General features: G+C 42.8%; 1 protein-coding gene across 2 annotated transcripts; it reads left to right on the top strand.

Moving 5' to 3' along the window:
• The first annotated feature begins 1,621 nt into the window (after positions 1 to 1,621).
• CRACR2B (calcium release activated channel regulator 2B) lies at positions 1,622 to 47,099 on the top strand. 2 transcript variants are annotated; one of them, XM_060262224.1, is made up of 10 exons: positions 1,622 to 1,783; positions 24,634 to 24,876; positions 26,576 to 26,687; positions 30,836 to 30,995; positions 32,036 to 32,182; positions 33,974 to 34,064; positions 34,248 to 34,340; positions 40,917 to 41,104; positions 45,263 to 45,334; positions 45,852 to 47,099. In XM_060262224.1, exons 2-10 carry the CDS (start codon positions 24,676 to 24,678, stop codon positions 46,003 to 46,005), a joined length of 1,218 nt encoding a protein of 405 aa, XP_060118207.1. In that variant the 5' UTR covers positions 1,622 to 1,783; positions 24,634 to 24,675; the 3' UTR covers positions 46,006 to 47,099. The 2 variants fall into 2 exon arrangements, with proteins under 2 accessions (XP_060118207.1, XP_060118208.1); XM_060262225.1 differs by having other exon boundaries at positions 1,622 to 1,917.
• Positions 47,100 to 58,495: the final 11,396 nt, after the last annotated feature.

Genomic DNA, 58,495 nt, shown 5'->3' with positions numbered 1-58,495 from the left:
TATCGTGCTTGGCTTTTTTTTTTTAAAGGTGCCAGAAAACGTGGGCAATCTGCACCCCCTCATTTAAACACCCGGAAAGGAAGGGGAAGCCCAGGAGTTCTCTTTGCTGTCTCTCCACCTGGCAGGGAGACAGCAAAGGTGGGTCATCTTCATCCCCTCCATTTAAACACCCCACCGTGGTGTTTAAATGGGGGGGGGGAGCATGGCAACTCTCTTTGCTGTCTCTCCACCTAGCGGGGAGACAGCAAAGGTGGGTGATCTTCCTCCCCCCCATTTAAACACCCCACCGTGGTGTTTAAATGGGGGGGGGGAGCATGGCAACTCTCTTTGCTGTCTCTCCACCTAGCGGGGAGACAGCAAAGGTGGGTGATCTTCCTCCCCCCCATTTAAACACCCCACCGTGGTGTTTAAATGGGGGGGGGAGCACGGCAACTCTCTTTGCTGTCTCTCCTGGCGGAGAGACAGCAAAGATGAGGGATCTTCCTCCCCCCCCCCATTTAAACACCTTGCCGTGGTGTTTAAATGGGGGGGGGAGCACAGCAAGTCTCTTTGCGGTCTCTCCGCCTAGCGGGGAGACAGCTAAGGTGGGTCATCTTCCTTCCCTGGCAGGGAGACAGCAAAGGTGGGCGATCTGCCTCCCCGCCCCCCCCCCCCCCCCGCATTTAGGAAAGGTCCCCTGTGCAAGCACCAGTTGTTTTCGACTCTGGGGTGACGCTGCTTTCACAAAGTTTTCATGGCAGACCTTTTACGGGGTGGTTTGCCATCGCCTTCCCTGGTCATTACACTTTCCCCCCAGCAAGTTGGGTACATATTTTACCGACCTCGGAAGGTTGGAAGGCTGAGTCAACAATTGCTGGCGCAATGATATCATTTGGAGTGGGCTGCGTTCAAACACAGAAAGTACGCAGGGGAGTCGTCGGAAGCATTCTTATTCCGGATTTAATGTACTGTTAAAAAAGTCCGTGTCTCAGTCGTGGCAGTTCGGGACACGAACGAGCCAATGACCATTGCCAGATACTGATGTTTGGACAACCGCATAAAATCCGACATGTATCTGGCTTTCATCCATGCCCATCTCGTCAGTTTATGTGCGTCTGACCTCGGCCTAACACATGGGAAACCTGATTTTTGAAGCGATTAGGTGCTGCGTCCATCCGCACAAATGGTTGCCAAGCGCTGCTTCTCGTCCTTCTGGAACGTTGCTCTCTATTCCTACGCGCCACGCATTTCTTAGCCCCCAACATTGCGGCTGTACCGCGGGAAAAGCAATAAACTGATGCTTGGAGGTGCGACTCAAACAACAAAAGCAAAAAAAAGTTTAGCGAATTAGATTTTCAAATGTCTTCGAATAGTCCCTCGGTTCTCCAAGCTTCTCTCCCTCTCATACGCCGGTTGTTTTCCACACAGAACACGGAGCCTTCGAGTCAATCCACGTGTGAATGCAAAAGGCGGCGGCAAGTTTGCGCCGCCACGCGGGTTGACGACAGGGCAGGCCCGGGAGCGAACAGGAGCAGGATGTTTGCAAGCGGCTGCGATTAGCAACGCCGCAACAGCCCCCAGGCGGCAGCCGCGCGACTCTAGGCTGGAGCGCTTTAACTCGAAACACCTGCAGGGGAGAGGCGGGAACAGGAGCAGCAAACTCGATGAGCTTGAGTGAAAAAGTTGGCGCGAGTCGCTCTTCGGCCATTTCCGGGTTGAAAGGAATCTTCTCAGATCGATCCGGGCTCTTCAGAGCAGACCGCTTTGGAGCCTCCTCTTGCTTCCAGCTGGCCTCTCGGATCAGGTAATGCGACCTGCCAGCAGCAAACCGGGAGACTTGACGACCTTGGAAGACGGTGGCAGAAATATCAGCCTTGAAAGTGCCATCGCATTTTCCGTTGCTTTAGCTACTCTTGGCGAACAAGGTTCCTCCCTCTGGTGTGTGTCAAGCTCTTTACCATGCAACGGGAGCTGGGGAGGGGGAGGCGGCTTTTGGTTTGCTTAAGCAGCAGGAGAGGACATTACGTGGGGCTTCATTTTAGGGTCTCAGGAGGGGAGGGATGCTAACTGAAGGAATTCGTGCGCTCATGATGAGTCATTTGCTGACAGAGGTTCACACAACAATGACAAAAAGTTAACCTATGTCTCCCTTAAAGACTCTTTTCTTCAGGGGAAGATAAGCTGTTTAACAAAGTCGACTTCACCATCTTTGTTTCCTTCCGGCAAGGCATCTGTTTTGTATAAGGGGCAGCAATGCTGAAGGTGAAGGAATTCCACGCTGAGAAAACCTTCTGGTGTGAAATTTCTGCTTCCAGTGTTAGCTATTAAAACAAGTCTCACTAGCTAAGGTGACAGTCTGAGAAATGTGAGCAATGAAAAGACCAGTAACCAGGAGGAAAGTAATAACCCTGCTTGAGGTTTCTTATTTTACTAAGGTTGCTGTCTGTATGCTGTACCTGCTCCAAAGTGATCTGGACATCAACATTTGAATGCTAAAGCTTTTCCTCACGCTGAGATAAGTGATGAGAAAAAACTTTGTCTGACGTGTGCAAAGTCTAACTAAAGGCACCCAATGCAGTGAAATAAAAGCAACAGTACCAAAGATGTTAGTACGCACCATAAATACTTTGTCCCAGTGCTGCCACACTGTCTCCCTTGTAAGAGGTTCCTTGGCATGACAGGCAGAAAGTTAGCAGGTGCAATTTCCTTCTGTCATGGCATCTTTGTGATGGGGGAAGCTGTTTATTTTCACTGTAAGTTCCTTGTGAAGGGAAAATTTTCTCATGCAGGGCTATTTTCCTGAGGGAACGCAGCAGAACAGAGTTCTGGAACCTCTTTTTGGAAAGAAAATTATCCAAAAATGTTTTAAAATGAATGAGGGGCACCTGTATGTTTTTCCTTCATTTTCTCTTGAGAGTTCCAGCCTCTCTTTTTCCAGAAAAAAAGCTCTGTTATCATATGCTTGCCCCACTGGAAGTTGTAGAATGTTAAGTGTATTGCAGAAAAAAAACCCCAAAAAGGAGTCTTGTGGCATTCTAAAGTCTAGAGTTGCCTTTAGTAGCCCAAGTAAGTTTATGTAACATTTAATCTGTCTCTAAGGTAGTACAATGTTCCTTTTTGTTTACGGTCTGGTTTACTGCAGTGAGTGAAGAACTCTTTTCTGGGATATCTAAGCATATAGTAGGGTTACTGTTTTTTGAAAAGCAAAAAAGAAGACGCATTTCCTGACTGACCACTTCAAGCAACTGATCACTGTGACAAATCTCATTTTAAATACCCCTACTATTTAAGCTGAAGCTTGCCTCCGCTGGGAGACTATAGGGCTAAACAGGCTCAGCCTCCCTCCCAAAGTGGACATTTTCATCAGTATTTTTTTTTTAAGTCAAAAAGAGGACAGACATCAAAAAAGAGGACATCTGGTAATCTGAACACATAATAATGGTTTGGGCGAACAGATCTATGACCAAAGAACACTATACTGCTCCTGTTTTGTGGGGGGAGAGCCATTTCGTATAACTCCATGTCTGAGGAGAAATTTGAAAATCCAAGATATGTGGGACTTGACTCATTATAGACTCATGACCCAGTGCCTTGAATTATAGGTTTTCTTTTAAAAGCTTCAAGAGAATTTTTTAAACACTATGGTTTTGTGTTAAGTAGGTGGAGATATTAGCTGTGTGTTAAAACTACTAAGTTGCATTGTTTTCTTGCAGAGAATGTATTCCAGAACAATCACCTCAAAGAGTTTTAAAACTTCCCAGCAACTGTTCATGGTTGATTCCAGAACAATCACCTCAAAGAGTTTTAAAACTTCCCAGCAACTGTTCATGGTTGATTCTTGGTTATGTTTTGCATTGCTGCTTTGAAAAAAAGTTTGATATAAAGTTGGTTGACAGTCTTTGCATACTGACCACAAGCTGATTCTGCATATCACTCAGAGGACTAATGCATCTCAGCAAAATTTCTATCTCATGGCTACAGAGACAATCTGGAAAATGACACGAATGAAAAGCCAAGTAACCGGAAGGAAAGTAATAAATATCACAGATTTATTTTCAGATCTCATGAATTCCAGGAAATCTAATCTTATTTATTTTATTTTATACTAGTCTTGCTCCAAGAACCATATGTGGTTTCCCTATGCTAGCCTTGTCAGGTAGGTTAGGGTGTGGGATATCTGTTCACCCAAGGTTATGTACTTGGCAGTTACAATTGTCATAATTCTAAGGGCATCTTGAAGATGATTTTTGGCATCTACAGCTACTAGTACCAGATGTGTTGGTCATCCTGGTAAGAAGGAAGAGTAAACTTGACAGATGCAATTTGTTTAATTATGTTCAAATGAAACTTGAACATCCATAATCCTCTGTTTGATGATGCTTTGTCCTTAAATATTTGAAAAAAATTGCCTGATTTTTTTCAGTGCGAAGACTACTGGTAAGAATAGCCTTTCATCTTTTTCCTTGGTTCATTGCTGTTCATTTTTCAGTGTACCATCTAGGCAACATTTAGATGTTTGATCAAACTCCAGGTAGAAGTCTGAATGTTAGATGGTCCAGCGAACCAGGGGTTGGTCTATTGACAGGAAATGGGGACTTCAAATTATGATTTTCAGCTGGTTTGCTAACCATATTTTGTACTAATTGTGGGGGGATTGTAACATCCCAAACTGTGGTTTGTTGCATAGTGGCACAGGCAGGGGCCTGACATGATTGTAGCTGTCGCCCATGACACATAGCTTTGCCTCTTGTGGTAATCTTGCCAGAGACAGCAGTATGGGGAAGAAATCTTCTGTTCAGGGAGGCAATAAGCAGGGCTTTTTTTGAGCAGAAATGCACAGGAAGGCAGTTCTGGCTGACTTGGCATCAGGGGTTGTGGCCTGATATGCAGATGAGTTCCCGCTGGGCTTTTTCTACAAAAAAGCCCTATGTGAAACAATGGTGGTCAGGGGATGTGGTCTAATATCTAAATGAGTTCCTATTGAGCTTTTTCTGCAAACCCGCCCCCCCTAGTACACAACCCCAGTTCACACACACCCCGACTTTCCTTGTATTTGATAGCGTGGATTCACACACACAAAATAACGTGCTTTGCAACTGGATTTTTACTGTGTAAGAACAGCAGCTTCCACTTGTAAACAGTCACTGTGTGAAAGCACCTGTAGACTAGCCAGAGTTTATTGGACAAATAACATTTTAAATAAGCTAGTTTATCATGGAAGCGGAATATGATCCTAGAAAGTCGATTTTTAACACTAACCCAAGAAGACAATGCAGGCTGAAAAAATCTTGGAGCCAAGTTCAGTAAGAACAATTGAAGTAAACAAACTGAGTTCTGGTGGTCAGCAGCATTCACAAGAACTAGGATGCCTGTTTAAATTAGCCTATAAAAATGCTGCTTCTTTGAGAAAGTAGTATTGATATAGAGGTCTAAGCAGGTTTACTAAGGAGTAAGCCTTACTTAGTGCTGTAGTAATTTTTTTCCTGAATAGCATGTTAAGGATTGCCCCTTTTAATTAAACTAACATTCAGGCTGCAGCCCAGCACAAAGGTTTATGAATGCTCCTTGACCTGAGTATGTTTAACATTTGTTTGGGCTGTGGCCTTGATGTGGATTTAGCTATATAGGTGGAGTAAGTGATTTGGGGGGCAGTCTTATTGGTGTAGTACTACTAGTTTCCCAGTGAATCCCAGTGTTGTATCAAGGTACATTTCTTTTGAACTGATGTGTATTTGGGATTGCAATTCTTGTGTTGGGAGAATGAGACACAGTATCACTACTATATTTTTCTTATCCTCATTCCTTTTGGTATTTTTAAAATCTTTTTGCACATATAGTTGGACAGCATTGTTAAGAGAATATGCCAGTAGCCTATATGCAATAATAGCTCTGTTGTGATGCTTAGTGGATCTTCTCTGCTGGAAATCTGTGAAACATGGACTTGTTTGAACCTTCGAGGTCTCTTTTAGCAGCATAACAGCCATTTGATACTTCATGCAGAATGAGGTGGTAGAATTCTATGCTGTGCTGCTACGGGTGGGAGCTCATGTTTTTGAATGCATTCTGCACCTCAAAAACTCTATGCAAGTAGTAAACTAGCTTATCAGTAAAGAGATTTATTTTTGTTCTCTCCCTGAATTGCTAGTGCAGTACATGCAGAAATCTTTTTGATAGGGCAATTTTAACCAATATGAATGGCTCTAAAGTGGGAAACTGGGCATATATAATCTTAGATAATAGGTAACTTCTTGAAAGCGGTGGGCAGGAAACTTTCAGAATCAAAAGTTACTGAATGTCCAGGAATAATCAATTTAATTAGGTTGGAGGGCTGTTCAAAAAAGTGTGTGGACCTCTGGTGGTATGTTCCCCTTTTTTGGTATAATGGTTAGGGCAGGGGTGTCAAACTCATTTGTTATGAGGGCCAGATCTGACATAAATGAGACCTTGTTGGTCTGGGCCATGTCGGGTTGGGCTGGGCCATGTGTGCATCTATTTAAGATTAGATAGCAGAGATATAAACTATATAAAGGACACAAACATCATTAAATATATATTTTAGAAAACTTAAAACGTGCTTAAAATGTTAGCACTCATTGGTCTTAAAGGTGCTTTCATTGTGTCTCTCCCATGTGATCCAAGAAGCTATAGCTCTTTCCTTCCTTCCCCAGGGGACCAGGAGGGAGAGGAGCCTCAGCCAATAGAAGCAAGAAAGGTAGCTCTGCTGTGCGATTGAGCAAGCCTTGCAAAGCAAGCTGTTATGCAGAAGGAAGCAAGAGATAGGGAGAAGGAAGCAGTTGACAGCCAGATGCTTGGGGGCCTGATAGGAGCCCTCCAGGGGCCTGATTCGCCCCCCAGACTGCATGTTTGACACCCTTGGGTTAGGGTGTGGTTTAAACCTCTATTCTGCTATGAAAGCTTGTATGGTGAGCTTGCCCAGTGTTAGCCTAACCTTCTTCCTGAGTTGTGAGGATAAAAAAGAGGCGGGAAGAGTGTGTTGTTAGCCCAGTGCACTGGTCTAGTAGTCCTTCATTTTTGCTATGAATTAATCAAACTGACCATTTGATTCTTTTTTGACTATGATTCAGTTTTGTGGTCTGCTGTATTAATTTTCTTCAAATATACGAAGGCTGTTCTTGAGAGGTTATATGTGTTAAGACATGGTGTACATATGAATGAATAAAAGCCAGTATTTTAAAGGAAGTCTATACTAGTTATTTAATGCTAACAGATGAGACATCTAGATAGCTCTTATTTTATCATGAGCTGCATGATTAATGGAAATTGGGATCTATGGAGGTAGTGTTATCTTGAATACTATCCAAGAGAAGCAATTTTCTTCGTCTTGCCAAATAGGTATATAGATCTGACTTTTGGAGCAGAATATTTATCCAATTACTATTGGGTATTCCCAGTAGTAATGTATAGCTGTGAGAGTTGGACCATAAGGAAGGCCGAGCGCAGAAGAATAGATGCTTTTGAGCTGTGGCGCTGGAGAAGAATCTTGAGAGTCCCTTGGACTGCAAGAAGATCAAATCAGTCAGTCCTAAGGGAAATGAACCCAGACTGTTCACTGGAAGGTCAGATGCTGAAGCTCAAATACTTTGGCCACCAAATGAGAAGGGAGCACTCACTGGAGAAGACCCTGATGCTGGGAAAGACAGAAGGTGGCAGAAGCAGGAGACAGCAAAAGATGAGATGGCTGGACAGCGTTACTGATGTAACAAAAATGAATTTGAGCAGACCAGAGGATGGTAGAAGACAGGAGGGCCTGGCATGACTTTGTCCATGGGATCGCAAAGAGTCAGACTCGACTGTGCGACTGAACAACAACATTTATCCAATTCCTTGCATTAAAATGCAAAGTATGCTTGCTTTTATTAAATGTTGTGCAAATTCAGACTAAGAAGTTTCCATCACGTGGAGTGATAACTTCTAGCAATACGTTTCTGAAATGGAAGCAGTAGAAATAGAACAACTAAAGGAAAAAACATTTTGTGGTGCTACAAGATCCAGCTGATGAGGCTGAAGTCCTGAGCTGTTAGACAGCTGGCTGTGGTACCTTCACTTTGAATTGTAGACATCACACATTTGGGAGAGAGCTCTGACTTCCTTTGCTGTTTTCCTCCCAGAACTAAAGAGACGTAATATGTCAAAGTGTTTTTTTTAATTTAACTCCATTACCAGCTGTAGGATGGCAAACGAATAAAGAACCAAGACTGTAGAGTAGGGTGTGGGCAGCCCCTTGCACATGTGCCAAACACTGGCATGCCAAACCAGTGGACCTCTGGCCCAAGGTCCTGTGCCCAAAAAACTGAGTCAAGTCCCCTGAGGCACTGGAGCAGGCGAAGGTAACAGGCATGATTTAGTAGCTGTCATTGTATCTGGTCTTTTGCAGCCACCAGCCTGACTTGAGATGTGTTCCTGAAGTGGCCTGATTTACTCCTGGTATTTCTGGCTAAGTACAACCCTTGTCTTCTCCTCTTTCTTTTTTCTTTGTTAGTGTGCTTATGCTTTCTCTAATGGATGTACTTTTTTCAGTGTTCATGCCTTAAAAAGTTGCTTACTTCTGTCTTAGAAGTATAGTTGGTATTGCAACTACATTATTAACTTTAAATTTATGCAATCCATTTTGGGCTAGGGATCATTTTGTGGTCACAAATTCTTGTAATTCTTTTGTAGTTCCTTGTTTTTATAAATGTACCACCATGTGATAAAATGAAAGATGGAATGTCTTCCTTCAAGAAAATAAATGCATTTCCCTAGCATTGTGCCACTTCGGTATTACATGGGAATGCATTTATGGGCAAGTCAGTAGAGATCTTGTCTTGTGGGAAAAATGTAAACTCATCCATGGTTTCTTATAGAATCAGACCATCTTGTTTTCCTGAGAATACATAGTGGAGATGTATCTGTCATTGTTTATAGGTGTGTCTGGCAGCAAAGGAGAACAATCTGATAAGAGGTAATAATTGAAAATCACTTTGCATAATATGCAGATTAAGTACCTACCTGTTGCTAGGAAGACTTGAGATTCCTACAGTGCTTTGATATGCTAGATGCCATGTTAGTTCTGATCCCTATATAATAAATTTGTGGTTTTATCAGTGGCAAAAGAGCACTTCCATCCCAAATCTGAAGAGTGTAGAAATCTGAGAGTACTAAATCTGAAGAGAATACAGTCTCAGTTTCTTCAAAGGTGTCTGATCTGTTGGTTGAATAAAGTACCAAGTTTGGTTTTGCTCTTAGCAACTGAAAGATGTGAGGTTTAGAAAAATGAATGCTGCAGAAGATGGTTAGTGCAGCTATACTAGTTTTGGCAAATTGCTCTTAATTCCACACTCTCACCCCAGATTGTGGCAGCAGGTAACAGGTGAAGACTGAGCAAGAGAAATAATGCTTGAACCATTGGACAAAATAGCACAGTAAGCCTATTTCTGGACCATGTCACTTCAGGCTGCAGGTGTAAGGACTGCCTGAATGAAAGCTTTCCCACACTTAAAAAACAAACTCGCTTAGAAAGTCAGATGTTAATAAACAATTTTTTCATCCTATTAGAGTATCAGATGAAGATCTGGGAGACCCAGGTTTGCACCCCCACTCTCCCATAGAATCTCACTGTGTGATGTTGAGCCACTCATACTCTCTGTCTAACCTATATCATGAGATGACAGATGTAATTTCTCAGCAGCTCCTTTGTGTGTGCTTTCTCCTCTGTATGATTGTCTGCTGCCTTGCAGGCCCCATTGATTTCACCTGAACTTGTGCAATCAGCATTATTGCTGTTGGGTTATATGGGCATGAATGTGTTGAAATCCTGTCAGTTTACTATGATCTTCAGCCTGGTTAGCTATCCTCGTGCTGGGTGTTCCTAACAGCTGTTCTCCCTTTGTCACCTGTAGCAGCAGTTCATGATGCTTGATAATAAAAGTCTGTTTTTAACATAAACTCTAAACATGAATCATGGGGTAGAGGAAGATTGTGTGATAGGGCATTCTAATCCATGCCATGTGGTAGGGTGTGGGCCTCCAGAGGGCAAAAAATAAGTAAATACAATAAAAATTACAGATCCTGTTACCTGACATTTCTATTTTAACCCCCTCATACTTAGGGCTGTCTAAATGTACTTAGGTGATTGCCATATATTCAGCGTTAAGTCTGAATAAGGATAGATAGAGAAACTTCTTTGTGTGAACAAATTATGGGGTTATATAAGCACTTTTAACAAATGAAGTTGCAGAGTAGTTGGTAATAGAGCTCAACATTCAAATTAGAACTAATAGCTGTAGTCACATAAATACATATCTGCTTAAATACTGTCCTATAGCTTTGACATTGCCTGCCTTAACACTACAGGTGTCTGATAATTGCAAGGCCTTCCTCCCAAAGGTCTGGGAAGCCTAATTTTATAGAATTATAGAGTCAGAGTTGGAAGGGGCAATACAGGCCATCTAGTCCAACCCCTTGATCAATGCAGGATCAGCCTAGAACATCCCTGACAAATGTTTGTCCAGTTGTTACTTAAAGACTGCCAGTGAGGAGGAGCTTACCACTTTGCTAAGTAGCTGATTCCACTGTTGAACAGCTCTTACTGTAAAGTTTTTCCTAATATCCAGTTGGTACCTTACCCCCCCCCCCTTAATTTAAACCCATTATAGTGAGTCGTCTCCTCTGCTGCCAACAGGAACCACTCTGCCCTCCTTTTAGTGACAGCCCTTCAGATCCTTAAAGAGAACAATCACGTCCCCCCTCAATCTCCTCTTCTCCAGACTGAACATTCCCCTCAGCCTTTCCTCGCAGGGTTTGGTCTCCAGGCCCCTGATAATCCTCATTGCTCTCCTTTGCGCCCACTCCATTCTGTCCACATCCTTTTTGAAGTGGGGCTTCCAGAACTGCATACAATACTCCTGGTGTGACCTGACCAATGCAGTGTACAGTGGGACTATGATATCTTGCTATTTGGATGTTATTTATGCCTTTGTTGCTACATTCCAAAATCACATTAGCCTTTTTTGTTGCTGCATCACATTGGCTGCTCATATTTAACTTCATGGTCCACCCATACGAGATCTTATTCTCACACACAACTACCCAGATGTGTACTCGCCCATCCAGTGTGCATTTTGCTCATTTTTGCTACCAGATGTAGAACTCAGCACTTATCCTTGTTAAATTGCATCTTGGTCACATCTGCCCACTTTTCCACTGTGTCAGATCTAATTTAATTCTGTCTATATCTTCTGGTGTGTTTGCTGCTTCTCCCAATTTGGTGTCATCTGCAAATGTAATGAGTAGCCCCTCCACACCCTCATCCAGATCATTGATAAAAATATTGAAAAGTACTGGGCCCAGAACTGAGCCCCATGGCTCTCCGCTGGACACCTCCCTTCATTCAGATGAAATGCCATTGGCAACTACTTTTTGAGTGCAGCTCTCCAACCAGTTCCTTATCCACCTAACTATCCTAGAGTCCAGTTCACAGTCATCTAGTTTACCCATCCAAACATCATGGGGAGCCCTATTAAAAGCTTTACAGAAATCCAGATAAACAACATCAACAGCATTCCCCTGATCCAGTAAGCTCATCACTCAATCAAAGAAGGAAACAAGGTTGGTTTGGCAGGACCTGTTGGGGACAAATCCATACTGATTTCCCTGGATCATCAAGTTGTCCATAAGATGCTCACAGATTGATCCCTTTAAAATCTCCTCCAGTATCTTCCCTGGGACAGAGGTCAGACAGACTGGCCTGTAATTTCCTGGATCATCCCTTCTCTCCCCCCCCCCCTTTTTAGCCTGTTTTCTTCTTCAGGGAAAAAACTGGTAAAATAGGCATTAAGCCTTTCAACTTTCTCTCTGTTCTCTGTCAATTAGTGTTGGACTAGGATCTGGGAGACCCTGCTTTGACTCTCCACTCTGCCGTGAAAGCCCACTGGGATGACCTTGGCAAGTCACTCACTCTCAGCTTAACCTTTCCCACAGAGTGGTTGTCAGGATAAATGGCGGAGGAGTGCAAAATGATGTTGTAAGCTGCTTTGGGTCCCCATTGGGGAGATAAATAAGGTATTAACAATCTAAACTTTTCAGAGGTTTGTGACCTTGGACCAGTTGCTAAATCTTTGTATCGTGATTCATAAAAAAGACAATAAAATCAATCTTCTTGCCTCATGGATGTGCAAGGGTGATGTTGGGGTGCTCATATCTAGCCAATTGAGATCTTCTTCATGCTATTCTTCATATGTTGTCACTCATCACCTTTGTGTGATTTCTGCTATATGTGGCAATGACCATATGACGTTGAAGCCTTTTCTCCTTAACAAAGAAGAAGATGAAGATATTGGGTTTATATCCCACCCTCCACTTCAAATCTCAGAGTCTCAGCAGCTCACAATCTCCTTCATCTTCCTCCCCCACAACAGACACCCTGTGAGGTGGGTGGGGCTGAGAGGACTCACAGCAGCTGCCCTTTCAAGGACAACCTCTGCCAGAGCTATGGCTGACCCAAGGCCATTCCAGCAGGTGCAAGTGGAGGAGTGGGGAATCAAACCCGGTTCTCCCAGATAAGAGTCCACACACTTAACCACTACACCAGATTGGCTCAAAGCAAAGAACTCAAAGCAGAACTAAACCTATGGTTGCAATAGCAAAAAAAAAAAATAAACACTCCAAACCAAAAAACATTGAAATAATCTAACCTTGAAAACAATTTTAAACCCTGAAAAGTCTTTTTAAAATTCAGCCTTGCATCTTCTTCTAAAAGCAAGAAGGGAAGATATCTTCCAGCAGCCCCCAGGAGGTAGTTTCCACAACACGGGAAACTACAGAAAAGCCCAAAATTAGGCCTGGCCATGGCAGATTTTAGTGCTCTAAAAATGCTGTAGAAATGAATAATGAATCTCTTAGTGCCCCTGTTCTCCATATCTAATATCTGAAGTTGAAAGAGAGCATCAAAGTGCAGATGACTCAGTTTCTAGCCAGGGATCTTTTTGATGTGACTGGCAGATTTTACCCATGTTACATAAGTGCAGTTGACAAAAAGAGTAAGAGGGGTGCACTCTTTGAAACATGAAACAGAAGCAAATTGATTGCTTAATGAAAAAAGCAAATTCATTATTTCCTCCAATGGTTCAAGGAGATCTGGCTAAAATCCATTTGTGGAAGAGAGTATATTTGCCTGCATGGTCTATTTTGAGTCACTGAGATTTGTATATTTGCATGCAGCTCTTTAAACCCTGTATTTCCTGCACTGTATTGTGTTCGATCTTTCTCAGATACCTGTTTAGCCTCACATAAACGCAGGTAGTAATGCCACATCTTGAATAAAAGTTCTATTTTTTATTGAGCAGTCTATCAAATTAACAAAGTACAGGGCCCCCACCAGTGGTTCTATATAACTTGCTACCACACTTATACCCTTTCTGTGGGGAAGCACTGAGCAGAATGCCACAAGAAATCAAGATACCTGTTTGAAAGACGGAAGGTAGAAGATCTGAGTTGCTTCTAGAACATCTAAAACACCAATATTCATTGTTGTGGATGCAGATTTTTTGGTCAGACTGACCTGCTAAACACTCTGTTTTGGGTACTTTCCAACATAAAGTTATTTGGAACTTTACCAAACTGAAATATAAGACATATGAGCATTGGAAGCCCATAAATCTTATTATTAATAAGCAGGGCTCTTTTTTTTAGCAGGAACACACAGGAACGCAGTTCTGGCTGGCTTGGTATCAGTGAGTGTTGCCTAATATGCAAATGAGTTCCTGCTGGGCTTTTTCTATCAAAAAAGCCCTGTTAATAAGACTCTTATTATACAGTGGGAGAGGAGTTGAGGGAAGTTGGCTCATCTTAATTTTTTCTATATTTATTTTTAGGAGGAAGTCTCTCTTTTGGCAAGGCTTATATAAAAATCAATGTCTGCAACAGTGCTTCAGTCATCTATAGGGCCTCTTGCAAGTCAGAGCTGTGCCATCTTTATTTTGCCCACATAATCCTTAATGGAGTTCCCTTTGTAAGTTTCTTCAGCTTTTCCATTGCACAACTGGAATCTGCAATTCTAGTAAACAGTTATGTTCATGCATATTTGGAACTGAGTTGAGGCACTGATACAGTAAGAACTTCTAGCATAATCAAGTGATAGGGGAGGACAAAGCTAAGCTTGCCTCTTATTTTTTCTGCAACACAGTTGTACCCTACTATGACTGGATTGTATTAGTGACAGCAATATCATTATTTTTTTTTTAAAAGAAGAGGATTGGGGGGAGGGGGTGACATATGCTTTAAAAAACCCTGAGATTGTTCTGTATTGTTGCTAAACTTTTAAGGTAGTTCCCAAGTCAGGCAGGGTTGAAGTCTCTAGGCTAAGTTATACACCTGGCTGGTAGTAGAACCTGGAAATAAACTTGGCTCAGGATCTCTGGCAGATCTTTCTCTTTGTGCAGTGTTCCACAGTATGTTTATATTAAGAATTTGCCCATAGGTTTTAGCAGTTAAACACTACAGATGTTGTATTCCATGATTGGTAACCTAGTGCTTTCTTCTCCCCTACCCCTGTTTTAAGTTCCTTATTTAATTAACTTTATATTTCTATGGAAGAGCATTACATGAGAGCAAAGGATCTTTGCTTCCTTTGACAAAGTCAGTAGCTTTTATTTGTCTTAGAAATGTCTACTTTTATCTGTTCTCAGTGTATATAATTTCTGGTTGTGACAGATTGTTTGATTCCTTCTCATTTATGTGATGCTAAAATGCTGTTGTTTTTTAAAATCCTGTTAATATCCCAGTTGGGATCTTATAGCGACAGATAATGAAAGAAGGAAATATAATCTGTGAACAGGCTGGGCACTCCTACCTGGGCATATACTTCAGCTGGTATTTGTACCTTTAAGTATGTTTATTTTTGCTGGGCAAATATTATCTTTGAGGGCTGCTTTGGAGGCTGATCAGGGACAAGCCAGGGAAATAAAGAGCCTTAACCAGCTCCGTGAGACTCATGGTCATCACACCAAAGGACTCTCATGTGGTGGTCTCCCTCAATAAATAATTTTTGCTCCTTGATGCAAACACAATTTTTGCTCCTTGATAGCTATTGAGACAGCCAAGGGTGGCTTTGCCTCAGCTTGCAGCCCTGTACCTGCAAAACAAACCTTGATGTTTCAAAAAGACTGAGTAGTTTTTTTGTGCCCTCCTTTTTTATATTACTGGTGGGGGGGAGCATGTGTGAATAGGCAATTTCAAGGCTCTGCTGAAGGGAATTGCTGTAGTTGGGTACTGACGCCACTGGAGAAATGTGTTCAGATTTAAAAGTATGTATTGTTCTTCTGTTACACAGTCGAGTCTGACTCTTTGCGACCCTATGGACCAAGTCACGCCAGGCCCTCCTGTCTTCTACCATCCTCCTAAGTCTGTTCAAATTCGTGTTTGTTACATTAGTAACGCTGTCCAGCCATCTCATCTTTTGTCGTCCCCTTCTTCTTTTGCCTTCTGTCTTCCCAGCATCAGGATCTTCTCCAGTGAGTGCTCCCTTCTCATTTGGTCGCCAAAGTATGTATTACACTAAGCGAAATTAGAATGTTTTGCTACCTGCACTTCTTGTATTACCAGCATATTGCATCTTATTTCTCACAACAGCAGTCCATGTAAAAATAGCAACTTGTTCAGCTGTAATGAAAGCCATTGAGGATTCAGATGGAATGTCATGTCATAGTTTGGCACGCTGTGAACAGTCCACATGCTCACTTCAAGCACTTCCTCTCCTGCTGTCTCTTGTGCATTGTGAGTCAATTAGTGACTTTTGCTTTTGCAGAAACCATAATTTGCTGTTACTTCCAACCAGACAAATTATGGCTCACACTTGTGAACTGTTGCTTGAAATCTGTTTGCATGTCTTTTTGAATGGGAAGTGCACGTTGTAGTTTTTAGGTTCAACAAACTATGGTTTGCATTAAAATGAAAGTAACTGAATATCGGAACATGTGAAATACTAGGAGATAGTGCTAATAGAAGCCACATGGGGGCCCAATTGAGATTCGAGTTGTAGACAGGAGAGGGGTTTCCCGCCCTGTGAATGTACCAGTCAAAACTAACCTGTTCTCTGGGCTGTTATTAACCCTCAAAAGAAGAAATAAAGTCAGGTAGCCATCTCCTTTCATTTGAAATGAATAACTTTTCATGTAGCAGTGATGTAGCAGAAAAGGGCACCAGTGGAGAAAGACCTATTCTGGATGGAGAGGATGATTCAACGATGTCCACATTGCAGTGAGCAATTCTGCAAAAATAATTGAAAGGGCAACAGAAGGGCTCACCAGCAGGTATATACTGGTTTTTAGCATGTTCATATAACATCTTTCATTAACATCTTTAACATCTTTCATTAATATGGATTCATATTAGTTTTGACTTTTTCATTAACTGAATATGTGCTGTATTGACATCAGTGCTGCTGAAAGTGATGCCTTCTTTCTTGCTTTACTCTTCAGATAGTAGGTTGAACCAGAAAATGGTCACAGGCTTGTTATGGTTCAAGGTGAGATGGAGGGAATAATATATAGCTGTGAATTTTAGCTTTTTGAGAGGGAGCAACCTCCAGGGGCACAGTTCAGACATGCACAAATTTATCAGCTGTTCCTCTACACCAGAAGATCAACCCACCTCTCACTGTTCGTTCCAGTATTTAGCTCTTTATGTAATATTGGAGGGGTTTAAATCTCCACACCTGAAATTAGGTAGCCATATTTTTAGGTAGTGTGCCTGGTTTCCAGCTCTGTATTCAACACCTAGCAGCATAAGCACCCTGGTAACACACTGAAGTTTATACAACTGCATCCCTAGTCATACCTCATCATGGCTGGCAGTCTGTCTCCTTATAAATGCTGTACCATATCCTGCAGCCCAAAGCTTTGTTTTTCTTAAATGATAAGCTTTATAAGGTCAGTACTTAGGAATAAGGAACGGTGCAGTTCATACCCCTGAAACGTAATCATTGAGTCACTTCAAATCTCTCTCGCACTTGCACACTTTCCATCCATCCATCCCTGGTGACTTTGTTCTGATACAAGTTAAACCACTTGGAAGTTAAAAGCCAACTTCAGCTTCCTGTTAGAGGCTAGTTGGCATTCTGTAAATCCTGTTTGTCCCAAATTGGGGTGGTTTTTTTTAGGGTAGGGGGTTGCACAGAATATTAAAATCTGTTAAGGTAGAAATGTGTATGTTTTTTTAAATTATATTTGTTACCTAAATCCATGAGTCATAGACCCAAGAAAAAGAATGAAGATATTTCAGGGATCATGAAAGAGATTACCAGATAACACTGACTGAACTGGGGCATGGTTATGTTTCCCAGTCGCACCCTACAGCTTCCCCATGAGAGACGGAGTGAATTGGATTGTGTTGTACTTCAAATGAAGAGCTGGGATGGGGATAACGTGCAACATCTGTTATTTGGGAACTCAAGTTTTGCCTTAAGAAAATTAATCCCTCTAGAAACTGCAGTGCTCCAGTTTTTGGCTTGAATGTTAACCATTTTGAGTCTCATGTTCAGTTTTTCCCTTGGCCAAAGAACAATCCATTTTGCAATCACTATTGCCACAGCAGAGCTGTAGCTGAAAAGTAGCAGATTTTCCTGCATGTTCAAAATGTGGTTTCATATGTGCTTGGGGATCAAATTTCCCATAAGTGGAAAAGGGACAATTCTCAGTCAGAATGGATGGTAAGCAGGTCTCACCTGAACACCCTCTGTTTTGTTATAGAAAGTGTTAAAAGGTTAATCTTTCCAGAAAGGGTGAAGCTGATATAACAGCAAGCACAGCCTGAGAAGCACTATTGTTTAGGAACCCTCCCTTCTGCTTTTAATTTCAACAAACTGGTGTTGACCTTTTAAACCCATCCTTCTGGAAGGTTATGAAAATCAAGTGAAGGGTTCTTTAGGCTGTGATCTCTACTTTCTCCTTCTCTGCCAGTTATACAAAGGCCGAGGGGGAGGGGGGGGGGCGACTACCGAAGGGAGACCTCTCTCCTTTTCTGAAAGGACTTTAAAATATGGATTTGACTTGATCAAGAAGCACTTGCTCAATGGATAATTTTAATCCACCCCCCTCAGCTTCTCTGCCTTCTTGTGACTTAAGATGGATCTTGTAGATAGTTTACTGGGCTTTTACATAGGAAAACTCTAAGCCAACTGACTATGCTGATCAAAGTATATGTCCTCTCCAAAGGGAATGGTACTGGATGAATGGCCTCTGTAGAGGCAGTAATGTCACACATGCATCCCTTTTCTCTTACTATGCACTGATAACTTGGAATAGTCCTGGTTCTTCTGTATTGAGCTCTCTGTGCAGAACACTTGCTTAAGCTGCTGCAACAGCTGGACTTAGATGACTGTTTTTTAAGTTGGCACTATAGACTGAAGGCTAGTGCAGTACAGTCATAGATGAACTGTGAACCAGGAAGTGCCTGTTTCAAATCACACTCCATCCATGTACTTATTGAGTAACCTTGAGCTCTGTCTATCATAGTCTCTGTCTATAATGTGCAGGTAAGAATGTTGTCCCACATTAAAGAGATTTGCTTTAATAAGATAAGGATTACTAAAATAATGATTTTTAAATACTTGGACTCAGGAAAGTTTCTTTTGTAATTAGGGCTAAATGTATGCTAGGTCTCAAAAGGCCTCAGCCCCTACTATCTGTTTCCAGTGCCTGGGCTGAACATCAGAACATGTGAAATAAGCTCTGGCCTAGATAGCCCAGGCAAGCCTGATCTCATTAGATCTTGGAAGCTAAGTAGGGCTGATCCTGGCAAGTATTTGGATGGCAGGCTTCCGGCTTTGGGAGGCAGAGGCAGGTTATCGAGCCACTTTTCTGAATGTTCTCGATGCCCCAGTAGGAGTTGCCATGACTTCCAGACATGGGGACACACACATGTGCACACAAATGCAACACCCCCTCAAATAAAAATAAAAAAGAACATGTGAAATAAGAATAAATAAAAGTGCCTTGAATAGGTTCAGAGTGCTTTTCTCTAACTGTTGACTGATGGGTTGTCCATCAGGAGAGCATCAAAGGGTCCTGTTTCTATATGGCTTTGAACTCTGGCATAGTTCCTTCTTGAGAAGTTAAATATTTGTAGGCATTTTTATAAGTTTTCTCATAAGGAAACAGATTGTGTTAACAGGCATGGGGAAGTTACATTCTAGATCCCTGTACTGAACACATTTTTCAAAGGATATGATGTATCGTCGTTTGATGGATTTTCTTTTCCTGTGGCCTTTCAAGCTGCCAAATGCTACTTCCACTTGATTTTTATTCTGTCTGAAGCAGCAGGTACCAGGGGTAAGGAATGCTGGCTCTCCAGATGTTTTTTGCCTACAACTCCCATCAGCCCCAACCAGCATAGCCAATGGCTGGGGCTGATGGGAGTTGTAGGCAAAAAAACATCTGGAGAGCTAACGTTCCCTACCCCTGAGGTAGACAAAAGATAGGATGTTTCTCTAGGTGGTGAGCAATAAATGGATCCAAATTTATCATTATTTTTTATAAACTGCTCCTGGTGTATGCTGACTTTCTTTTGACTCTTTTGCTGATGTAGATAATACTTGTACTGAAATAAACCACCTGCAACTTGTTCAGACCCAATGTTGAGGAGTCAGTATCCTGAGCTCTGATATAGCAGCTTGGTGAAATCTTTATTTTGTTAGTAACCTCCAAAATTCTGTCACTGCTGGTAAAAGAATATCCTTAATAGTGTTTACACTCTGGTAGAATACCATTGTACTAAGGTTACTGGAGTGGTATGTTTCAATTTGAAGTTTGTACATTAACTAGACATTTTGCCTTGCTTCCCCTTATTCCTCCTTCTCAGGTCACCAAATTATTTCTAACTGCTCCTATTGTTTGTCATAATTTTCAGTATGCTTTTAATGATCTGACCCAATAATGTACTTTCTCAAATAAAGTGAAGCCTCAGTAGGCTTTCCTGCCTTTGCTCAGGTTCTTCATTTGTTACTTTAACTTCAGCCCTTCCATCACTATTTTGCTTATGTAACACAACAAAATTCTACACACAATGATGGTACTTAATGCATACTAATAATTCCTCCTTTTGTTGTGGTGGCATTTTTATTTGTTAGATTCTGAGGCTCTAAGCTAGCACTTTCTGTACTTTCTCTGTGTGGAACTGCCGGATTCTTTCTCTGGCTTGTTCCAGTGACTGATTATCAATAAACATTGCGGTGGTGTGAGCACAGCCTGCTTACCTGAGTGCTACTCCTCTTCCATGCATTATGCACCTCTAAGGCTTCACACAGGTCTTTCCTGTTTTCCTTTAAAAATTGAAAAAACAGAAAACACTTAATTGAAAAAACAGAAAACACTGATAGGTCCTCTGGCCACTTCTGATGAAGTACTGTTCTACTTTTCTAAAATAATGGATATTCATGTTTAACGAATGCGTTCTGGGACTTTTTGCCTCTGTAGGCCTTTTTATATTAGATTAAGAAATCAGTTTCGTTTCTTTGGGGGGGGGGCGGTGGAGGGAGTTGTAGCAGTTCTCTGGCTTTTCACCCACTGGCAAAGCCTTTCTTCAGTTCATCTGTATGAACTTTAACCACATATGAGTTATGATTTGAAATTCTAAGACATGGGGATAAAAGTAATAAAAAAGTTTTTGAATGACTTGAGAACTGTCTTTCACACATTAATGTATTTTTGGTGCAAGGGAGAGAGGTTGTAATCGTTTGCACATTTACCTGGGGATAATCCCATGCATAGGATTGTAGCAATCATACTTTGGAGTAGTGAAAATCTCAGTTTTTATTTTGGTTTTTCTTGCTAGCCACCTTGAGTAAGACTCTGGAGATCTGGAAAACAAAAAGTCTAAATTAATAAAATATCTGTACCCTAGCTTCTTTAAGAGAGAGCTTCCTTCACTGAATATGAATTAATTTCCTTGGACTTTTCACTGGGATTTAGTTTTGAAAACCATTGTCTGGACTGCTTGGATTAAGAAAATCTTTATTTTTAATAATTGTTTAGTAACTCTGTTATCAACAGCACTGAGTGCCTAACTTTTTCTGTTTACTCAAGTGTTTTATGTAAGTAGTTCTATGCTACAATGATCTAAGAAGAGAGTGTACTGGTTCAGTTGGCAACACACCCAGAAATTGCTCTGGACTGGCATATAAACTGTTTGTCTTTAGTGTATTTTTATCCCACCTTTCCTCCCAAGGAACTCAAGACAGCACACATGGTTCTTCCCTCTGTTTTATCTTTACAACAACCCTGTATGGTAGTATAGACTGGGAAAGAGCGATTGGCCCACAGTCACACAGTAAGCTTTATGGTGAGTGGGAATTTGAACCCAGGTCTCTCTACTCTTAATTGACCTCTCTAATCATTACACTGCAGTGTACTGATGAAATGGTTGAATACTCTGCTGTGAGTGGGAAATGATGCTACTTGATTCCATTAGTGGTGGTATATTAATTTCCACTCACATCAGAATAAATATCCAGAAGGCTCAAGCCTGTGTGTGTGTGTGAGAGAGAATATTATGAATGTTTGCACAGACATGGTCATTTGTGTGATAGGCTAGCTGTGCTATTAACGTGTTCAATTATGGATTTATGTAGGTTTTATATTAGTTTCACTCTTGTGGTCCAATTGTTTACTCACCTCCAAATTCTAGGAATTTTAGTTTGCAGGTATTGAATATCTAGATCAGTACTGAGGGTCAGTGTGGTTCAGCACTTGCCAAAACCCAACGAGGCACACTGCTAACACTTGCCCCTTCTCCTGATAGGAGACATACCTGGCAACATTGGAAAAAACAAAACCATGCTCCAGTTCTTGCCTCCAGGCACCTTGCCATTAGATAATGTGAGACTACCCTAGAGACCCTTTCCATTTCGTGGGAGGTTCAAGAGTGATCTCCCGTTTCCTGGTGGACGGAACACTGCAGAAGAAATGGGAGATTGCCCCAGAGGCCCCCTGCAGCATTGTGAGATTTTATCCAATTTTTTAATAGTAGGCACACTGGAAGGAATGAAGCAGTAGTTGTGTCAGGATTTCATTCGCTCCAGTGAAACCAGGGATAGCCTGAACAGTCACATTGTGCACTCTCTGGTGGTGTCACAGTAAGGTTATGGAGAAGAAAGGATCCACAAAATGGAGGGAGGCTGTAAAAAGGCCTCCCTGTAGATCCACAAATATCTGTAGCCAGTTCTGCTGAGAATTATTGGTTAAAGATCTCAAACTCTTTTCACAGAGTTGCTTTTCTCAGGTTATTTGGGGAAGGGAATGATAGACAGTTTAAGGCTGTAACATGGATATGCTGTAAGTGCTTCACCTTTCCCCTGAATCTGAAGAAGCTGTGCTTTAAGTGTAAAAAAGGGATCCAGAGGGGAACCAGGAAATTACAGACCAGGCAGCATAACAACTGTACCAGAAGAAACTGTAATAAAAAAAAATAGAATTAGGCACAGAGGGACAATCCTGTTGAGGGAAAATCAGTATGGCTTCTGCAAAGGGAAGCCCTGCCTCACCAACTTTTTGGAGTCCTTTGAGAAAGTGAACAAGCATGTAGACAACAGTGATCTGGTAGACGCTGTGTATCTGGACTTTCAAAAGGCTTTTGACAAGGTACCTCACCAAAGACTCGCAAGCAAACTTAGCAGTCATGGGATAAGATAACTGCTAGTTCTCTTATGGGCCATTCTATATTATGGTCCCATAGAATGCAATGGACTCCATACCCAATTTGACACCCCCCCCTCGGCTCCTGGGGCAAGCACCCCCCTCTGCCCCCCCTAGATCCGGCCCTGAGTGGGGTACCACAAGGATCAGTATTGGGGCTGGTACTATTTTATTCATAAATGATCTGGAACTAGGGATGAGTAATGTAGTGGCCAAGTTTGCAGATAAGAGAACTGCTAAATTCTCTTATGAATTAAAGCTGCTAAATTCTCTTATGGATTAAAACTGGTTAAATGACAGGAAACAAAGAGTGAGAATCAATGGTGAGTTCTCATAATGGAAGTAAGCAGTGGGGTCCCACAAGGATCAGCATTGAGGCTGGTACTATTTTATTTATTCATAAATTATCTGGAACTAGGGATGAGTAATGTAGTGGCCAAGTTTGCAGATAATGCCAAATTATTCAGGATTGTAAAAACCAAGGCTGACTGTGGAGAACTCCAAGAGGACCTCCATAAACTGGATGAGTGAGTGACTGATGCAAATGAAATTAAGTGTTGGTAAGTGTAAGGTTTATGCTCATTGGGACAAAAAATCCCAGCTTCAAATATAAGATCTCAACTTGTTGAGACTGAAAGCAAAAAAGATCTTGGGGTCAGTGGATACCTCAATGAAAGTGTGCTGCAGCAGTGAAAAAAGCAAATTTGTTAGGGATTATTAGGAAAGGGAATTAGAAAACAGCCATTATTGTAATGCACCTGTATAGATCTATGCTGTGGCCTCATTTGGAATACTGTGTATAGTTCTGGTGACTGTATCTCCTAAAGGACATTGCAGAGCTGGAAAAATTACAGAGGAGGCCAACCAAAACTATTAGGGGGTTTGGAGCACCTTCCCTATAAGAAAAGGCTGAAGAAGCTGGGACTTTGCAGTTTAGAAAAGAGACAATTTGAGGGGGGGCATGATAGAGGTTGGAAATGATTCATGGGGTGGGGAGAGTTGACTAAGAACTTTTACTTCCTCTCCCAAAATACTAGAACTTGAGGTGAGGGCATCCAGTGAAACTGTGGGCACTAGGTTCAAGACAGACAAAAGGAAATACTACTATACACAGAAAGTGATTAAAATGTAGAATTTGCTGCCAGAGGATGTAGTGATGGCCACAAGAATAAATAACTTTAAAAGGGGATTAGGTAGATTTGTGGAGGATATGTCTGTCTGTGGCTACTAGCCATGGTGACTGAGGGAACCTCCACATTCAAAGGCACTAAGCCTCTAAATCCCAGAGCCAGGAGGCAACATTGGGGAAGGCCTTATGCCCTGTGGTTGGCCATCCAAAGGAACTGGTTGGCCATTGTGTGAAACATGATTAGGGTTGCCAGATCCTCAGCTTTCACTGGCTGGGGCTGGGAGGGAGCTTTTTGGGAGGGGGGTGATGCCCCTAATGTGATGATGTCATATGAAGAGCAGAGGACCTGGTTGCCAAGGGGTTCTTCCCTTGGTAGCTAGCAGTTGCCAACTAAGAACAGAGCAAACAGGGAGAGAAGGAAATGGGGTAGACGACCACTCTGTTTCATAGTCAGTAGTCCTCATCCCCATTCTTTGAAGAATGCTGTCTTTAGGATAGAGGGTACTGTGAAGGAACTGCATGCTTAATCCTTTTTTAAAAATAGGAATGCCCTTTGTTCCCTTTTGTTATCCTTTAGTAAGAGAAAAAGACATCCCCAGTAATTTGTTTCATGATCAAAAGGCCTATTACTAAGGAATATGATAGCTTTTGTGTGAAGTTAAAGCTTGTTTAACTTGTGTGAAGGAGGACAAATAATTAAATTATACTGTGTTAAGTTTCTGAAATCAGAGGGGTTGTTTTGTTCTTTGTATGTTTTACAGCTTGTCTATAAACTGTTTAAGGAAAGGTGGTATAATCCCACCCCTCCCCCCCAAAAAATAAATACTTTTGTTTTCATAGCTAGATGTACTCCAACCCCAGCAAGGAAAGAGCCGTGGGGTAATGGAAAGTCCTGTTGAAGAACTCCTTAAGAATTGCCTTCAGGAGGACAAGGAAGAGGTCATTGCAGCCTCCAATGCCTCTTCTACTCTGTGCTTGAACAATGTGGAAGAAATGCAGGCAGACATGTTGGAGAAAGCCAGAGAGCTTTTCCGGCTCTGTGACAAAGAAGAGAAGGGCTTTATAACCAAGTTTGACATGCAGGTAAGTAGAGGAGATGACTGTGCCTTCTCAATTGTAGAGGAAATTTTCTTGTTATCCTAAGCTGGCAAAGTCCACAGTCACAGGAAATCCATGCACTCTGCACTGCCCTAAGCAGAGGTCAGTTGCCTTTTATTGTTTTAGAGATGAATTGAGCAATATCCTGACAGAGAAACCGCATCTTGGAAGTCTATACTGTTTAGCAGTTTGTGTATGTGCCATATGCTTCTGGTGACATGTGAGTGGGGGAGCTGCCAAACATTTTAACAAAACTCAGCATTTGTATTATACAGCTTTTGTCATGTTTTTCTTCTGGAGGTAGTGCTGCAAAGTGGACTAGGGAGACAAACTTTGGAAGCCTTTTAGATGCTTAAACACTGATGAATCATGCAATTCGCTTTCAGTGCTTTGGTTCGATCTAGGCAGCGTAAAGGGGTCCCAGAAGACACAGTTATCTAGGGGGCCTGTGTTGGATCTCTGCAGCCCTGTCTGGGAATGACATATAAAACATGAAAGGAGATGGAGGAGGGAGAGCTAGCAATGTAAAGAAATGCAAAATACCATGGAAGTTGAAGTAGTTCTGTGTGACTTACAAGTCTGTTTTCCAACAAAAATTTACAATTCTCCACCACTATATTGTACAGCTGCATTCAAATACAAATGGTGGGGGGGAGGAGTGATTAATATTCTGTAAGCGAAAGAGTGTGCAGTCTGCAAAATGCAAATAGTAAGGATAAATTATGTGTTAAATATGGGTTGGCCTAACTGGTGAGCTGTGAGAGAATTAATTCTGCAGTCCTAGATTTTGTGTGTGACTGTGTGTGCACATATACTCACCAACACACTTCGGTTAAATTTAGCAAAATAATTTGGCAGAAATGATCGATGATCATGAACAGATTGTCTTCAGCACAATTGTGCCCAGGGACATAGCTCAAGACAGGCTCACAGAACTCTTTGCATCCTTGTCGAGTGATAGATTGAGCTGTTGCTTTCTAGCAGGGGCAGCTGCTTTCCATTGCTTTTTGCTGCTACCACCTGATACATGTTCCTTTTTAATATCCTTCAGTTTTGCATGGTTTGAAGTCTTATTATATTTTATCTGTGCTTTTAAAAATATGCTTTATAAAGCAGAAAAGAGAGAGAGATATTTCTTCAAATAAATCTTCATAGGATCCATTTTTGTGTGACTGAACTCTCTCAAAGCCTTCCCTATCCATTACCTTAAGTTTTGCAACCTAAGAGTTTTGAACATTGCCCAAGCGTGCAGTGAATCTGAGAACCAAGTTATGCATTCTGCAGAAGTTCCCTTACCTCAGGTTGTTCAAAACTCCATGCCTATGTAAAGCTAACACAGAAAGAGTTCTTGACAGTGTGATCCAACCATCATTCCTGGGATTCTGAAGCAGTGCAGCCTTGGGATGACATTCTGAAGGCTGAAAAGGGGGCAGAGATTGTCACATGAATAGATTCTTGGCCCTCCCCCCTTTGGATGCTGATCTGGAAGAGGCTTCTTCCTTTCTGAGACTGACTGGCCTGGGCTTGGTTGGTGTGTAGTTGAATTTTTTAAAAGTACAATTTGCTCTGTGACCATCTGGTCAGTTGACCACCGTAGTGACAGTAGGAAAGGGGATGGAGAGGTTTTTTCCTCCTTGTTCTGGTTTATGTTTCAAAATCCTGGATCTTTCTTCTTCTTCCACAGAGGCTGCAAAGTGAACTGCCCTTGACCACCGAACAGCTGGAGGCTGTTTTTCACAGCCTAGAACAAGATAATAATGGGTATCTCACACCAGTTGAATTCAGTATGGGACTAGGTAAGAGGAATAAGGGAAAGGGAGAACATCTGACACAATGACAGCTGCTACAATTTATCGTATGTGAGGTCCAGCAGTGTACAGAACATAAAAATGGCCTTGCCAAGAGCACATGAATAAAAAAGTACACAGCAAAAGTGGGTGCGCTCAGGAATCAACAATGAAAGGTCTTGTGGTAATGAGATTTGTCCACCTTCATAGTCTCCCCCCCGCCCCAAAGCTTGTCTTCATTCTGGTACATTCTGTACACAATAAAAAACTTCACGCTTGTAGCTTGTGCCTGTGAAATGTATACACACACTGCCAGTGATTGTTGCAGACGTAGAATTGTCTTGTGGCAAGCTGTCTTTCTGTAACCAAGAAAGCTTTTTGCAGTGCCTGCAGTGGTGGATAAGGCTGTTTTTTACACTTTCAATTTCATGTTAAAACTCCTGCAGCTCCTGAACAGGCATTCTATAGCAGGACATGCTCTGAGGAGGTGCACCTGTGGCAAAGTATAGCTCAGGCTGTTGTGCTGAGTGGGAGCTTCCTGGAGACAGAGCAGAAGCTCTGCTGGCATTTCTGTGGTCACCTGCTGATTAGAGTCAGCCAAGTCCCTTTAAAAAAAAAGAAAACAGTCTAAAGTCAACAGTTCCAGGCATTTGACGTGAACAGCAGTGATCAAAGCTGTCAGGAGAGGGAGCTAGGCAAGAAGGTAATGACAGGATCTTGTTTTTACTGGAACACAGTGTGGTTAACTGTGAATTCTGATGGTGAGCATACAATGCAGGGGCTTGACCAAAGCAGCATGTATGGGAGCTGGGAATGACGAAGTTGAACAATGCCTGGTCTGTGTGGTGAACTGTCAAGAAGACTTGTCCTCAAGAGATCAAAATCAGTGACGCATTTGGGAGCAAAGTGGAGAGAGCTTAGTCATCCTGTGTATGTTCTTATGCAGGATACTGAATGCTGTCTTTCTTGCTTTTCAGGGCCACTGTATGTGCTACATCCACTAGGGCAGTGGCCCCAACCTTTTGGGGACCAGGGACCAGTTTTGTGGAAGACAATTTTTCCAGGGACTGGTAGGGGTGTGGTGCTGGTTTTTTTGCTTCCCCAGGCTGCCGCCATGTCCACACCCTGTCCCTGCCCTTCCCCCATGGGGGTCTTTAAATGAGGAGTAGTCAAAGGTCTCTGCCTCACTGCGGCACAGTTGCTAACAGGCCACAGACCGGTCCCGGTCCACAGCCTGGGGGTTGGGGACCCCTGCACTAGAGCAATAATGGTTTTCATTAAAGAGGTAGCTGGTAGTGGGTCATCACCACCTAGCAGTAAACTCAACATTGATTAACTCAAAAGTAGTTTCCAACATGCAAACTGCATAATATAGTAATTCGTAACTGTTTACCATGAAGTCTGGAAGACTTTCAGCCTAAATCTTCAAAAATCTCCAAAGCCTAAATCTCCAAAAGAAAGGGGGGTTTAAGTGGGTATGATGACCTATTGTCATGTGAACCACTGCAGGTGATAGGCTCACTGCAGGATAGAAAGCATCACATGGAGCTCTGCAGGGCTTTTTTTTTTTAGAAAAAGCCCAGCAGGAACTAATTTGCATATTAAAGCCACACACCCCTGACACCACCACTGTTTTGCACAGGAGGAACTCATTTGCATATTAGGCCACAGCCCCTGATGTCACCATTGTTTCACACAGGGCTTTTTGTAGGCCACACCTGACATTAAGCCAGCCGGAACTGCATTCCTATGCATTCCTGCTCAAAAAAAGCCCTAGGTTGCTTCTGTCTGTATGGCTGGCAGTCTCAATATGTGAACTATTATCTGGATTGTTAAAACAGTGAATTATTTATGCTTAAGAACACCACTTTCTGAACCCTTATGATTTGTAGACACTTCTTTAGTACAGATTTAAGCTGGTTTAAGTCATGTGATTTCCCAAGGGAATCCTGGAACTGTAAGTCAGGTACAAGAGTGAGTAGTGTTCTATAACTGTGATTTCAGGGAAGTTGCTGAGCTATGATTCCTTGGATTCTTTGGATAAAGGCATAACATTTACAGTGCAATCCTATGCAGTTACTCTAGTCTAAGCCAGTTGATTTCAGTATACTTAGAATGGAGTAACTTTGGTAAGAATTGCATTGAAATGCGTATAATGCAGACAGGGCTTTTTTGTAGAAAAAGCCCAGTAGGAACTCATTTGCATATTAGGCCACACCCCCTCACACCAAGCCAGCCGGAACTGCATTCCTGTGTGTTCCTGCTCAAAAAAAGCCCTGAATGCAGATATTATTGTATAGAGCAGTGTTTCCCATTTGCAGGGTCGTGACTCCTCCTGGGTCACAAGAAAAGCCAAAGCTAGCCCTGCCCCCAGCAAAGCATGACCTCTGCTTCCTTCCTTCCCCCATCTCTCTGTTGTGCAGGAAAAAGCTAGCCTTGAAGACTGACACAGGCTGCAGAGCCTGCTTTCCATTTGGCTTCCTTCCCCCCATCTGTCTGTTGTGCAGATAAAAGCTAGCCTTGAAGACTGACACAGGCTGCAAAGTCTGAGCTCTGTTTGGCTTCCTTCCTTCCCCCGTCTCTGTGTTGTGCAGAAAGGAGCTAGGCTGCCTCTCCTTCCTTCTCCCCCCCATTTTTACCAAATGACCCCTAGGCAGAATTGTTGCTGGCTGAGGTCATCTGATGGTAAGGAAGGCTTTTTTTTCTTTGCGCCCCCCTTCTTTCTTTCTTTCTTTCTTTCTTTCTTTCTTTCTTTCTTTCTTTCTTTCTTTCTTTCTTTCTTTCTTTCTTTCTTTCTTTCTTTCTTTCTTTCTTTCTTTCTTTCTTTCTTTCTTTCTTTCTTTCTTTCTTTCTTTCTTTCTTTCTTTCTTTCTTTCTTTCTTTCTTTCTTTCTTTCTTTCTTTCTTTCTTTCTTTCTTTCTTTCTTTCTTTCCCTGCAAGTGATGCTCTGTCTGTATTCTTGGTGCTGGGAGGGGGGGGGAAGCAACAGTGGGAGGGCTTCTAATGCCCTGGCCCCCCTGGTGGACATTCTGGAAGTGACATCACAGGAAAAGGTGGAGTTTTGGTTCAGTGTACCCCAGAAGTGACATCACTTGGCCCTTGACACCACAGGAAATGACATAATTCCTGTCTCCCGGCTCCACTCCCAAAGTCTCCTGGTTCCACCCTCAAATTTTAGTGGGTCACAAAGGAGAAGTGTAAAAATAGCCAGGCCACGGGAAAGAGAAGTTTGGGAAACTCTGGTATAGAACAAACATGCCGTGTTTTAATCTAAGCACAAAGATTTGTTGACCAACCTAAGACTAAACTTTAGAAGAGGAAGTGAAAAGGGCAAATGGAGATTTTAAAAAATCTTCTATTTTTTCTGAACTCTCTAACAAGCAGGGTAAGAACTAGTGATAAAGCTATTGCTTCATCTATTTTTTGCATGAGTTGTCTTCAAACTAATGTCAAGTAGACAACACTGTTGAAAGGGCAAGAGACTTGCAGCTGGATATTGAAATGGCCTCTATTAAAAGCTGTGCTATACATGGTATTGGGTGAACTGAGGAGCTGTTTGACCTGTGCTTGATATTGCCAAGCATTTGGAGATGACTATGCATGTGTGACCTTGCCTGAAGAAATACACCAAGCTCCTGTTTTTTTCTGTGTTACAAATAGAAAAACATGGTTTAAAGTGAGGAAGCTAGTCATGTTATGCTTCAACTCCCCCTCTTGTATGTTAAATAATATGTTCTGCCATCTGCTTGAACATGACAACTGTAAGTGTTGAAACAGGAAATAAGTTTATATAGTGTTTTTTGCAGTTTTCTCTGAGTTTGTTACTTATCCAAGGTATAATGTGAGCCAGGACTGAACCCTAGAATCCATTTTGAATACTGTGATGTAGCCCTGAAATATTGGAAATAATAGTAATGAGGAATATCTTCAAGCACAGGTGAAAAGTACTATTCTATCTACAGAATACGCATAACCCACCTCCATATCTCTGGGATGAGAGAGCATTGCTTCTGGGTTGGAAGTATGGCTCCTGAACAGCATCCCTTTTCTTAGAAATTAGTCACAAAAGAAGGATGGAACAATACATGAAACCCAGTCTAGATCAATTACACCCTATCTCTGTACCCCCCCCCCCTTTGTCTCCTTTGCCTTCACAGGAAAGTTCATAGGAACTGAGCAGTGCCAGAGCTCTAGAAGCCTTAGGCATGAGGAGACCTTTGAGTCAGGCTGGTCTGATGACTTGGACCAGGCAGACGAAGAGGAGAAGCGGTTTTGTTCCATGATGGAGCAGCTGGAAGCATCCCAGGTTTTTGAAGAGTAAGTTGGAGTTCCCCAGGTTGTGCATTTTCGCCACGTCTGAATTGAGTGCCACCTGTCATTGCTTTGACATTTTGGGTCATAGTCTTTTTTGTTAACATTCATGTGCTGCATTCTTAGTCTAGAGCAAAATGTCAGGGAATAAGGTTATGCATAATTCTCATAGTAACTCTTCAGCATTTCAGGTAAAAACTCTGTTCAACAAGATGCCTTTTAAAAATGAACATATTTAAAAATATTTTCTTGCATAGACACAACTTCCTTTTTCTCACAAAGTGAAGACCCCTGTTTTTTGGTGACAGAGTTTAAAAAAAAAGTCTGCAGGTCCAATCTGAAGCTTTGTCCATTGTCTAAAAATGCTTGGTGGGCACCAGAAAAGATTCTGGTGGCCGCCATGATGCCCACAGGCACCAGGTTGGGGATCCCTGATGTAGAGTGTTGCTAGCCACTGCTTTATGTTATTTCATCCAAATCTAGATTTCAGTTCACATAGCCCAATTAGTGCTGTAAAGTGGCAGTGTTGGTGTGAGAGCAGAAGTATGGAAGAAATTGGAAGACTTGGGTTAGGAAAGTGATGAGGCTCAAATAAATTTTGGGGGCAGGCAGGCCACGTCCTTTCACGGTGTGCCCATTCTGAAGAATTTAATGATGTAAATAGCTTGCATTGAGTCCTTGGTTTAGTCATCTGACCCCTTGTAGCCCATGAACTCTATCACAACAAGGAGGATTAACAAGTGCATTGTTTTCTAAAAACTTTAACTTGAGTTCTTTGGATCATGACCGTATAGCTGGAATGGTATAGTTGTTTTAAGTGCCAAACATGGGAGACCCAGTTTAAGTCTCTTACTTGAACATGAAGCTCATTACAGATGATCGTGGGCCAGTCACTCTTTCTCAACTTAATATACCTCACAGGATCATTGTTAGGGCAAAATGTAGGGAGGGAGAGAGCCATGGATACTACCCTGATAGGAAGAAGGGTAGGATTAAACACCAGTGTCATGCTAATACTGAAGCTTTACTTCTTCTCTGTGCTCCAGTCAGAGTGATATTCAGGAGCTTTGGGCTCGACTCCAGAAAGAACAACCAGAGCTCCTGTCCAGTTTTGAAGAGTTCCTGTTCCGCATCTCTTCTTACATTAAAGAAGTGCACCATGAGAAGGAATCCGTGGAACAGGCTCTGAAACGGTACACATTTTTCTGGTGGTGATTAGAGCAAGCAGGGTACACTTGGTTTGATTATGTACTTTACAAGTAAAAGAAGATAGAGGAGGAGTTTGTAATTTTTTGAGGGGGGACGAACTGTCTTTATTAATTTTTGAGAGTTTGTTTCCAGAAGCTTCCCTAAAAAGTAAAAGGTAGTCCCCTGTTCAAGCACCAGTTGTTTCTGACTCTGGGGTGACATTGCTTTCACAACATTTTCATGGCAGACTTTTTACGGGGTAGTTTGCCATTGCCTTTCCCAATCATCTGCACTTTCCTCCCAGCAAGCTGGATACTCATTTTACTGACCTCAGAAGGATGGAAGGCTGAGTCAACCTTGAGCTGGCTACCTGAACCCAGCTTCAACTGGGATCGAACTCAGGTCGTGAGCAGAGCTTAGGAATGCAGTACTGCAGCTTTATCACTCTTCGCCACGGGGCTCTCTAAGCTTCCCTAAGGCCCGTTTTAATTTAATGCAGTACTTAATGTGAGACTAAAAGGAGAAGATGATAGGGGAGAAGAAGAAGGCAGGTGGATGGACTTGAGAGCCATCCCCAATTTCTTCTATTTCCTGTGGGCAACAGTGAAGGCTCACTTGTGGTGGAGTAAATTTTGGAGATGATTATGCTTACTGGAAGCACTATGCCTCCCCTTACCTCTCCCTTTGACTCTTCAAAGCGGTTCCTTGTGGTGTCCCCCCAAAGTATAGGGCCCAGGGCACTCACTCTGGCTCACACTACCCTAGACAGTCCCACTTGGATCCATGTGTAAGTTTTTATTTATGTACTTATTAGATTTGATTTATTGGCTGCCCTTCCCTGCAAACAGGGCTCAGGGCAGCTTGCAACAATATATGTACAATACATGATTTAAGTTAATACCAACATTAAAATCAAGTCCAAATAAAAAGCTGTTCCCATTACAAGATGGCAGAAAAAAGTTACAGTTCCTGAGCCTCCTGGGGGTATTTCAGGAGGTAGGGGAGAGTGTGAGAATGTCAGACTGTGTTCTGTCCCATTGCTGTACTCAACCAAAGCCTGGCGGAACATCTCTGCCTTACATGCGCTATGGAAAGGCAGCAAATCCTGCAAGGCACAGATATTCTCTGACAGAACACCTGAAAAAGCCATGGCCCTAGTTGAGGACAGTTGGAACTCTCTCACTCTGGGAACCACCAGTAAGTTCTTATTCCCTGAGTGTAATGCACTTCCAGGGGCATACTGAAAGAGGCAATCCCAAAGGTATGTGGGTCCCTGACTGCTAACGGCCTTAAAGGTCAAGACCAAGACTTTGAACTTGACTCAGGGCTCCACTGTGCATTATAAATGCTCTTTGATGATGATGATGATGATTATTATTATTATTATTATTGTGCATAGTAGGTAGAACCTATCACTTTAGGGACGTTGTAGTTTTATGTAGTGCTTTTTAAGTAGGAAAGTAAAAGTCTTAACGGTTTTTCTCCTCTAATTCATTAGTAGGATTAGCAAATATTCTTTAAGGTCAATTTTTAAGAAGTATAAACAATTTAGTTGCAAGGAGACTTTTCTTTTAGAAAACTCACCTGCTATGTAAGCTGTATAGCCTCAATGGTGCCCCCTAGTGCTGGAGGACTTCCATGTCTTTTGCAGGTCCTGAGTAGTGATGATGCACATCTGATGATAGCTGCTGTTTCGTCTTTGGAAGAGACAGGAAATTACTTTCTCCCCTCCCTGGTTTCTCCTTAGAAGAATCCCCTATGTTCCACATCTCATCCCTCTTAATCTGTGTTTATAGGAGGGAGACAGACCATGACAGAGAAATCAGGTGTCTCTATGAAGAAATGGAGCAACAAATTAAAGCAGAGAGGGAACGGTTGCTCTGCCAGGTAAACCCTTCTTTCAACTCTCAAGGCTCCTGAATTGGGCACTTAGCTCAATTGTTAAATCAAAGAGCCACATCTTTGATTGATTACTCTTATAGTTATCTTCCTCCCTCAATTGTCTGGTCATATTTTTTTTTTATGTCGGGCATTAGAGGGACAAGAAACCTATTCATTTGCCCTTTACAGGGGTCAATGAGGCACGACAGGAGCAACCTGCTGCAGAAAGAGCTGCAGAGCAAAGAGCAAGAATTCGAGAAAATCCTCTACCGGCAGAAAAAGGTGATTTGGGGTTGCTTTGCAAATGCATGTGTGCCACATATTATTGTCATCCCTCTTTGTTGCTGGATTCCATCATCAGTGAAGGCCCTTCCTCCTAGGAGCTCAGTGCTGCAAACGTGGTTCTCACCTCTTCTGCTGTGTCTTGATGACAATCCCATCAGGTGGGTTTGGCTGAGAAAGAGTGGGAGCCACTGGTTCAGTTGGACAACTGAGTGGGATTTGAACCCCATTCTAACTGCTGCACCACACTGATTCTCCGTGATGTTCATCTGAGTTCCACCGATCTGGCAGATGCATCTTTCGATGCACGTAGAATTCTGCAACTTGTTCCATGTGACTGTTTGCACACAGCTCGAGCTGGATTTGGGGGCCTAAGTGTTTGAGATGATGGCAGATGAAGTGAAAGCTTTGTCTGTGGTGCTTGACCTGTAATGGCTGTTTCACTGATGTTAATCATAGCAGAAACTTGATGGCCTTGTGTGATGAACTGTCCTCTAGTAAGTTCATAATACATATTTTAGCTTTCAGAAGAGTGTCACATTCTTTTTATAGCAGCTCTGTTATAAAGATTGGCTAGTATTTTTATCCTCATATTGTTGCTGGCGGGGTGGAGGCAAAAAGAAAGTGAGAATGAGCAGCCTGGCTAAGGCCCGACCTTCCTGGTTCACAGCTTATTCTCTCCACCATTTCATTGCGCTATCTAGATAAGAATTAATGAAAGGAAGTCCTCGCTTGCTTTGGTCAGCACCAACACTAAAGAGAAAAAATAATTATAGTGGGGCCCTGTAGGCTCTGAGATGGCAAACTCCACCTTGCAGTGCAGGGGAGGGCAAATAATTTTTTTAAAAGTCCCGTAACCTCCCTTCTCCCCCACAGTACTGCCTATGAGGATTTCTTTGGCCTGCTTGACCACCTTAAACAGCACTGAGAATCTCTTTAGCATCCCATTTGAGATTTGTCCATACAAGCCTCACATACATTGGTATCAGGTTCAACAGTACTGTACCAGCCTTCTAGGGTTAAACATTCAGGTGAGGGGCTTTTTTGTTTGTTTGAGCTTTGTCTGCTGTCCTGCTTGCAAAGGACACCATGTCCTTCTCTAACTTCCAGGGCATTGGTATGACATCTTTGACCAGATGGCTCCTTCTCTACCAACACAAGGCCATCTGCTTTGTTGACACTGGTTGTTATCATGCAGTTATATCATCTCTTGGGAATGTAGTGCCAAGATAATGCAAATTGCACTGCCTTATCAGTGCTGATTGGATAATTCTCATTTTAGTATTTGCTCTTGAGTTGCTTAAAAGCTAAAGAGCAGGGCTGGATCATGACATGGTGAGGCCTTAGTTGCGGCCTTTAAAGAGGCTCACTGCCAGTGATTCTGCAGCAGTTTGAACTCTCTTTCAAAATATCTCCTTGCTATATGTGTCACAGGAATCTTACGGTGGTTTACACTGAACCAATTTATATTCTGTTTTTCATGTTTAACATACATCATTGTATAGCTTTCCTGAGCAACAAGCTGTATGTCATGGCCATCTCGTACACTGGGCAGAGGTAACCCCAGGGCCTTTTTTTGGCAGGAACGCACAGGAATGCAGTTCTGGCTGGCTTATAACTTGGGGTGTAGCCTAATATACAAATGACTCCTGCTGGGCTTTTTCGACAGAAAAGCCCTGTGCGAAACAATGGTGCCATCAGGGAGTGGGGCCTAATGTGCAAATGAATTCCTGCTGGACTTTTCCTACAAAGAAAAAAGCTCTGGGCAAATTCAAATTTGCCGTTGAGGCTACACAGAGCTTCCTCACCTAGCTCATTCTCCTCCCTCCTAGCCTCACAATCCAAAGTTTGACAACTGATACAAATATTTCATTACTCTTCTTATCCAACTCTCTTCTTATGTAGAGACCCCAAGCTGAAGTTTATCTAGTTTATTCCCAAATCCAGCTTTTCTATAGAGCAGTTATGCTGGAGTAACTCAAAGCAGGGGGCAATTACCGTATGCAGATATTTCACGGTTACTGAGTGGGTTCTTCTGGAAGTCTCAGCCCCCTTTTGGAGGGGTGAGAAAAAGCAGGCTTGTATGTTCCAGTGGCGAGAGTGCTGAAATTGGAGCAGAATTCAAATTCTGCCTCTGTGATGAAGTTTGTGTGGTTTTTTTAGTGATTTATTAAAAAACAAGATTGTATGTAATGAACTTTGTTGATGGCCTTGGGTCATCCCTCATCATTCTTCCTTTTAATGGTACACAGAAAGTACTGCCATATACTGCCAGACCCAACTGGTCTATCAACGGCAGTCTTGCCTACCCCATCTGGCAGTGGCTCTCTGGGGACTCAGATGTGGGTCTTTCACTTCAGCCTAATCCTTTTAACTAGTGATGCTGGGGACTGAACCTGGGACCTTCTATGTGCAATAACAGGCCTGTAGTCAGGAAGTGTTTTTTGTTGGGCATTTAAATTCCTTATGGGGCATTGGTTATGGGCTTGCCAGCCCCTAACACCCCCCACTTACACCTCCTTACCCCAGCCCACCCTCATCCTTCTCTTTCTCCCACTCTCCTTTGATAGCTCTCTCCCTCCCTCCCTCAACCCGGCCCAGAGCTGATGACTGACCTGCACTGCCTGGTGGTAAGGAGGCACAAAAACCAAACTCCTCTGCCATGGCTTGGTTGTGCTCAGTCCCAGGTGGGTGCCCGAAGCTGCCCTCATAGTCCTCTGGCTCACTGCCTTCCTACTGCTGTTACTGTGCCCCTCGCAAAGTAAGCAAGACATCTGATAAAGACTGAAGTGAGGCTGGTGGGGGGAGGGGAAAAGGCACCGCAAGCAGTTTCCCAGCTTCCCTGTCCATTTCCACTCAGATCACTGGGTGCCCAGTGTTCTCCAGAGATGACTGACTGAACTTGTGTAAGAACTTCCCACCACAGACCCTTTCCCCTAGCAAACTAGGACCGATTTCGCACTCAGCTTACCCCGCGATCACGTTCCTTTTCTCTGCCCTGCGTCCGTCGGATTTCCCACTATCTGCGCCGGAGTTACAGGAAGTGTTGCGGCTTTCGCACAGCAAATGGAAACTTATTTTTAGCAATTTATTTATTTATTTTATTTAGGATTTATATCCCGCCCTTCCCACAAGTGGCTCAGGGCGGGATATAAATCCCATTTATATGCAATATAAATCCCATTTGCTGTGCAAAAGCTGCAAAACTTCCTGTAACTCCGGCGCAGATAGCGGGAAATCCAATGGACGCTGCGCAGAGAAGAGGAATGTGACCACGGGGTAAGCTAAGTGCGAAATCAGTCTAGGTATCCTCTTGTCTGAAGAGCTATACCCCTGGACTCTGACACCCTTGAGAACCCGTCACATTTACACCTCATACACTTGTGCCATGTCCCCTCCCAGTGCTAGGATCTCTGTCTGACTTCTGGGATTTCACACAGATGCAAGAACCTTTTGTTCCTCTCACAGTGTATGTGTTTTGTGATCTTTCTTATGACCAGGAGTCTGCCCTTTGGCTTTGACAGAACTCCTCAGAAGAGTTTTTAAGACTCACTCTGCCTTGTCACACTGTGTCACAGCCTTCAGAGTTTTCCCAGAAAGAGGCACTGTTAGCCCCTTCTCATAAACAGAAACTCTCGCAGACAAGAACTCTAATCATTCACCAGCTCTGTCTCAGACTGCCCAGTCTGCAGTCTCACTCAGACTTCTCAGTCTGATCTCCACTGGAGCTAAACTGGAACTCCACTGAGGAAATTTCTCTCTCTCTGCCTCCTTTAACTTGTTACATTGGTTACCATGGAGGTGGTTAGCCAATCACAGTGAATATCTACTGCTGTCACTCAGACTGCTTTCCAGTCCATCACATATGTTCACAGCATTTGATCCTGAGCTTTTAGGAGGATTTGGTGTATTTGCTGTTGGAAGTAGTAAAATCAAGGACAGGATTGCCTTTTGGGAACAAAGGGAAAGGCTGTGTTCTGGGACTGGAATGACTGGAATGGGAGTGGAATGATGAACTCTATGATTGAAATCAGTTTAAGGTATTTAGTTCCACTCTAAAGTTTGTGATTACAGGTGCAGAGCATTGATTTCAATCACAAGGGCTGTCATTCCACCCTTGGACTTGCCATGCCAGTCTCAGAACACTTTGCTATTCCCTGGGGCCATCATTCCACTCTGACACCTGTCATTCCACACCCCAAATACTTCTATTTCTAGGGTCTGTCATTCCACTCTGGCACTTTTCATTTCAGTTGCAGAGCACTTATCTAATCCCAGGGGCCATTGTTCCATTTTGGGACCTGGCATGTTTAGTCTATGCTGGTGACGACCAGGAATTCAGGTACCTGTGGATACTGAAAAGCCAACAGAGAGCTGTGATGGCTCAGTGCTACTTGGTGAAGCACTGAGATTTGTACACAAAACAAGACTGCCTTTTTTTGACACCTTCTTCTTTTTACAGTTCCAAAACCTGAAATTACATTCTAAAGTAATTTGAATTGCAGTTCTGTGATAAAAACCTGAGGAAATTAATTTTTGAAATAAAATTCAAAATCTAGCTGTGTCTTAGTCCTAATAAACAGGACATTTTTCTATTGCTTCTGTTTTTAAGTTTTTGATGAACTAATATGGCCCATGAGATTTAATTTTACAATCCAAGTGTGACCAAAACAACATGCAATCATATTCTTTTCCCTGTCATAACAAATCACTGTTCAGTAATTAGCAGCCTTTGCACTGGTTATCTGTACTGTGCTGGAACTGAAGAAGTGATTAGTGAGACTCACTTAATGATAGTGTTAGACATAGCCCTTTAAGGCTACATTTTAAAAATTTCATCACTCAGCTCTAATATAGGCTCACTGTGTAATTTTAACTGAGTCACTGTAGCTTTCTCTAACTGACCTCTCAGGGTTCTTATTGAGGTATTTACTTCATCTGTCCCACATCTTTCTTTGGAACAGGGACTCAAAGTGAGAAAGGGGGCCTGATTATACTCTCTTGCCCAGGGTCTACAAAAATCTGAGACCAGCCCTAAATGTATACATTCTGTATTGTAATCTGTATTGCATTCTGATGTCATGATGGTTTTTAAAACATTGTGTTCATTCTGTTTTCTTTCTGACTTTGAAAAAAAGAGCAGAAACATTCGCCCTCTCAGAGCCTAAAAAAGCTCTAACTGCTGTTGTGTCACAATCACAGATATGTTGAGCAGCCAAGTTTGTGTCCATTGGAAATGTGACTTTTAGGACTTTTTAAGAGTCCCAAGATCTGGTTAAATTAAACTATCTCCCCAGTCCCCCTTTCTTGGTGGCCCTTGCTTGAAATTGCAAATAGTTCCTTAAGAAAAAGGCAAGTACATTCTTTTTTTGGTGACTGTAAACAACAGCCAGTGGCCCTGGCCTAATTCATAGAGGGCCTGCAGCATGGGTGTGTGTGTATGGGAGGGGTTAAATTTCCCACCTCCTGCCTTTTCCTGATCTCAGTTGCCTCCTGCCTCTGGAACTTCCACCATCAGAGGGGAGAGTGGGCAGGTACCATCTGCACAAATAGCAGAGCTCAAGCTTTTCAGTCAGCATTTCATTAGCAAACTAAAATCATTCTCAAACACAATGGTAATTGAATTTTTTTTCTTACAGACAGACCTCATTTTGGGCAAGAACCCGGAACCTGTAAATTTTATTGTGCTCTTTCTTTCTTACCCTCCCCCCCCATACTTGCTTCTAGGCTCCATTGTTCAAACCCCCCTGTGAGAATTTTGCTGGATTCTAAGATATGACAAACTTTCCAATATTTTCCCCCACAAAAAAAAATAAAGGGAAAATAACCAAAACATATAAAGCAGACAGATGGAAATCTTCATCATGCCACTGTAGCCATTTAGGAAAAAGTAATTTAAAACGTATGATGGGAGTGAGGTTTTATTATGACAATTGTAATTAAAAAAGCATTTTAAAGTATAGACTGAGCCGATATACTTTAGTACGCCTTTCAGTGATGTCAAGAGTGCATGGCATACACAAATGAGTTGTGCTATTGAGCTCTGGCACCTCTTTTTCTATGAAATGATCCCTGCTTACAGATATCCATCAGCCATGAAAGGCATCACAAAGAGCTATGTACTGGGTGGTGGTGGGGGAATGAGATTACATGGGATCCAGGCAAGCTGGCTGTCTAAATGTTTTTAATGCCCAGTGAAACATAAAGAGTCTGGGTTTAGAAATCAGTGGCGCTCTTGCTGCATCTTTGCTCTTCCTCCTCTTGGGCTGACCTGGCATTTTTGCTGGCCTGTGATTACATGTCATAGATCTGCTGTATTGCTTACTGGACTGCCAGTAGCTATTGGTAACATTATTACGTTGTTCACTGTAGTTAAATGTATTGCAGTGGGTTCATTGGCGTACTCACTCTTTTGTCCTGTGGTGTACAGCTTTTATTTATCTATTGCTGTTTTAAATATTTTTTTTCCTTCTCCTACAGTTCAAGGCAGTTTAACGTTCAGACAGTGGCACCTGATGAGATGTTTTGTGCAGATTTTCACAATTTATTCATTTAAGGTCTTTCTTCTTTTTAAAGTTAGAACATCAGTTACACTCTATCAATTCTGAACAGCTGGAGATGCGGGTACAAAATGAGAGACTGCAGCATCTAAATGAAAATCTTGTGGAACAACTAGAGAGAAGCAAATGGGAGCTGGAAATAGCCCGAGGCCACCTGGAACAACTGCAGAAAGAAGCCCAGCTAGAGCAACAGCAGAAGGACAGGTGTGTCAGGGTGAAGTTCCAGAGTATGTGATGACAGCTGCCAATTACTTCAACAGTGTTGAACTGATATCCTCCAGTGAATCAGTCAGGCATTTGTCTGTGACACAGAAATGTATAGGTTTTTAGTAATGCTTTGTTGCTGCTGCAGATTGATACCATCTACAAGCTGAAATGTTTTCTCATTCACAGGAGTTCTGAGTTAAAGCATTTGGAAACACACTTTCTGTGTTTTCCTCTGCCACAAACACCCTATGTGGTGTTGAGATAGTACACCAGCATATTTCATTTCCTGTTACCCAAAGTGGTTGTGAGGGTCTCCTGAGTATGTTGGGGAAGTATTTTGGGCCAGGAAACCCAAACAATATGAGATGGGGTAATCAAGCAGAATATCTGCCTATGTATACTGGGAACTTTCAAATGAACCAGGCTGTGATTAATGAAATGGTTTTTATTAAAGAAAAAGAAATAAAATTAAACATTAATTGAAGAGCACTCTTTAAACACATACATGTTCAGAAAATAAAAGTGGTAGCTTTATAGAGACAAAGAAGGGAACTTATTCTATGGGACTATATTTACCTATCCAAGGAACAGATCAGAGAAGAAGAATAAGTAAAATGAACCAGTGCTCCACGCAAAGAAGGCGGGGTACCCAACCTTGTGTTGTCCAAACACCCACACACCTACCCTCACCCCTCCTACAGATACTCACAGATATAGACACACTACTGAACAAAGCATGGTTGATGTACTCTTTTGGCATGACATTTCTCTAGGAACAATACTGTGATGGTATGAATGAAACACTGTGTCTGAACAAGGAAGCGTCATATCTTTCCCATCAATTGCAAATTCAATGTAACATACATGTGAAATGTCAATTGTGTTGGGTGACCTGTAATTGCCAGGACAAGACAGCTACCACACAAAGGATTATGGGATTAAAATGGTTTTTACTAGGTGCTTAGTTAGGATAACCAGGTAAGGAAAGGCCAGGGTAAGGTAGGAAGTTGGTTTGTTTTCTGTTCTTTTCTGGAAATTAGTCTTTGGCATTGATGGATTTAAAGAGGGAAGGGAGCTGCCAGAAACTAGACCCTTTCACAATGTGCCTTTAGAATCGCTTTTCCCAACAAACCTCTGGTCAGTGTTTGATGTCACACATTCCATGTGACTGTAGGACCTATTTGAGTAACCCTGTGAGATGTAGAAAGAAGGTTGCATGTCATCACCTTTCTTTAGGTACCAAACTAGTCCTTCAGAGGGAGGAGTGTATATAAGATGATATCCTTTTCCATCTATTATCAGCAGAAGATTGTAATCGTTAACTGGCATAGGCACCATGCATTGCAGAAATATAAAGTGTGTGTGTTTTAAATTAAGGGCTTCTGTTGTCTAAACTCAGAGGTCATAACAGTCTCTTGACAAATCATTACAATAAACATTAATACCTATCTCTATAGCAATCAGTTGCATTACACCATTTGAAAGTTGCCACTGCAAACAGGACAGTCATCTCCGTTACTCACATCTTCTGCTTTGTGAGACATTAAATTTCTGTTTAATAGCCAAAATAGCATTGTTCATAATGAGGTTAAGCATTTGGACTTAATATCTACATATAGATAATGGTCCTAAAGGCAGTGGAGGAGATCTTTCATAGTTCATTCCACACCAATGCAAAGTCACTTTTAATGTCACTGAACTTTTTAAATGCCATTTAAGATCTGCTGTGGGTATTTAAATTCAAGATATAGAATGCAGAGTCTGTTTATTCTGGCTGAGTTGCACATTCTCTTTTAAGTGAGAAAGGAGACAATTGGAAGTGGAGAAGAGGGTATGTGTAGTTTGTTCCACAATTCAGTTTTTTTAGTTACTATTACTTTAGTACTACTGGAAACTGTACAGAAGCCTAATATTCTGGTTCCCAGTGCAGAGGACAATGGTGCTGTCCTAAGCGAGTTATACCCTTCTAAACCCACTTCATTCAGTGGACTTAAAAGGATATAATTCTGGTTAGGATTGCATTGCAGTATTAGGATCCTGCCTCTGCTTTCACTAGATTTCCTTGAACTTTTCCCTTCCCCCTTCAGATTCCACATGCCCCCCCCCTCACCCCAAGACCAGATTTCTTGGGGAACATAGTGTGCTGCAATGAGAAGTCAGAGGTTATGTGTGTGCTGATTAGGATGCAGCAGTACCATTCATCCTCAAGAGAACAGGTGAGGCAGAGACAGCAAGATGTTTTACTATCAGTTCTAGAGAAGTAACCAAAGTGGAGTCTTGGGGGCTGTTCAGACAAACAGTATAATCAGTTGTTGGTGCTGTTTCATACCGGATTAAAAGTGGCTGATCAGACAGCAATATCTGGCTCCCGGTATTAACTCGTAGCCCTCCCCAATCCTTCTCGGAACAGGAGTATTTTGTTACCTGCTCCTTTGTGGTGTTTTTTGAGTTATCTGGTTTCACCTCATAGTTTCCCCATCTGGATAGTTCTTGACCAGCTTCCGGATGTCTGAAGGCTGTCCCGGAGCAAAAGGAGCCTCAGACATCCGGTTTACAGTCGCTATTTTTTTTAACTGCTTTGCGATATGTGCATAACCGCATAACGACGACTGCAGATTACCACATAATGTTTTAACCAATGCGCATGTGCATAATACAAACATGTGCATAATAGTGGAGAAAAAAAGAACTGCATGGTGCCATCATGTGGACGGCAGATGACGGTTTCACCACTGAGTGATTCGAATTGCAGTATGGCAGTCTGATCAATAATATCCGGAACAAAGATATTCGGAACAGAACCGGTTCAGTTTAACACGGACTCAACACGCTGTGTGAACAGGGCCTTGTAGTGTCTTAAAGGCTAGCAATTGTATTTCGCTATAAGCTTTTGGGAGCTAGAACCTATTTCATCAGATGCATGTGTTTCACTTAAGTGTTGTGTATTTTTTATTTTACTTTTAAATAATAACAAACATTAAATAAACAATAAACAGTAATTTTTGAACCAATTGCTATGTACAAGTAAATACATAGGAGCAGTGATTAATCACAGTAACAGTGGTTAACTATAAAAATAAAGCAATAACTTTAAATTTCACCGAAATATTCAGTTGCATTTGTTGCTTACAGTGAGTATTTATTTAAAGTGTTTCTATCCCACCTTTCTCCTGAAGGACCTGAGGTGACTTGCAAAACTTTATCTACATCGCATCAAATAAATTACAAACCTCTTAGTCATAATACATTGAGGTAAATTCAACAGTCTGCAAATACAACTGAAAGGTCATATGCTTCCATCTATTCCCACCCATGCTTTAATATCTTTATTGATGACCATTTGCTGAATGGTGGTCACCCAGGAAAGAGTTTTCTCTGTGATGGCACTGTGATCGAGGAACAGCCTTCCCCAGGAGGCTCATCAGGTGCAATGTTTTTCTATCATTCTGATGCCTGGAAAAGCTAACTGCATTTCAGTTAGGTTTGGTTAGTGCTTTTGTGTCAGATTACACTGGTGGTTGCATACTGCTGCCGTGATTGGGGAGTTGCCAATAGGTTATGTTGTAGCAATAGCTCCAATACTGTTGAGGATTTTTTATGTTTTATTTTTATATTATGTGGCTGCTGAAGTTAGTTAAAAGTTTCTGAAATGTGATATTGTATTTTTATGACTGGTAGTCATGGATATTTGAATGGGAAAGTAAGGCAGAAATCTTTTCAATAAAACTAAATGACTCATGTCATTAACACTGTACCCTAAAACATCACCAAATACCTTATCTTTTTCAAACCTTGTGAAGATGATGTTTTCCTAATGTCTTTCAGTAGGCCATTCCATAAGATAGACATGACAGCAGAAAAAAGCTGGTGAACAGGGTGTGACTGGATCACAAAAGTTTATGCCTCAAATTCACTGGACAGGAGAGTTCCACAAGGCTCTCTATCAGTGGTTCACATGTACCAGATCAGTGAGAACTAGGACTACAGCTCTAGCAAATTAGCTCTCAACTCTAGTGTGCATTTATTTAGGCAAGCCTCCACACACTATTGCTACCAGCAGCTTTGTGGTTTGGACAGATTATCCATGTAAAGGACAAAACTTACAATACATTGTGGTCCTGACTTTTAACTCCTTTTTCCTTGTCCTTAACCCAGGGATGTCATTCGAGTCTCTAAGAACATGCAGAAAGAGAAGCAAAGCCTCCTGCGACAACTAGAGTTGCTCAGGTAAGGAGAAGCCTGTGAAAGGACTTCCTTTTCCTGGAGGCTTGAGTTGCATTTAGGGCTGCAGCACTTTCATGGGTAATTGAGTTGATTACTTCAAGCCAAGCTCATGAGGGCTTGAAGAGGAAATCCCCTTTACTTCAATTTCTCCATTATCCTGGTGTGCTTGATGCCAGAACCCAGAACACTCAGTTGCCACTTTCTGTCCATGGCAGTTGCCTCCAAGGAGCAGTGTCTGCATGAGTCAGGCTAAGCTCAACAACCCAAGCAAAGCCTTTTGCTTGAATGTCTGAATATGGCCTGACTCCCATGCCTTCGTGCTGGAAACTGTCTGCTACAGGTGATCCTGGCTTCTAGGTTATGAATGAACTGAGACTTTGCAGTTACAAATTGTTCTTGCCTCTCTTTGGACACCCCCAGAGTGATTAATTTGCTCTGTCATAGCCTGGATTGTGAAGAAGGGATGAGCATGAGTAAAATAACTCTTGCAATTTATCTTGTGTTCTTTTCTTTGGAGCAGAGAGATGAACAAGAAGCTGCGAGATGAGAGAGATGCCTTTGAAGCCAAGAAGCTGGTTAGTCTGAGACCAAAAATCTTAGCCTCCAATCACCTTCCCTTGGCCTGCTGCTGTTGCTACCATCACCTGGGGTCATTACAGTTAAATGGGCATTGACTAAGGCTTTGTGTTTTTAATAGTGTCTGCAGAGGGGCATTCTTTGCATCCCTAAGTTTAGGGAGAGCTATATATTTAAACCTAGGCGATTGTAAAAGACTAATAGAAGTCATCTGATATGACAAGAAAAAGGTCTCCAGAAGAAGATGCTGTGTTTTGTACATATCTGAGCAATGGGCACTAGGTGTAGAGGAACTATAGTTGAAAATTCATCATTTGGTTTAGAGAGTACCTTAGAGTATTCCCTTTCTTTTTGTTACCATTTTAGATGATAGGCTGGAATTTCCTTGTGCAAGTGTCATAACTTTCTTCAGCCTGAAGCCACTGGTTCTGCTAAAGGGCTCTTCTGCTGTGTCAATTAGTGACTACACCCTTGTAGGCTTATTGAATGTGCTTTGTTAACTATAACGGCAAAAGACTAGACTGCAAAAATGGAACATATTTTGTCCTTTTCTTCACCTTCCCTTTGGGGAGCACGTAAGGGCAGATAATGTACATGAAACATTACTTTAATAGTTTCAGTATAAACTAGCAAGTCATAACCATAATGTGAAGTTCACCTCAAAGAAGACATCTCTTGTTCCTCTGTGAAATATGCCACTTGCTGCTGATTTGTCTACTCATGAAAAAAGGTCAGGAAGGAAATAAAGGGAAGGAAAAAGTTTGTTAATTATCTTTTTTTATGATTTGTATGCACAGATCAGAAATTGTTACAAAACGTGACTGGGAATTTATTGAAGCTGTTAAGCACATGGATATAAATGAGCAACAGGGACTTCCCTTGTGTAACATCTTGGGATTTTTGTGTGAGCTCATTTGTATGTATGAAATGTACTTCCATTCCACTCCATCTTTATCATATGGCTCCATTGTCAGATAAGTCGAGGGTGTGGAAAATGTATGTGACTTCCATATTATACCTATTTAATGCAAACTTTTTACATTTGCAATGTCTTCATGTGATTGTGTTCTTCTTGGGCATTAGTCAAATAGCCATTCAAAGCTGTTACCACACCCTTGTTATCTGTTTGCCAGAGTATGTGAGGGCATGAGATTAATCAGGAGCTCCAATAAAACCACCCCAAATATAAATATTCATGGAAAATATGTTCTTTTCTGTCTTAGAAAGAGTCAACAGAAAATGTGAAAAATGCCAGTTCTTGAATATAATTGGCAGCAGTTTTTGTTTAAGAGCCCAACTCCTGTTTGCACTTTGCATGACCACATCATATGAGGCAAGGACATCCATGGAAAAGATCAGAATCTTCACAGCAATTGTGTCAGGGTTGTGGAATGACATCCCGCTGATACAATTAACTACATAGCTGTTCTGTTCTTGTGCCTTTCAAGAAAGGATGCAAATCTCATATGGCTGTTAGTGTTTTGGCCTGGTGTTCATCATGCTGCTTCTGTATTTATCATGTTTCTTTAAATACGTTTTCCTGTTGGAAGCCTTGTAAGAAGTAAGGTACAAATGTATGTAAAATTATACATAAAAGTAGAAGCTATACTCTCATGGCACTTAAAGTTTCCTTCAGAGGTCCAAGCTCTGATACCTCACCCTTTTTCCTGTAAATTTCCCAGGGGTGTTGTATGACTTTCTTTGTGAGTGGGGGTGGGTGAGAATATAATTTGTGCTGTATTGATGGTCAGAGGATGACCTAAACTTGCCAATCCATATAGGAAAAATAACAATAGAACTAGGTTTTAAATCTGATTTCATCTGGAAATCCTGCTGTGAACAGAAAATATTTTAGATATTTATAGCTGCTTGGTAAAAAAAAAAAAAAGACAAAAGGCCTTTCTTGAAGTATAGTAGAGTGTCAAGGAATCCCTTTTTGGAAGCTGAATTACCAGCATAGTCTTGGTGCTCTGAATGAAGTAAGGAACCAAGCATGAGAATTTTCTGTGAAAATTCTTCTATGTAGAAAAACCGTTAAAAGTGTTTAGAGAGGTTTTTAGTTATCTATTTGCTGTTTAAAGATTTTGATTTTATTGGGTGAGGAAGAAGGCTGGGAAGGGATAATATTAATGTATGATAAACTGATACCGATTCCTCACTAGCAGCTGCTCTGCTCCCAAGCTTCTGTTTTCCATGGAGCAAGTGACGGATTCCCCCATACTTGCTGCATGGCCACATTTTGACTTGCAGCTCCTTCCAATTTCCCTCACAGCTTCCAGATTTCAAAACAACAACAACAAACCAAGACCAAGTCACCACGGGGGAAATTGGAGGGAGCCGTGAGTCAAAATGTGACTATATAGCAACTAGTGGGAAATTGGTCACTTGCTCTGAGGGAACCGGTATGGAATTTTGGCCAGGTAGGTAAAATTCCTCACCAGGGTAAAATGAAGTTGTCTTTAGTGACTATTTCATTTACCTGATGGAAGCAGGCTTTTGATTAAGGCACAACAGTGAACTCCTTGTATTCATGGCATCGAACTGTAGCTGCTGACTTGGCAAATAGATCGTGTGCATTCAGAGTACTGGTTAGCTAGTACATTAGGACAGGTATTTTAGAAAGTAGCTTGCATTCCATGCAACCAGTTCTATACTTTTATACTGCAAGGAGGGGGGACTTTGCAAGCAGTTAGTAATGGGGCAGGAGGGATAACTGGCAGTGGGAGAATAGAAAGCTCATCTACATAGGAACCAACCTTTTTGCATTGCAGTGTTTTCCCCCTTTTGCTACTTCTGTTGGCAAATGGAATATAGGCTTCAGAAAAGCCACAATGGTTTAGCTTTTGTTGTAGGTTGCTCTCTGAAAAGTAAACATTAATGAACAAATTCCACTGGATACTGGATAAATTTACCTCCTGTCATTAACCATGTACTTTACTTCTGAAATGTAGGAGAGAAGTCAGCTAGTCTAAGGACAGGGGATTTATTTTAACTGGATTTTGAAAAGTGCTTGGTAATACGAAGCCTGTGCCATTCTGCTGGTAAAAATACCAGAAACCCAATGTAAAACTAAAAGATGGACTGTGATTTGCGTAGAAGTGCATTGCATAGATTAATTGGTACTTCAGTTCTGCTTTTTATTTATCTCATTCTTGTACAAAGATGTGCCAGTTGTAGCTTCAGTGAAAGGACTAAAATGGAGGAAGCCATGTTCTGATTTTTCTAATTAAAAAAAAATCCTGTGGTAGAAACATAGATCTGAAAGGGACCTCAGAAGTCATCTCGTTCAACCCTTGCACAACAGAGGAAATTAACTACCTCCCCTCCCCTCCCTCAGTGGCCCCTGCTCTATGCCCAGAGGAAGGCAAAAAACCTCCAGGATCCCTGGCCAATCCGGCCTGAAGGAAAATCCCTTCCTGACTCTAAAGTGGCAGTTGGCATTACCCTGAGCATGAGAGTCAAGCATTATTTCATCCCTTCCTGTCCTCCCTCTCATGATTTGCCTAAGCTCACACTATCAGAGTTGCTGTCAAATGGTTATCTAACCACTTCTGAAATACTCTGGAGAGCCCACCACCTCATGAGGAAACCTGTTCCACTGAGGAACTACTCCAACTATGTCAGGAAGTTCTTCCTAATGTTTATCCAAAAATTCTTGTGATTAATTTCAATCCATTGGTTCTGGTCTGCCCTTCTGGGGCAACAGAAAACAACTCTGCTCCATCCTGTATATGACAGCCCTCTAAATACTTGATGGCTATCATATAACCTCGCAGTCATCGCCTCTCTCTAGGGCACCACCTGGCCACAGAGGTAGATGGCAGGTGTCCTGCTCCGTCAATGTCCCTTCCCCACCCACCCACCGCTTGCCCTTGCCACCATGTGCCTCTCCTCTCTGCTGCCCTCCTCCACCTTGCCATCCAGCCTGGCAGCTTGTCGGTGGCAGCAGAGGGGAAGGGGATGAGTGGGGGTGGTAGGTTGGTGTGGCAGCGGGTGTGCCATAGCAAGGGAGGGGCCAATTCCAAGCACCTCTGGGTGCACACACTGCCCTGCCCCTGCTCAGCCTTCCTGGGTATGTGCATGCCTATGCATGTAGCTGCCATCACCTCCTGTAGCAATGAATTCCATGGGCGTTTTCGCACTGACCTTAATCGGCAGCAACGTCCCTCTTCACCGCGCAGGATCTGCGTGGATTTTGCACCAATTGCTGTGGAGCACCCGGAAGAGCTGCAAAGTCCCACGGCTTTTGTGGCGCAAATGGAAACTGGTTTTTGGCGGTTTCCATTTGCGCCGCAAAAGCCGCGGGACTTTGCGGCTCTTCCGGGTGCTCCGCAGCAATTGGTGCGAAATTCTCACAGATCCTGCGCGGTGAAGAGGGACGTCGCTGCCGATTAAGGTCAATGTGAAAACGCCCTATGTGTTAATCACCCTTTGGGTGAAGTAGTACATCCTTTTATCTGTTCTAGCTTGACTGCTCAGCAATTTCATTGAGTGCCCACGAGTTCTTTTATTGTGTGAGAAAGGGAGAAAAGTACTTCTTTATCTACCTTCTTTATCCCATGCATAATCTTGTAAACCTCTACCATGTCATCCCTCAGTCGTCGTTTCTCCAAGGTCTAACCAGAGCAGAGTAAAGTGATACCATCACTTTGTCATCTCAACACTATATTTCTGTTGATACTGATTAGTGTGCTGTTATTGCCTTTTCATGCCATTCTCTTTTATCAAATGTTATGAATAAAGAAGAGCTTTTCTGTTATGAGTGCATAATATTATGCGTGCATATATTTTGAGGCAACAGAAGCTATTTGCCATGGGACTCTTTAAGCAAAAAGTACTTTTTCAGACATATTCTTCTGCCAGCAATGGTAACTAACACAAAGTAGAAAGAAAAAGGTTTGCTGATTCAGCAGTATGTAATTTGCAAAAGCTTCTCTCTGGAAGCCTTCAGTAACGGATATTATTTATCTTTCACTTTTTTGCCAAGATTGTTGTTCTTCCATTTGTTGGATCCATGACTGTATATTTATAAAAAGGCAATGCTAATAGTAGGAAGTTCTTCTTTTTTAGTATCTGCTAACTGCTGCACTTCCAAAAATTGCTTTGGCTGGAAAATACCTCAATACTGACTGTAGTACACACTTCAAAATCACAGCAGACCTGCACATGGGAGCAGGTTGAACACATGAACACAAACAGCTGGACATGCCCATGTCATGCATCCTTTAAGCCTCATTGAACTGGCCTGTTTTGTCTTCTGAAGCATCCTTCTCTGGAGCAAGCCTAAAGCAGACTGCGATTGGAACATATGTGTAATTAAAGACCATGCCTCAATAACCTTGCTTGCTCGATTCAGTGATGGATTTTCACAGTAGATTTCAGAGAAATGTGCATCTTTACTGTGATGAGGCTCACAGAGACATGCTAGTCTGGTTGATTGACTCATGATTCATACCTAGTGTGCTGTCTAGTTAAGGTAGCCAGGAGTCATGCTTTAGATCCAGAAGTCCTAGATTCAGTCTTCAGCAGATGCATTTTATCTGTAAATCCTATTACATATTTCTGGTGTGTTTGTTGTCAATGCTATGACCGCAGAATGCTTCAGATCATTCCATTCTTCGAGTGTTAACCTGTGTCCCAGAAGCTCTTTCTTTTCATTCATAACAAAAAGTCATGTACTCTGCTGTCATCATTAACAAATCTTTCATGTTTGTGTGTTCTAGTATTGCAAAGGAATGTTGCTTCTTTACCATCTGTATAAATGCTAAAGTTACAATAAAAGTTGGTTAGGAGTAGAGAAATGGCCAAGCTACTATTGTCATTTTTCATTGCACAAAATCTGTTTCTTCTATATGGCTGTGGGTTAGCAGTCAGATGAGACTGGGTTTTGAATAAAGTTGGAGCTCCCGCTTACTTGGTTTTATTTTAATCTCTTGAGTCCCTATGGAGAAAGCACACTCCCCACCCTCCACAAACTTTAAATGCATTGTCTACTAGTGGCTACATAGAAGCTATGGGGTCTGAGCAGGGCTTAACTGTTGAAGATCTGCCGGACTGTTCTTATTTAATTATTTAGATGAAGAATCTAAACTTAGTCTTTCTAATTTTCAGGCACCTCTGAACAAAAGAACCCTATTGAAGGAGAAGGTCTCAGTGGTAGGCAGTTACTTAGTGGAGGAGAAGCCTGTTAAACGGTTAGGATGGAGTGTGTTGTGTTGTGCTCCTCTGCATGCTGTATTCACCTATAGTCAACCTGCTGGGTCACACTGTCCTCTCCATTTGTCCTCCCCAAAGTGGATTAGTGTTGGGCATTATAGTAGGCTGGTATAATGTGTATTCTGAACTGGATTTATTACAGATGAATGGGTAACTGGTAGTGGGCACTAGCTATCAAAATGGTGTTGAGTGTGCAAGTTCACTACACGGAATTTTGACACACTGACATATGTTCAGTGTAACTTCCACAGTATCATGCATTGTGGTAGGAGGGAAGTGGATGCCATCAGAAATTATGTAGTGATGTTTGGAACCAGTTCACACAATAAATTTGACTTATGCAAGCAGACATGGCTTGTCTCGAGAATGCCAGTATGTGCAAAAAGTAATATGTGATCTGAGTGATTTGATTCTAGCTGGAACTAATGTGGGTGATCAAAACTGACTGGCCAAAAATCATGGGAGTTTCTTTTGGTTTTATTCAGACTTGCCCAGATCAGATTCTATGTTTGTTCATACCCTCATCTGTGATGCTAGCCTGTTTTGATGCTCTGCAGTTGTCACCAGTGCTTGCTGAGTGATAGGGTGGAGCTATTATAGCAGAAACTGCTTTATAAACTAGTTAACACTGGTAGTGTCCATGTCTGAAGGAGTCCGGAGCTCACTATATTCTTGCTGCATTCACTTCCCTTATCATATGGAAAATAGTTGGTTTCCTTTCTTCCATCTCAGTGTTGAAATTCTGATTAAGTCTTCTGTATCATTTGTCTTGCTTGCATTGATCATCTTGGTAATTTCTTCCCACTACTTGTGGGCCTAGTCACAGGCAGCCTGGAGATCTTCCTCTCGTTCTGCCAGAAGATGCAACTTTGGAAGAGTTTAACAAGAAATATTGTGAGTTCTTGACCAACATGACCCATTTGAAGCAGGGAAGAAGAGATAACCCATGTATGGTGAAATATGCAGCCCCTAAGAAAGCAACTACAGGAGGTGGTGGGAAGCTAAGTTCTCTGAAGAAGAACACAAACTGGAAAGAAATGGCGTTCAGTCCTATGGATACTTGTTTATATCCAAGAGGACCACACAATGGCAATGAAACTGTGGTGAGTCTAATTATGTTTCCTAGTCTCATGCATTGACTTTATTATTGAATCTTGGATCATTTGAAGCTTTGCGAGCTTCCTGTATCAATATGTATGAAAACTGGTAACAATTATCATTTTGTATCTAATTATGAATCTGGGCCTCAGAGTGCAAATGAGCAAATCCAATCAGTGGGACTAGGTACACACAGGGGAGATAGTTCTGTAAATCAAAGGGGAACCCTCAGGACCCGAGAAAATGTTTACATTAAAATGGATAAAATAAAGTTTTAAAATGCCAAGTTCTCCATCAGTGGGGGATGATCTCTTTGTTTGGGTTGTGCTGCCTCCTTGCTCTCTCTGGGCAGGAGAGAGAGAGATATTTCCCCCCACACTGTCCTGTGAAGGTGCTTGACCCCCCCCCCTTCTTGCCAAGCTTCTGAGGAAGACAGGTCCATCTCTAGCATGACAATCATAGATAAAGACTGAAATCTCTCTAGAGACCTGCAACTGGAGATAGTGAAGTTGAAAAACAGGATTGAAGGCTTCAGACAGTCTCCATGTAGATCTAGTTCCTCTCCAATTCCTCTTCCACCAAGTAGGGTGTAGAAGAATACCTTCCAATCCACTGATTAGAAGAAACTCTCATAGTAAGTCTAGTTCTCCATTAGTAGAGGAAAGAGTCCTCATATGCAATATCGAAAGGCTCTGTTAAGCCAGGTGGGGAAAAAATATATTGAGGAACTATGTTTTGGAGGACTTTTCTGCCAAATACCACCTCAAACAAGGCAAACATGTCTATTCCATAGTGCCTCAAAGGTAGAGGATGATGCCCAGGCAGCTGCCCTACAGATTTCTGCAATAGATGCACTGGTGGAGAGGCCCATAGAAGTAGTGCCCAGTCTTGTAGAATAGGTGGTGACCTTTATTGACAGTAGAAAATGAATGTTGTATCTAGGGAAATTCACATTTTGATCCATCTGGCTATGGTTAATGATTAGGCCTTCTTCCCCTTGGTTTTGGGTAACAAGGAAATGAGCAAGGTGTCTGAAGGCTGCTGATCTCTTAACATGGATCGGGTGGGGGGGGGGGCGGTCATCCAGGCATCTAATTTATGCTAGTCACATTCCTTGAGTTGGCTGGGGTGAGGAATAAATGGAAGAAGATGGTTCTCCTGTTGCTTGTGAAAAGAAGTATTAACCTTTGGTATGAAGGAGGACTTGGCAAAGAATAGTGGAAAACTGCCCATAGAACAAGGAGAAGGCACAACCCACAAAACTATACCTTCCAATCCACTGATGAGAAAAAATCCTGACAGTAAGTGCAATGTTCAGATCTTTTTCATGGTCTCTGTGCTTCACACCCATGGGATGAAGCTTCAGCGCCAATCCCCGATTGGTAGTACCCAAGACCGGGATTTTAACACGGCAACCTCCTGTGAGCATGCGCAAAGCCCCCACCACGCATGCTCCTGGGACAGCGCGGAGATCCCGCCAGTTCCTTTTTGACCGCTGAGTCGGACAGTCACATTTCGGCTTCTCCGGTCAGTATTTACCTTTTCTGCCCTTACCGGGTACCTTTCTTGTAGTTAATAGTAAAAAAAAAAAGTTGTTGTTATAGATAGTTGGGGTTTCTGACCCTCCGGAGTCTCCCTTTTCCCCCAACCCCTTTTTCCTGTTGCTTCTATGGAAAAGCGCTGGGGGGTTTTCAAACGCTGTCGCCAGTGTGGAAGTAAAATTCCGCCTCCGGACGGACATTCTCTGTCTCTTCTGTGTTTGGGAGAAGGTCATCGGGTTGAGTCCTGTCACCACTGCTCCAAGTTTTAGAGGCAAACCAGAAAGAACAGAGCGGCCAGACTTTCGGTGGCTTTACTGAAGTTGTCCTTGACCCCACAAATGGCAGCTTCAACGTCGACAGTGACCGCTGCTTCAGCTTCGACACCAACGTCGCTGCCAATGACGAGTCAACAGACTCAACTTTTCCGCACCAACCGCCCCCCCAAGCGTGCGGACTCGGTGTCTGCTTCCGATTCCTCCACTCCAGCCAAGAAGGCTAAGGGAGGCAGGGAGCACTCCTCGCAGGAGCCAAAGAAGGCGAAGGAGAAGCATCAGCATACTGATCGGTATACTCCTTCTCCGCCACCGAAGAGGTGCTCGGACCTGATGATTGTGCAACCAACGCCACCAAAATGAATCCTGGCTTCCCCAGTACGATCGAAAAGCCCCTTGGGACCGAACGACCCACAGCTGACTTCCTGCTCCAGCTCTGAACCAGAGATCAATCTAACCCAGCAATCGATTTCACCAAAAGCTACGTCACACGGCGGCACGGACTCCACTTCGCCATTGGAGGTCGATGCCCCTCGAGCGAGGATCACATCGATACCAGTGGCCAAACCTGATGAGCGGAAACAGCCCGATTCTTCCCGGCACCCGCTACCGAACTGGGACCCTCGTTCAAGGTTGTACCCATTCATGGGATTTCCATACCAAACACCTTACCCTTGGTATTCCCCGCAGAATCTGGACTGGGATCAATGTTCGGAGGCTTCCCAACGCTCTAGGGTGTCGTATCGATTGGCTCCAGTCAAACCTTTGACCTCTATGCCGGAATCGCGACCGAGGACCAGTGCTTCCCAGTCTCGCATGCCAGAACACGCTCAACAGAAATTGAATGCACGGAGCGTAGTGACTCCTCCTCTGCATCGGCACCAGAGTCGGATGATGAACATCGCTCAGAGCAATCTCTGGAGCAGAGAACAGCGGAGGATCTTCCTATTTCTCCTTCAGAGGATCTCAAGTCCTATGGGGAGCTTATTAAGAGACTGGCTCAAACCCTGTCATTGCCCATGGTGAAGCCTCAGCCTGTGATCGATGACACGGTGTTTGACATCTTTCAAAGAGACACATCCACACCTATAGCGCTACCTGTGACCAAGGTCATACAGCAGGCTATTAAGGAGCCATGGGCAAAGCCGGCTTCAACCCCCATCTCCTCCAGGAGGTTGGACCACATGTATAAGGTTCGAGAGCAAGGGGCTGAGTATTTATTTTGTCACCCTCGCCCCAACTCAGTCATTGTTGCATCCTCATCTAAGGCCAAGAAAACCCATTCTACTCCTCCCGACAAGGAGAGTAAAAGACTGGACAATTTTGGCAGACGTTTCTACGCAGCGGGTGCCTTAGGCATTAAGATCTCCAATTATTCGGCATGCATGGCCAGGTACCATTACTCTCTTTGGGAACATCTCACACCGCTTCTAACCTCCCTGCCTGATGAAAAATGCCTCTCTTTGGGGATGGGGGGGCCCATATGAATGAGCTGAATATTGGTGGTCCATGGACCCGTTCTTTTACACAGCACCACATCAATTACCTGGAGCTGCTATCAGATTAGCCCTCACTTCCTTCAGGCCCCTGTTGGAAAACAAGACTGTAGCTGTTCTGACGGACAATACTTCTATGGCCTATGTCAACAGACGGGGGCACGGTCTCTAGAAAGCTGTGCGCTTTAGCAATGAGCCTGTGGGAAGATTGCATCCGAGCAGACATCTTTGTGGTGGCCACGTATTTGCCAGGAGAGCTCAATGTGAGGGCGGACTCTCTGAGCAGAGGGGCAGCGACCCCTCACGAGTGGGAAATGAACTGGCGGGTTCTGACTCCCATATTTGAACTTTGGGGACAACCAGAGATAGACACTTTCACGACAGTGCAGAATCGCAAATGCCCTTGCTACTGCTCTAGAGGGGGGAAAGGGCCAGGGTCCCTGGGGGACAACCTTCTGGTTTCCTGGAGGAGCAAGTTCCTCTATCTTTCCCCCCCATTACCTCTCCTCACCAGAGTACTCCACAAGCTGATGCGGGAGAGACCGGAGTGCATTCTGATCGCTCCCTGGTGGCCCAGGCAGAACTGGTTTCCGATCCTCCTGGCTTGGGGGGGGGGGGGATCGGTATCACATGCTTCCTTCAGAACCAGACCTCCTACTAGCTGGGGGGGGGGTCCCTTTTTCATCACAACGTCCCTCATCTGAAGTTAACTGCTTGGAGGATCAGCTTCCAGTATTCTCTGGCAGGATTAGACATGTCCTGCTGAATAGTAGGAAGCCTTCGACTCGCCGCTCTTATAGCAGTAAGTGGACGAGGTTTACTAAATTTGTCCAGGAGCAGGGTATGCTAGCCCAGAGTGCTGGACTTGAACTACTTTTTGAGTTTCTTTTATCCCTGGTGGATGCTGGCCTTAACCACTCTTCTCTTAGTGTTTACTTGGCTGCAATTTCAGCTCACCATGCCTTGGTGGAAGGGAAGTCTGCGTTCACGCACGGGCATACTAAAAGTTTCTTGCAGGGCCTACTTCAGTTATACCCGCCTTCCAGAGTGCCGTCCTCTTCCTGGGACCTTCCTTTGGTGTTGGGTAGGCTTACAGGGAAACCATTTGAGCCCTTAGCCACCTGTCCCTTGCATTTACTATCATGGAAGACTGCTCTTCTGGTTGCTATCACCTCGGCTAGACGAGCTGGTGAACTGGTGGCTTTGCGCTCTGACCCTCCTTACATCACCTTCCATGCTGATGGGGTGTCCTTAGCACCGGATGTTGCTTTCCTGCCTAAGGTGGTGTCCAGTTTCCATCTGAACTTGGAGGTCACACTATCGGTGTTCTATCCCTCGCCCTCCTCGGCCGAGGAGCGGAGGCTGCACTTGCTGGATGTTAAGCGAGCCTTACTTTTTTATCTGCATCACACTAAGAGCTTTCGCAGGGGCCCTCATTTGTTTGCTTCCTATGTGCCCCCTAATTTGGGCCATAAGATTTTGGCTCAGAGACTGTCTTAAATGGATCTCAGAGGCTATTAGACTGTGCTACTTGTTTGCAAAGCGGTCTCTGCCGGGTCCCATCCGTGCCCATTCTACTAGGACGCTGGCTACTTCCACTGCATTCCTCAAGGGTGCTTCCTTAGCTGACATCTGTAAGGCAGCTTTCTGGGCGTCTCCTCACACTTTCATGAGACACTACGCCCTGGACGTCAGGAGGCATCATAGAGTTCAGCTGGGTAACCTGGTTCTTCAATCTGTTCATTCAAATTAACCATCAGCTCCCTCCTCCAGGTAAGCCTGGCTTGCTAATCTCCCATGGGTGTTAAGCACAGAGACCACAAAGAAGATAAACAGGTTGCTTACCTGTAACTGATGATCTTTGAGTGGTCATCTGTGCATTCACACCACCCGCCCTCCTTCCCCTTTGCTGTTGGTCATTCTTGTGACTGACTGCGGTCAGAAGGAACTGGCGGGATCTCTGCG

Source organism: Heteronotia binoei, chromosome 21, assembly GCF_032191835.1.
Source record: "Heteronotia binoei isolate CCM8104 ecotype False Entrance Well chromosome 21, APGP_CSIRO_Hbin_v1, whole genome shotgun sequence".
NCBI classification, from domain to species: Eukaryota; Metazoa; Chordata; class Lepidosauria; order Squamata; family Gekkonidae; genus Heteronotia; species Heteronotia binoei.
Note: the sequence above shows the minus strand (reverse complement) of the source record. Positions and strands in the feature narration are given on the sequence as shown.

Coding starts and splice junctions, on each gene's coding strand:
- CRACR2B (XM_060262224.1), top strand. CDS start 24,676: ATGGAAAGTCCTGTTGAAGAACTCCTTAAGAATTGCCTTCAGGAGGAC. Junction 32,183..33,973: donor GTGGAACAGGCTCTGAAACG/GTACACATTTTT, acceptor CTGTGTTTATAG/GAGGGAGACAGACCATGACA. Junction 34,341..40,916: donor TCCTCTACCGGCAGAAAAAG/GTGATTTGGGGT, acceptor TTCTTTTTAAAG/TTAGAACATCAGTTACACTC.